A 72,089-nucleotide genomic window follows, 5' to 3' on the forward strand; every position below is an offset into this window, starting at 1 on the left:
ATCCAGAAGTTGGTCCTCGTCCTCTTCCTTGGAAGATCCACGGAACTGCCCACCAAAGCAGGTTTCGGTGATCTCATCTTCTGCTTCAAGGCAAAACAGTTTCTTGATCGTGTCTTGGGCAAAGTCAATGGATGTGGAAAGATTTATCAATACTTAGGGAGGGGCCTTCCATGGAGAAATGCCTACAAAAAAGAGAAAGTGACATGAAAACATGAAATCACTAAAGCAAAGGGAAGCTAGGCACAAAATCTTACCGTGATTCTTGGCTTTCTACCTCGAGACCTCTAAGATATGCCTCCAAGACCTCTCGACTATCAGGAAAGATGAAAAAACCTTCTCAACCCATTCATTGATACCAGAAACTTCCCTGAGTGTCACTAGAACTGTTGCAAAATAAAGCCACAAAATCAAAAATTGGACGCTAAAACCAACCCAGGATAAAGGCGACATTCGTACGCTTGTCGTTCCACCTCTCTAAGACAGGCCCGTCTTTGGGAAAGATCATTTTGCGGGTAGGAACTATGATGAATCAATCGAAGTATCCTCTATCATGGTGATCTTTCGTGTTCACAAGTGCCTGTGTGCCACAGTTGACGGCAATAACAATATGCCCCTAAACAGCCTCGAGGCGTAGAGGTGAATGAGACATTGAAGGAAAATTAACATTGGCCAAACTGTCTAGGAATCAAATACATGCCACCAACTTCCAAACGCTCAAGCCCGACTTGGCCTAGGTAGATGTTAAAGTAACAGCAAAAATCTAGAATTACAAAATTAATTAGGAGCATAAATCCAAGGGTGAATGGTTAAGTGTACACAAAGAAAAAACCAGTTTGATGACCGGTATTCCCCTCACTTTCCTGGGGTACTTAAATATCTACATGGTCACCCTAATATCATTCCGGTTGGATAATGGGAATGTGATTCTCACGAATTAGAGAATCAAAGTTGTTCACGTGAGAGTCTTCAAATTCGGTCGCCTCCTTACTCCATGACTTCTTGTTCGCCTCAAAGTCTAGATATTTAGGAAGTATATCAAATACCAAAGGCTCAGGACCATACTTCCTTTTCCTAGATTTATAAGGCTTTTGAACTTTCTTCCCCTTATCACGGGAAGCTAAGGGAACCTCTTCTAAAGGGGCGACAAAAGGGATTTCTCCTAAAGGTGCTGCAGAAGGAACTCCTCCTGGGAATGAGGAAGAAGGAATCTCCCAGAAAATATCAGTGGTATCCCTCGCTTGATTTGGTAGGGTAAGATCTGCTTCTGCCATGAAGTTAAAGCTTTGGAAATCTATGATAATTGCAAAAAGATCAAGATAGGAAGAGCAGAGAGAGATTTAGCAAAAGAGAAAGAGTAATTAGCAGAAGAATGATTAGCAAATGGAAAGGTCTCGTAGTAAATTGACTTTTCATAGCCGTCAAACTCGGGAAAGACTTCTATAATAAAAACAGACGCCATGACCTTGGGACTCTAATTAACTGCAGAGCTAATCAGGAATTTCCACGTGTCTCCAGTAATAAATAAAGACTATAAGCAAGTCTATTACTTTTACTAGCGAAATACTGATGAGATTCCTTTCTTGTTAAGAAAGGATTCTAAGAGAGGTCTACTTCTATCAAAAGATTACCATTTCTCGGGTACTTCTTGGAGAATTACCTAACAAGTATGAGGAATATCTGTTTTGGTAAATTATGTGACATGGCACAGCAAAATAATGACACATAGTGGGAGAAGTTCCTAGACCATGGCATGGAAATCAAGATCTGGGAGCAGAGGAGCTGTGATCCGGACCGTCCCTTTACTCCGAGACAAGAGCAATTAAAGGAACGTGTGCCAGAAGCAGGTCGAATACTATCAGAGATAAATTTAGCTGTACTCAGACCCTTTTTAAAATCGTGGCCACTGTTTGTTATACGACTATAGTAAACATTGAAACGGATTTTGACACCCCATTAACCACAATACCTGTAACGACCCGACCGGTTATTTTGAGTTCTAGCGCATCATTCGGCAGTTTGAGGTCACGAGTAGCTTCACTTCAGGTATTATGTCTTGTACGTGTGATCGGAAATGAAATTCAGGAAGTTCGGAGTTGATTTAGAAAAACAAATTCTAATTTCGGAAGCCTTAAGTTGGAGGAATTGACTAAACTATGAGTTTTGAGTAAACGACCCTGGAATCGGGATTTGAAGGTTTCAACAGGTTCGTTTATCCTTATGTATCACATTCGAGTTTGTAGCTTGTTGGCACATTGTGGCATCATATGAGATTTTTGGCAGTATCCGAGGTGGCTTATTGCTTGAGTAGCTTATGCTAGGTGAGGCGAGATCTTTGGACCTGGGATTAGTGCGATCAGATTTATATGAAGCATATTAAAGAGCAAATATCATTATTTGGTTCATAATGAGGTAATGGTTCTTGTCAAGAGGAAAAACTCAATGATTTATTAACTAGACAGTTGGTTATGAATCTCTACACATCTCTTCCGCCGTGGCAGCATTGCAAGAGTTGGAACAGGACTTATATGTGTCTTGATGTATGTTGTGGGCATCGGATTCGTAAAATTTTGGCTATTGTTATCGAAGGATGTTATTATGGTCATGTGAATTATGCGGTGCATGGTGTGAACTCAGCAAAGGTATGCAATCATGTATTAATGCATCATGTAGTGACTGAAACTGTGTTTTGTATGTTGGAAGCATGCTTAGTAGAGAATTTCGGATGTTAGAATTTGGCTCTAAGGCTTATTTGCCGAAATAAAAGGGGAGGGTCTTCAGATTTGCTCGAGCTAATGTGCTCAACTAAGTTGTGATAGTACGGGTAGGTGCACGAGTGTTAAACAGTGATTTCGGACAACTCCAGAGCAGTTCTTAGCACGTTCGAGGACGAACGTATGTTTAAGTGGAAGAGAATGTAATGACCAGATCGGTCGTTTTGAGTTCTAGCGCGTCATTCAGAAGTTTGAGGCTATGAGTAGCTTCACTTCAGGTATTATGACATGTACGTGTGGTCGGAATTGAAATTCAGAAAGTTCGGAGTTGATTTAGAGAAATAAAATTCTAATTTCGGAAGCTTTAAGTCGGAGGAATTGACTAAAGTATGAGTTTTGAGTAAACGACCTCGAAATCAGGATTTGAAGGTTCCAACAGGTTCGTATGATGATTTTGGACTTGGGCGTATGTCCGGAGCAGATTTTGGATGACCTGGGAGCGTTTCAGCGCCTATTATGGAAGTTGGCATTTTGGAAGAATTTTATATATTTGAGCTGAAGTGCATTTCAATGTTATCAATGTCCGTTTGGGATTCCGAGCCTGGGAATAGCTCTGTATGGTGATTCTGGTCTTAGGAGCGTGTCCGAAAATTTATTTGGAGGTCCATAGGTCATTTCGGCGCCAATTGGCGAAAGTTGGAAATTTGGATGATTTTTGAGAAATTTGATCGGGAGTGGACTTTCTGATATCAGGGTCGGATTCCGATTCCGGAAGTTGAAGTAGGTCCGTAATGTCAATTATGACTTGTGTGCAAAATTTTAGGTCAATCGGACGTGATTTGTTAGGTTTCGGCATCGATCGTAGAAGTTTGGAATTTCAAAGTACATTAAGTTTGAATTGGAAGGTGATTCGTAGTTTCGATATTGTTTGGCGTGATTTGAGGCCTTGACTAAGTTCGTAATGTGTTTTGGGACGTGTTGGTATATTTGGTTGAAGTTCTGAGGGCCTCGGGTGGATTCCGGACGGTAAACGGATCAAGTTTGGATTTTTGAAGAGCAGTTGTTGCATCAGGTTTCTGGTATAACCGCACCTGCGGAGGGCTAGCCGCAGGTGCGAGCTCGCAGAAGCGAGCTCAAAGCTCGCAGAAGCGGCCAAGAGTTGGCAGCCCAGAAGTTGCAGGTGCGGACGATAGGGGCGCAGATGCGCGACCGCAGGAGCGGTCCAAGGACCGCAGAAGTAGGATCCAACGCAGGTGCGGCGCATGCACCACAGAAGCAGTCTCGCAGAAGCGAGCCATTGATCGCAGAAGCGGACAAGCTGGCTAAGGGGGAAAGTCGCATCTGCTAGGTTATTTCCGCAGATGCGGTTGGCTAGCCGCAGAAGCGAAAATCGTGGCTGAGCAGAATGTGTTTAAAGCTGGGTTTGGGTTCATTTCACCCATTTTCCACACGGTTTGGGCGATTTTTGGAGCTCTTCAAGGAAGTATTTCCGTCATCCAATGCAAGGTAAGTGATTCCCACCTATTGCAAGTTAAGTACTTGGTTTACATATGGATTTAAACATGGAAATTAGTAGGAATTTGAGATTTTGAAGAAAAAACTAGAAATTTATATTTTTGGATTTTGACCACGAATCTGGGCATGGAATTGGATGGAAATTGTATATTTGAGTTATTGAGATTATGGGTAACGTCTTCCTCCGAAAATTTTCAGAATCCGGACACATGGGCCCGGGATGAATTTTAAGAATTTTACCATTTTGGGTTGGGTAATTAATTTAATAGTCTAATTTCGAATTATTGAGCATGTATTAATTATTTTATATAATATTTGAATAGTTTCGAATTTTTCGGCACCGAATTGGGATTTTTACACGAATTCGTGATCGGAAGTGGGCTTTGAGACAAGGTAAGTCTCTTGCCTAACCTTGTAAGAGGGAATTCACCCCATATGTGATTCACATTAATAATTGTTGCTAATTGTGGGTACTACATACGTACGAGGTGACGAGAATCCGTGCGCAGCTACTAATTATGCTATGTCTGAGTAGTTTAGGACTCAAATCATGAATTACTTGTGATAATTGCATTTTTATTTGATTAAATTACTGGAATTATATTATAAATTGTTAGAGGAAATAGTAAAAGATCGAAACTTCATATACTCGAATATTGAATTGTTAATAGAGATTGAACATCCTACGTGTTAATATTATAATAACTTCTCATTCCGGAGGTTCATAAGAAAATGACCTCCTTTCTTGTGGAGCGGGCTGAATGCCTCGGCAGTATAAATGCATCTATGAATCGTGTCGCACGTCCCTCGGCAGTGTACACGACACTCTGGATCGGGTCGTACGTCCTCGGCAGAAATCGTGCCTAATAATAATAATAATAATAATAATAATAATAATAATAATAATAATAATAATAATAATAATAATAATAATAATAATAATAATAATAATAATAATAATAATAATAATAATAATAATAATAATAATAATAATAATAATAATAATAATAATAATAATAATAATAATAATAATAATAATAATAATAATAATAATAATAATAATAATAATAATAATAATAATAATAATAATTACACGATACCTTGATATTTTAATTGCACCTTGTGAAGCTAATTGATAAATTGAAAATTATTGGAATTTAAGGACTTAATTATTTCTGTTTGTTAAGGAATTTATTGTTGTTCTTATAAATCATGTTTATTGAAATATTCATATTTGAAATATTATTGACTCATAGTGAGTGTCAAAGTCGATCTCTCGTCACTACTTCTTCGAGATTAGGCTTGATACTTACTAGGTACACGTTGTTTACGTACTCATGCTACGCTTGCTGCACATTTTTGTGCAGGTACACATATGTTTAGTGATCTTTTGGCGCAGGGGCGCATCTATTGCGGGGACTTACGGTGAGCTGCACTTCCATGTTACGAATCAGCAACATGCAAAGTCTCAATCAGTGTTATTTACATACTCCTGTCTAATTTATATTCCGGACAAATGTTGTATTTTATTTTTCTTCCTAGTTGATACTCATGCACTTGTGACACCGAGTTTTGGGGGTACTTATGGGTTGTTCAGTATTGTAGTTGTGAAAACATTTTCATTTATTCTGTAAATTTTATCTCTTACTATTTAATTGAAGAAAATTTCGATTCAAAAATACTAAAAAGAGTAATTAAATTAATTAGTCAAGGTTGGCTGGCCCAACAACGGTGTTAGGCGTCATCACGACCTTTAATGAATTTTGGGTCGTGAAAATACCTAACGTGCTGCCTAGGAACTAGAAACAACCGCATCCCTCCTAGGCTAGAAATAGCCTAGTCAATTCATTTGTAAATATCATGTGAGAATATATAACATTCACTATTCATTCATTAAGTTCTTATTCTCTTCCTCTTATCGAGATTGTACTTCATTACCGTAGCCCCAAAGGCTTATGCTCAATAAAAAATCTTTTATTTTTAAATTTATCTTCAAATTTATTACGTATACTTTGTATTAATCTGTTTGTTAGTGGTCTTAAAATATAAATTTAATTATTTATTCTAAAACCAATTTTTAGATTAAACACATGTGCATAAGGTTGAGTCTGTTGTTTCTATTCTCAATTTTGCTTTAATACGTGAGACAAAAAGAAAGTCCTAATTAAGCCGTGTGAATACACAAAGACTAGAGACAAAAAATGCTCCTAATTCATAACAAAATATAATTAACTAGAAAAGTTAAAAATGAAGCCAGATTTTAACGAAACCAATTGAAGTTTCAAAATGAGAAGGGACCCAAGTTGCTGGTGGCGCAAATAATTAGCTGGTCATGGTTTGTCGTAAATTTTACTCGCATTTGATATTTACATCAACTCAATAAATACATGAATCATGTTTTTATTTACAATTTTATCACTATACCATAAGTAATTCATACATACTGCGACCTCAATAATAAATCAAATAAGACACTTGCTTTAGGCCCCAAAATTTAGGGCGGCCCACTTTTTATAAATAATAGATTTATAGGTTTTATATATTGTGTACTTTTAGTAGAAAAGTTAATTTTTTCATATAAAAAAAAGATAATTTTTTTACATTTGTGAATAAACTATCAATATCATAATGATTATTATGGGATGTATGAATAGTTGTAAACTTTTACACTTTATTTCTTGTTTTGTAGTCACAATCTTTCTTTTTCCTTCTCTCAAAAGATTACATACTTTGTCTTTTATTTCTTTCTCCAAGAGTTTAAAAGTTCAATAATTCAAAAGTTTTAGTGGTAAAAATATAATATCATTAGATGCCAATAATTCTTAAAAAATACTATCTTAACCTTAATGGTTAGTAAAATACGATAATTACTTTGATATTGATGGTTTAGACTTATTTTGTAAAATAAAGTATTTACGAAAATAGTACGAGTAGAAAATAATACTCTAATCGACATATTCAATCAAATAAAAAGACTTGATTCTCTTTCAAATACTTATATTGCTTATTAAATAATGTTAACAGTTACCTCAGCGGAAAGAAGTTTTTTAAAATTAAAATTGATAAAATCTTACCTAAGATCAATTGTTCTCATGAAAGATTAAATGAGTTGACTATATTATCATTAGAAAAAGAATTATTAGAAGAAATCAATAATAAAAAAAATTATTAACAGTTTTGCATCTTAAAAAGCTAGAACAATAATTCTTCAAATTTTTATGGGAAAAGAAGTTGTTTATTTTTTAAATTTAACGCTTCTAAATAAATTTTGGCTTCAGGCCATTAAAGTGCTTGAGTTGCCCCTGCCAATACACATTTTCATCTTATAAGTTTATACTTAAATTAACTACGGTAAGCTAAATATAATTTGGCCTAAACACCAGGTGCATTTAAGTTTTTTTTTCTAAACAATGTTTGTTTCTGTTTTGGAAGTATCCACCTAAATTATTCTTAATCAACAACCAATCTATATGTTCGGACCAAAACACACACACACACACACACACACACACATATATATATATATATATATATATATATATATATATATATATTTGCTGCTTATTTCAAATAACATTCTGCTGATCTACTCATGGGACAAGAAACCGGCCTTTCTGTATCAGGCACTAATACAATTGTAACATTTTTACTCTCATTATAAATCATTCATATTAAGAACAAAACTCGTAGCTTTATATTTTTTCATAATTTAATTGAACCAATGGCACTGCAATTTATTCATTTGACCCATCTTTACTTCTTTTCATCCCAAGAACTCTAATACGGTTTTGTACGATCTAGGACCAAATAAATATTCTTAGTAAACATGGCCGACACAACATGCTGAATACAGCGCAATACTGCAATGAATACAGAAAGTGTATATTACTGACCCAACTATTTAGAAGGCTTAGTTGTTTGATTGATATGCTTAATTCTTGCATTTCTCAATAAAGGTTCTACATATTTAATTTCTGATTATTTAGCTTCAGTCTTCAGGTATAATATGACTACATGAAATTTCAAAGAGTATATTGTCTAGATTTCTCAATCTGATTAGGGAAGAAAAAGTTGATATATGGCCTGGATGCTCAACATAACAGAATTAGAGGAGACAATTTGTCCTGACTATTCAGATATACTGCGCATAGAGTGTTCTTCGTGACTCGATACAACTCTTCAAAATAAATTTTGTTAACAACAACTACTATAATTACGCCTCAGTCCCAAACAAGTTTGTATTCGGCTGTGTAACAAAGATTTGTTGATACTAAAAAAAGAACTTTTTGCTGATATTGCAGTGTATCTAAAAATCAAAACAAAATGCTACAGACGCTCTTTCTTTATTTAATTATGGTTATCACTAATACAAAATATGGAATCAGTAGATTGATTCTTTATTTCGAGATATCTGTAATTCGATTTTCAGTTAATTAGGTTGGAGAATTCTTCCATGGCTTTGTTCCTCAACAACTGCAATAAAGAATCCTTGGTGAGAAACAAATAAGTATTTACTAGTTATGTAAATTTGGAATAAGAATTACCTTCGTGAACACTGGTGGAGATAGGAATGAGAGGTGATGAGCTTGCACTGTGGAACTCAGGAATATGGGATAATGATGCTGCAGTTTCGTTGGGACTCTTATGAGGCATAGCGATGGGATTATCTTGAGGCAAATTATCATTAGTAGAGATAACGATGTTCTTAGAAGACAAGCTGGGACTTTTAGGAGAGAAAGTTGCAGTTGTAGAAATGGGATTGTTTGGAGCTGATGATTTGATGCTATTTTCTGTTGATTTGGGGGAATCATCAGTCCGAATAAATGAAGTTACAGCACCCTTCATCTTCTCCACTATACCTGATGATTTAATTTCCTTAAAGAGATGTTGTCCGTATTACTGATTTGAGAAAAAGATACAAACAAACTATTCAACGTTACCTTTATCACCAGAAGCTGCTTGCCTAGGGCTCATAGCCTCAGTTATGATCTGAGAAAGTGATCTCTCGCCTTCACCAGGCTCAAATTTTTCTACAAAGTACTCTTTTACTGAAACACCTTTGTCCCATTTTCCTGGGCTGCTAATGCCGCTAGCATTTTGTCCCAACTTATTCACATTACTCTCAGCAAAATGACCAGTTTTTGGCGCTGCGTGCTGGTTCCCAGATTCTTGCTCGTTGCTATTTGTTAGAGTGAGGCCTGAAAATTTTGAAGCAATAGCGTGGGTTGCATCAGATACTGCAGCATAAGCTGGTGCTAACTTCTCTGTTACAGTTTCTGTTATGGTTTTACTCGGGCTATCAGGTACTGTCTCCTTATTGTCTTGTTCAATAACCTCATGTTTGATGCTGGTGGGAACAACATGCTTCTCGGATACCACTGGATCTGCTCGTGGGTGTTGTCGTGCAGCTTCTTTATAAGCTTCAGGTGCCAGTTCTGATTCATACACTAAAGACAGCAGCAGGAGCACACAAGCAGTATAATATATCATCTCAAGCAAATATATTGGAGAAGCCAGATGCAATTAGAATCTAATAAGCTTACTCAATTAATTAGTTGACTACAAGAATTTTCATGACAAGCTATTAAAATTCGTTCGTTCACTGTAGTAATGATGATAAGCAGTGGTATGGGAGTTTTCAGCTTGGTGGATCATTCGCAGTTGTGATATCAGTGAAGAGCCTCTGGGATTTGGGATATTTTAATTCTGGCAAAATCCAGGATTGACCGTGTGAAATTTCTTTATGATCATGTTAAGGTTCGTACTCTATTAATTCATCTTGTTACGCGGCTACATGTACTAGCTAGCACTGCTTTCACCATCTTGTACCGACAATTAGATTGTTCTTAATTGAATATGAAAGGTACGTAGAAATAATGATCGAGTAATGTAAAAAACATATTACTTGGAGCGCCAAGATATTCAGGATCTCCATCTTCTTCATCTTCATCATCCAAAGTAACGCTCCAAGAAGGTGTACTGTTATCGTCGTGGACATCATTTTCATGCAGCTTCTTCTTGCCATTTAAACTGTATTTGAGTTTCTTTGCCTTTTCCTTCACTTTGGTGATAACTGATTTCTTGCCATGAGTTGGTGTATATTCTTCTTGATCATAAGCTGTTGGGGAGGTATTTGTTGACCAACTCCTTTCATTTCCTAATCAAATGCAGTATTAATTAAAAAGCCAGTAATAAATATAGAAATGCAGATACTAATAAAATGGAATATCAACTTGCTCAAGTTCTTCAGAGAACTAAATAACCATGTAAGAATTGTTCAAAAGTTGATGAATTTGACTTGGGAGTTTTGGATGTCTGTGAAATTTTTTGTAACGGATCAAGTTGAGCCATTTGTATCTTTGTACAAAAATGCTTGTAGATTCCTGTCTTGCAATCTTCCTATTGCTTGTCTGTTTATACTTTTTGTCTGTCTGTTTGAGTTTTTTCGCCTTTTCTTACAAATGAGAAAATTTAAGAACTAAACTCAACGGTAGTTAAAGCATGGTTTGCGGGTTCCTCTGGCTGGAAATTAAAAGCCAATTAGTGTAGTTTGATCGAATGGTTTGTTGATAGATTTACAAATGGCAATAGATTAAGAGGCACATACATATATGTAAGAGCTGAAATTATTAAATTTATGATTCTTGAATAGACCACTGAAATAGGACTTGACCTCGTCTTCAGAGCAACTAATTTCCTCTATGTTAGCCTCATGTCATGGTACAAACATCAATTTCAGAGGCAGAGTTCATCTCATGGGCTTTATTTTTTTTTATTTTTTTTTAATTTACAAAAAGTGAGGTTGACCTTGGTAACATCAAATGCTTCATAGATTCGGTAGTCTTGCTTAAACGAGCTATTTTTCTATTACAAAAATGTTGAGTATATATTCCTTGAGTTTTATAATACTATCGTATGAAACTGGCATGCATCCGGGCTCCCGAGACTCTTTCGTAGAATTCCAACAATTTCTCCCGCTCCTCAAAAGTAATATACAATTACTATCAATTGTTATTACGAGGAAGTGAGAAACTGTATAAATTTTCTTATTGAAACTAATGGTGGCAAGTGGGCCAGTCCGAGCCCGGATCGGCCCGGTCCTGCGGGCTAAGTAGGCCGGGACCGGTAGGACCGCTAGAGGTGGACTTAGGCCGGTCTCGTGGACTGATTCTTGCCTAGGAACCGTTCCCGGTCCCTTGGCGGGCCAAACAGGTCCAACGGATATTTTTTTTTAAAAAAAAATAGTTGCTTGGCTAATTAAAAAAAGATTTGTTGGGATTTTAAAAATAGTCGTTGGCTATTTAAAAAAATAGACATTTAACCCTTCCAATTAACCCCCCAACTTAGTTTTAACCCCAAACTTTTTATAATTATACTTTTTTCCTATTTTCAACTATAAATACTCCCTCATTCTTTTATTTTTTTACAAAATCAATATCAATCTATCACAATTTCTCTCTAATTTTCTTCTATACTTGTTACTATTGCTTACTTTATTCCAAAAAATAGACAAAAAATATTGAGGTTGTTACAATTTGTGAAAAAATTGTGAAGTTGGTGAATTGAAGTCTTCAACGATAATCAATTTTCAACAAGTTGTTCGTCAATTCGGTAAACTCGTTCCAACTCTTAAGTCTTAATATTATAATTTTGTTTGTTTTATTTATTTGCTATTACTTGATTAATTAAGATGTCTGCCTTAAGAAATATTTTTGGTAAAAATAACAATAAGAGAAAATTCAAGACTAGCGAATCTAGTTGTACTGTTGTTCCTCCTCCCCTGCCCCCAGCTCCCCGAATCGAACCACATACTTGTCCTACACCTGCTATTCTTGATACCGACAATAATTTATTATAATTTACCGAGACTGAATTTTGCCATAATATTACACCCGGTGAACATTTAGACCATGAATTAATGAATGCTTTCTATTTTAATAATTATAATACTATTGATGAAAATGATGATGAGGAAAATGATCTTGATGAAACTCAACCGGATGATGATACACCCACTAGTCATGTTGCTGATGTTAACCCAACTAGTGATAACGCTGTTAATCCAAATGATGACCCATCTGATACTCCCGTTACTGCCCCTACTTTTTCTAGACAACCTACCATTGTTTGACTATTTTTTACTCAACTAGTTCCACAAAATAAGGCTAAGTATAAACGTATGGAGTTAGCTTTTAAATATTTTGGATCGCGGGGCGGGACGGGATCTTTGGCTAGACACATAAAAAAAAATACCCTAAAGATAACGTCGGATATCAATATTTGAAAGCTTTGACCGAGGGAAAAAGTGTACCTAGTCCTAGTCAGACTGGCCCTAGTACCGATTTAAATTAATTTCAACCGAGAATTAACACTGTTACCGGTGGTATTTTATATTATGATCCAAAAAAAGATTAGGAAGAATTGGCAAAAATGGTAACTGTTATGTGCTTATCCTGTAGTTTTCCTTCTGACTCTGCGTTTGTGCATTATATTAGAAAAACTTTTAATCCTACTTATAAAGGGTTTCCTCGCATAACCGTAAAGAGCAGTATTTATAAATATAAGTATGAATATGAACAATATTTGCGTTATTTATTTACTCATATAAATTATCGTGTTGCTATTACAACTGATATTGGTAGAAATAACAACGACTGTGATTACCATACTGTTACATGTCATTGGATTGATAAGGATTGGATAATGCAAAGTGCATAATTATTTATAGAATAATTGCTTCACGTCACACAGGGTAGTTTATTACTAGCACAGTTACGAATATTTATAAATATTTTTATATTAGTGATAAAATAATGTCAGTTTCAATGGATAATACTACTAATAACACAAATGATATAGACTTCCTTACTACTATGCTAAATCTTGCATTTAGTAACATTTTCATGTTAGATGTATTTGTCATATTTATCATTTAATTGTGGGTGACGGTATGATAATTTTAAATATTCAAATTGAAAAGGTTAAATGTCTCTTAACTGCTTTTTCATTCAAACCGTAGAAGTAGACTTAGAGAATATTTTAAAAGATGCGATGAATGTGTCCTAAGAGAAAGAAAGATTCTTAAACCTTATCCAACTAGATGGAATTACATGTATGAGAGTTTGGTTATTGCATATGAATATAGAAACCCCATAAACTCAACGTTTAATGCACATGTAAGTGATGATGACGACCACCTTACGAATGAGGTTTAGGCTAATGTTAAAATGCTTGTTGATTTTTTAGAAAAATTTCATATTGCTACAAATGAATTTTCTGGGCAATATTATCCTACTATTTATAACTGTTTAGTTTATAATGCAGAACTTGCAAATTTGTTTGCTCATTTTTTAAAGGGTGGGAAAATTTATAAACTTGCTATTGATTCTATGAGAAAAAAGTTTAAATTTCTCCCCCTATTCCCCATATTTATGGTGTTACTGCTTTGTTCAATCCTTGTATGAAATTGGGAAGTCCTCAATTTTAGTATGAAACTGTTTATAATGGTTTAGCACTTGAAGATGATGAGTTGCCTAAACTTCCGGAAGCAATAGCCTCAATTAGAATAAATGTTCAAACTATTATAATGCTTATCAAGTTGCATTTAATCATGCTAGACCAAATGCTCCAACTCCTTCTTCTTCTGATTCTCAATCATCTAAAAGAACTGCAAGAGTAAGAACATGGTTTAGGGGTTCTTTTGGTTCTAGTAGTAATGATTTTTCACAACTAAATGAGCTTGAAGTTTATTTGTCGCAGCAAATTGAGGAAGTGAATCCCGACGACTCCTTTAATATTTTACAATGGTGGAAGGATAAAGAAAAATACTTTCCGGTTCTTTCAAGGATGGCCCGAGATATTTTAACTATTCAAGTTTCAACAATGGCATCGGAGAGCGCTTTCAGTCAAGCAAGACTTCAAATCGGTGATTATAGAGCGTCTATGAGGGAGAGCTTGGAAAAATCAGTACTTTCCAAAGATTGGATCCGTTCGAAAAGAAGAAATTTTGGACTTGATGAATCACAACCAGAGGAAGAAGAAGCTTACGAAGAAATGCTCGCTGAACTTGCTGAGGATGGTGCTTCACCCGACAATGGAAACAGCGATGACCAAGCTACTTTTCCGCCACCACCAACGAAAATTCCTTCGAACCTTGAAGGATTTATGAAGTTTGTAAGAGATAACATGTAACTTGTGTGAACCAAAATTAGTATGTATTATGTAACTTGTATTTTGGCACATCTTGATTAGTTCCTTTTTCTTCTCAATGGTGGTATTAACACCTTGTTGTGCTCATTCCATAAAGGGGAGGAAGATTAAGAAAGATATTGCCATATTTTTATTGCTATAATAAAATTACAAGACGTTACTTTGAATATATTTTTACAATATTTTTGTCTTTAAATTTGAATTAAAAAATTAGGGCACAATTCTATAATAAATTTACAAGGCATTGGCTTAGATATTTTGTTAACATCTTGTTGTCTCTAATTTCTATTTAATTTTTTTTAATAAAAAAACAACTTAATTGCCGGGCCCACTTAGCCCACTTAGCACGCGAGCCCGACCCGTTTAGCCCGGGACCATGAGTTCGTGGACCCGGTCCCTGATCGGCTCCTACAAAAAGACCGTTTAGCCCGAAATCGCTAAGCCCATTTATTTAAGGACCGGGACACACGAGACCGGCCCACTTGCCACCCCTAATTGAAAATAGAGAAGTAACTCTTAAATTATGTAAATGGCTTATCCTGCAAAAATAGTTTCTTTTAGTTGGATAACAAAGCGACTACCCTTTAAAATTGGAGTTTTTTTTACACGCTTGATCCTTTTTTAACTATTATTTAAACAAATAGCATCATTTATTGGTTATCCCATAAAGAGTATTTTTTTTCATTATTAGCATATTATAAAAATCAAGCTCAATATTTAATAAGTTAACTGACTGACTAATCACAAAAAGTACTTTTTTTGTCCATCTCCATTCTCCCTTTCCAACATTCATCCTCTTCACTCCATTTTTGAAAATATGATGCATATGTGAATGCCACCTAAATTCAAGATGTATTGATTTATTTGTCTTTTATACTTTGTATATCAAGTATCACTTTAATTCAAAATGTATTTTTATGTATATAATTTTTGTATATTTATTTGTGAAGTGCCATCTTATTTTAAGATGTATTTTTAATGTATATTTCAAATATATTTTATATGTCAAGTGCCATTTTAATTCAGGATGTATTTTTTATGTATATTTTTTATATATATTTATATGCCATCTTAATTAAATTTAAGATATATATTTTTATGTATATTTCACATGTCCAAGTGTCATCTTAATTGAAGATGTATTTTTTATGTATATTTTTTGTATATTTTATATGTGTTAATTTAATGTATATTATTTTTATATACGTTTTGTATATATTAACATATATTATTATCGAAGTAAGATCCTTATGTTAAGAAAGGAAGAAAGAAGGAAGAGAAAAACTTAAGAAAGATAATTAAAAAGAAAATGAATGGAACAAATTTAGAAAATATATTGGCTTTGACATAAAACAAAATTAAGAAGATGAAGAAAAAGAAGGAAAGCTAATAGATAAAGAGAAAAAAATGCATAATTTTTGTACAAAGAATTATTGACTTTCCATTCAAATTTGCTTATGTTTACGTATTAATAATTAATATTCATATTTTAATAAAATTGTGTGTTACAAATATAAATATTTTTCTGCCACAACTGTAATATTGGATTTCATGCTAAGAATTTGTTATATTTTCTTTAAATTGTGACACTTATATAAAGTTCCCTTTAAATTGTTAGTCGAGTTTCCATTTTTGTGCAATATACATTAGTGTCAAAATGATTACAGCCTGTCATTTTCGTTTGATGGATCTAGATATTTCATTTTTGGGTGAAATTAAAAAATAATCAGATTTACAAGTGGCAATTGAAAAATAATCATAGTTTCAAAAGTAATCGAAATTTAGCCACTTTTCATGTAAAGATAAATTGGAATGAAAACTCTGTTCAAAATTCAAAAAATATTCCAGCATAATATACTGGTGGTCCAACATAATATGCTGGTCTAGCATAATATGCTGGAAGTTCATACACATGTGCTCCAATCTCCAGTATATTATGCTGGAACTTTCTGTGTGTTGGAATTCCAGCATAATATGCTGGAAGTTCATACACAAGTGCATCAATCTCTAGTATATTATGCTGGAACTTTACGTGTTACAGCAAAATAATAGCTATTTTTCAATAACTTTGCAAACGCTGACTATTTTTAAATTACCTGACTAGCTCGTGCTATTTTCACTTCATTCATTTTTGATTCGTGGGCCAGGATCCATATTAATTGGACGCTAAAGCCCAGTAGTGCAATCTGGTCCAATCTGAAATATCATTACCACTTCACTTCAATACCCTTTCTCAGAGTGTTGAACTTTACCGCCTCGATTTCTTCACTCTCCATTATCTTCTACAATGGCGTCCATCGCCGCTCCTGGTCTCGCACTTTCCGTCCACCGTTCACACCGCCGGCTCACTCCAGCCATCGCAACCACCACCACTGCTGCCTCCGTCCCTTCACTTACAATCAAATCCAAGCATCCTACATTCCCTTCCTCCCAAAACCCTAAACCCTCATCCTCGAGCCCTCGCAATAATTTTGACATTTTGGGCTCGAAAAAGCTCCAAAATGTCATAAAAACCACCGCCGTCATTGGCTGTGGTCTCTACGCGCTCTCCAACGGCGTGTCCAACGCTCAACTCAGCGGAAACGGTGGCGGCGGATCCTCCGGTGGTTCTGGTGGTGGTGGAGGCGGAGGCGGCGGCGGCGGCGGCAGAGATAGCTTCTGGTCGAAGATTTTCTCTCCGGCAGCTATTGCCGGAGAAGAAGAATCACAGGAATGGGATTCTCACGGCTTGCCGGCGAATATTGTGGTACAACTGAACAAACTAAGTGGGTTCAAGAAGTACAAGGTATCTGACATCATGTTCCTCGACCGCCGCCGCGGGTCAACGGTAGGGACGGAAGATTCCTTCTTCGAAATGGTGTCTCTACGGCCAAATGGTGTCTACACGAAGGCGCAGCTCACTAAAGAGCTGGAAACCCTAGCTACCAGTGGAATGTTCGAGAAAGTTGATCTAGATGCAAAAACAAACCCTGATGGAACAGTCGGGGTTACGATATCCTTTTTAGAAAGCACGTGGCAGTCAGCTGATAGATTTAGGTGTATCAATGTGGGCCTAATGCCACAGTCTAAGCCTATTGAAATGGATCCAGACATGACTGAGAAGGAGAAATTGGAGTATTACAGGAGCCAGGAGAAGGATTATAGGAGGAGGATTGAAAGGTCAAGGCCGTGTTTGTTGCCGCCACCCGTGCAAAGGGAGATTTTGCAGATGTTGAGGGAGCAAGGGGCAGTTAGTGCTAGGTTGTTGCAGAAGATTAGGGATAGAGTGCAGCAGTGGTATCATGAGAATGGTTACGCATGCGCCCAAGTTGTGAATTTTGGGAATTTGAATACGAAGGAGGTGGTTTGTGAGGTGGTGGAAGGGGATATTACTCAAATGGTTGTTCAGTTTCAGGATAAGCTGGGAAATGTATGTGAGGGAAACACTCAATATCCGGTTGTCCGGAGAGAATTGCCTAGGCAGGTAAAACATACAAATTCAATCCATTAATAGTCCTATATCCCAAATTAGGTACTGTCATCAATATGAATCCTGTTATGTTCTATTTCTTTCAAATAGTTTAGGCAAAAAAGGGGTTTTGCAAAATTGACCCTCACTAAATCTCCGTTTATCCTTGCATGGACTTGCAAAATGAAGAAAAGAACTGTTCTTTCTGAAATACTAGAGATTTTGTTCAATTTAATTGGCTAGCAGAAAATGAATAAAAGAAACTGTTCTTTCTGAAAATGCTGCGGACTTCGGTTTCTATGTACAATTTGATTGGTGTTGTTGTACATAGAGAGGAAAGGATTGTTTTTAAGTTTTCAGACCTGAATGAGAGTCTACCTACGCGAGTTATGCTTCCAAGTTATTGGTACTCTTTTTTCGATTAATGCCAGTTTTGTTTGGTTAGCTTCACTACTCAAGCATGGGTTTGATGGGTCATACAGAAGCGATGTTTTAAGTATCCTGTTGAATTTCATAATTCTGCTGATTTGTAGCATGCTTACTGGTCCTACATCTTTTGGTGGTTCTTTTTCAATACTGTGGCATCGCTTGCCACAGAGAGATCTGATTATCACAATTTGTTTTTTGTACATCAATGTAACATTGTATGCGTATATTTCAATTCTTGTATTTTATACATTTTCATGCATTGAAGTCTGCAATTTGGGACTAACATGGCTCTCAAATGTGTGTGATACTTCAGCTTCGTCAAGGACAAGTTTTCAACATTGAAGCTGGAAAACAGGCTTTGAGAAATATAAATTCTCTAGCTCTCTTCTCTAATATTGAAGTCAACCCTCGCCCAGATGAAAAGAATGAGGGAGGGATAATTGTTGAAATTAAGCTCAAGGAATTGGAACAGAAGTCAGCTGAAGTCAGTACTGAATGGAGCATCGTCCCTGGACGTGGAGGTCGCCCCACATTGGTACACCATTAAACATCTCAACTGCATGGTTTTGATATAGATTACAACTGTTAGCTCACTGCTAAATGCCTTCCTTTTCTGTATTATGGCATTTAGGCTTCAATTCAACCTGGTGGAACTGTTTCCTTTGAGCATCGGAATCTTAAGGGGCTCAATCGGTCAATTCTTGGTTCTGTGACTACCAGTAACTTCCTCAATCCTCAGGTGATTGTTTTTTTTATTTTATTGCTGATGCTTTTTTTTAATCGTTTTTTCCAGTGGCTTAAACCTTAGCAACAATCCCTGTCTAATTTGTTTTACAGGATGATCTTGCTTTTAAGTTAGAGTATGTTCATCCGTATTTAGATGGTGTTTACAATTCGCGAAACCGCACGCTCAAAGCTAGCTGCTTCAACAGCAGAAAGTTGAGTCCTGTCTTTACTGGGGGCCCTGGAGTAGATGAAGTCCCTCCTATATGGGTTGATCGTGCTGGACTTAAAGCCAACATTACTGAGGTAGGCCAATACTGCTATAAGTGTGGTGCATCTGCCTAGCAGGTCTCTATTATATAGTGTTTTTCGGCTTTGCGGGAACCTTTGTAGCATTTGTTGATTAATAATAAAATTCAAATTTTAAAAAAAATGTCTCCTAGGTACGTATATCACTTATTAAATCTAAAGAAAGTTTGTAGATATGACATCGTAGAGCTGTCTGTTTGGGACTTGTAAGAAGTTCATGTATATTGTACTAATTACGCAATTTGACGCTTAACCGTATATTTGCTGCAGAATTTCACTCGTCAGAGTAAATTCACCTACGGACTAGTGATGGAAGAGATAACAACACGCGATGAAAGCAGCCATATTTCTTCTCGTGGACAGAGAGTATTGCCTAGTGGTGGAATTAGTGCAGATGGACCTCCCACAACGCTTAGTGAAACTGGCATTGACCGCATGGCATTTTTACAAGCTAACATCACACGAGATAACACCAAATTCATAAATGGGACAATTGTTGGTGAGAGGAATGTCTTCCAGGTGAGATTAGCTTTTTGTATTCTTTTTGGTTTTTACTCAATTCATTTTCTTTTGCAAATCAAAGTGGAAGTAGCTTTTGGTCTTTACTAATCAAAAATTACCACATTAACTACTGCCAGTCCTATTTTAAAATACTGCCAGTCTTATATTTCTTTCATCTGAGGGCAACTCATTTGTTCCTCATGAAGCAAGTTTTCAACGTTTATCAATTGACTGCTACCCATGCTCTAGATTTTTATACTTTTTTACCGTTGTAGCTACTCTGATAAATTCTCTCATTTGTTGTGAAGAATGTATGAGACATGAATGGTGTTTTCTGGATCTAATTATTGGTTAAATTTCTTTTATGGACTCTTGTCTAATATTTAATATTGTGTCACAGGTTGATCAAGGACTTGGAATTGGCAGTAAGTTCCCATTCTTTAACCGCCACCAGCTGACAATGACCCGATTTGTTCAGCTGAAGCAAGTAGAAGAAGGTGTTGGTAAGGCTCCACCACCTGTCCTAGTCCTCCATGGCCACTATGGTGGATGTGTTGGAGACCTTCCCAGTTATGATGCTTTTACACTTGGGGGACCTTATTCAGTGAGGGGCTACAATATGGGAGAGATTGGTGCAGCTAGAAATATACTGGAGGTATGAATGGTTTCTCTGTCAAAGCTATGATGTGTACTTATTTCTTTCATTTTTTCTTGAAGTGCCACTTGGCAATAGCTAGACGATTGCTTTTGCAAAATTTATGTCTGATAAATGTCTTTTATCTAATGTATTGATGCTACTTTCAGCTGGCCGCTGAACTGCGGATACCTGTGAGAAACACACATGTTTATGCATTTGCAGAACATGGAAATGATCTTGGGAGTTCAAAAGATGTCAAAGGAAACCCAACAGAGGTTTATAGGCGGATGGGTCATGGCTCCTCGTATGGAGTTGGTGTGAAACTAGGTTTAGTACGAGCAGAATATGCTGTTGACCACAATTCTGGGACTGGAGCAATATTCTTCCGTTTTGGAGAGAGATTCTAGTTTCAGATTTTCTTGGCCAGATTCTTTTTTTGCAGCTAGTCAGACCTATGAGTTAAGAACTGCACGGTTCTGAGTTTGAACTTCAGTAAAGTTTTAAATGTTGTTTGCTAAAAGATCGGCTATAATTGTGGTTGGAACCTTTTGAAAGTGAGTATTCTGTAGCTTTTTTGCTCGTGTAAGCAAAATATGTTAATATAGTAATTTGTGCATTTTCTTTCTTCTCATGTTTTTTTCCTACTGGGGATGGTTTGAGATAACTATATTTGTCTGATCTTGTCTTCTGAATGCATATGAGTTCTTTTTTCAAACACATTTTGACGGGGTAAATGGAATTTGGAGTTGTTCTGTGAATTAGTTTCGTTTCTTAAATCTTCAACTCATATCGTGTTCATTTTGCTAGATTATTTTCAAGAGGTGAAATATATTTTCAATACTTGAGAACAATATGTGAAATACTTTCAATACCTTTCCAAGAACGAAGGGTTCCCTAGTTTCAGCGGACCTGAGACTAAATTGGAAGGATGCCACAATATAACCAACAGATTATTTATACGAATCTAATTGAGTAAGATACTATGGAGTCCATAACGAAGGCATTTAATCAGTCAGGTCACTATTTCCATCCCATATGCTGATTTTTTGTAGTCCGAGAACACCGGGAAAAGCAGGACTATTATAGGCAGTTAATCCAGTGATATTCATTCCACAAGTTAAGAAGTCACAACCAAGTGATGCAAGGCAACTGTGTCCTACCTCTAAGACGTAATAGTGATAACTATCAATTCACAACCGACAACCAGAGGCAAAGCAGAAGAATATCGACCTTTACAAAATTGGGACATCTGATGGTCGTACTTATCAGACAATCAATCTTAAGCATAGAAAATTATTACTCCACTCTTTATTGTGAATGATATATTGACTTGTTCCAATTTCTACGTGTTAGGTTCGTATGTTTCTTTGCTTTATAAGCTCCTGTAAAACACACACATGATAATACCTGTAATCAAGTCCTACCTTACAGTTTCAGAAGGCTAGAGTATATCAGTATATGCATGTGGACACTGAAGCGATTAAGAAACCAATGGCTAAAGAAGCACGCCACTTGTATCTTAAAACAATCTGTCTTTAAAGGATGGAATCCATTATGTAGCAGCACAAGTATAACTTGTAGTCATACTTCATCATGTGGAGCATATGTGAGAAGCAAATCTAAATATTCATGATAGAAAAACCATTAAGAACGCAAAACACGTATTGGCTCAGCCACCAAATAACCAAAATATAGAAATCCCTTATGCATCAAAGGGGAATGACTTTATCTTCTAACAAGAAGATGAAACACAGGGAGGGGCAGTATATCTTCACACATAGCAGAGAAGAAATTTCTTCTCCGCCATTCTTGAGTATGCGTTTGGAGCTATTGACTTCCCCACGTTTTCTGAAACTGCAATACCAATCCGGAATGGAATACTGCTTCATCCCATAATCTCCTTACCCTCTATATCCAACAAAAGCTGGAAACCTTGATGCTCAATAGCGAAAATTAAGCAGACATAGGGAGATAGAAACCACACCTCACCAGAAACACAATGTCAAGTCGGTGTAGTCTAATAGAGGATTTACTTGCCTCCAATCATCCAGAATTTTTTTGTCTATAGTATTCATTAAGGAACAAATAAAGATCCAGATGGAGCTGTGCAGGGAAAGGATCAGTAATAATGGAAGGTTCCAAGCAGAATAAATGGAGGTACCAGTGCTCTCATGGAACTGTGAACAACATGATGCACATCATCAATAGTTCTCAAAGATTAATCCCATATTGTTTTAGTAGCACAGTAGATGAGCAGAGAAATCTATGCAACAATATGAAGATGAGATGTACAATTACTTAATTCAACTAGACAATATAAGAGTTTTAGTTACTGGATCCTCCCAAAGATTGTTGTATCATGTTCGTCCTATTAGCTTAACTGCAGCAAATTATTTAGGCGAATTAAGAAACTATATGCCAGAACCACCTCCAATGATATGTAACAACAAGAAGTGATTCCAGTTACTACTGAATTTAAAGCAAGCACAAAACTTAGGAGCTATGCCAGAACCACCTCCAATGATATGTAACAACAAGAAGTGATTCCAGTTACTACTGAATTTAAAGCAAGCACAAAACTTAGGAGCTATACACAAAATATGGAGCAATTAATTGATTTCTTATAGAAAGAGATGAAAAGAAAAGAAGAGATTAGGCCCATAAAGTAGGGAGAGAAGGATAAGATTCAAATACCCAATATGTAGGGTCTAGTGACAAAGTTTTAGGTATATTACTGAGTATGGATCATCGTGGAAACGAAGGTTCAATACGACCACTACACAACATTACACCATTTATCCATGCCAAAGAAACATTAAGCCATTTATCATTCAAAGGACAGGTTGACGTTATATTAACAATTTGCTGCTGCTGGATGAAACAGATTTGAGGGAAAAGACCACTAAAATGCATCGCAAGGATGGATTGAACCAAATGTCTTTCTGCTATCTAACTCAAATTTGTCCCAGATTTTTCCAGAGTACACCTCACGATATCTCCCATGATTTTCCATGCTCAAAAGACACCTGGCAAGTCTGCACTACACATGAAGTTACATAGAGAACCTATTAGTAAATGTTCGAAAAGACATAAGTACATGTAAGTAGGGATGCCACCTAACATTTTCAGTATGCATAGAATGCTGAAACTGGTCTGTGAAAGCATCTTTGTTTGTTCAGTAATCCTAGATAAAGGTTTATCATGAATCAACGGAGCTCTCCTATTTACCTGTCCCTCCATCTTAGTTTGCATAATGCATGACAACGAAGTTACTTCTAATATTTTACTTATTGCAGCTGTAGAACAGGCATATTCACCAACACGATCTGCACTGGGCAATAATCCTTCATATGAAGTTTTGACTGATGCCATTTTGCCCAGTCTAACTTCCATATAAAATGTCCAATGTCCCAAACACTCTTCCAGTTTACTTCTAGTTCTAGAGCCAAAAATGAAATCTGCTAGATATTGTAGCTTTAAAACCCAATAATAAAATTTACAAGCTAATTTAAAGTTTTTAGCTTTATTAAGTTTCACAACCAAGTATACTAAACAATCACAAACGTGGACAGCACTCAAGATCTATGAACTATGAGTAACGGGTCAATCCTATGTTGTTTCCCCCACTTCCATAAAAATCACGAATTCACCCCCAAGTTGTATATGAACACAAACATATAGACTACGCTACCGATAATACAGGAGGAAAAAGCAAATAACATACATTACAATGAGTTCTTCTGTTAGATATATTACCTCAGCTAGTACAACTACTTATCATTAGAAGCAACAGGATGATAGTAACCAAAATTATTCCCAGACCATTCCCGCTGTTGTTGCATCATACTATACTGATGATGAAATCCAACTGATGGTCCACCCCCATACCCAACAGGCATGCCTCCGTTGGCCATTCCAATCATCGGCATCTGCACCATTTGCGGCGGGTAAGGCATGTGAGTCGGCATTCCCACGTGGCCATTAGTATTACGAAGGTGATGACCACTCTCACCGGACTCACGCAAACTCTGCTGCACCGGCGTGGAATTAAGCAAATGATCAGAAGAAGAAGGCCCCTCATTTCCCTGTCTCTTCATATACAATCTATACTTCTGTAAATGACTCGCCACGTTCTCGCGCGTCAGTCCTTCCACATTCATAAGTTGCATAATCGTCTTCGGCACAGCGTTTTTGATACCTAAGTGGGCCACCACTTCAATAAAACGCTTGTGTAACTGCGGCGTCCAAACAAGCCTTGCCCGCTTATTCAGCGTCTTATTAGCCGACGAATCATCCGCACAATTTTCGTTACACAGAGCAGAATCAATCTCTTCAGTGCCTCCGGATTCAACCCTCCGGAGCTTCCTCGGGTCGTATCCCTCTCTCGTTAGATCCGTTTCGTCTTTTTCAGTAACAGTCGTCTCCTCATTGAACGGCTTGAAGTTTAAGTTATTCATTGAAGACATATCTTGTGAGTGCCATCTCTGGAGAGAAGAAAAAGTATTCTGCGAAGCGCGATTTACATCAGCCATGGACTTTGAGGATTCCGGCGAGATTCTGAACGCAGAAGCAAGTTCGGCCGGAATCAACTGCAGAGTCAACGGCGTGAGATCGTCGGCGCCGGGAAGTCCAACCTCCCACAAAACTCTGTCATCATTATTACCACCGCTAGAATCGTACTCAGAAAGCTTCAATTCTTCACCCATGGTAGCTCGTTACAGAAAAGTTCTTCAACTGGACAAAATTCACACTCTTAGGGTTCTTTCTTAGTTGCCGTTAATACAAGTTAAATTAAATCTTCTGCGGTTACAGTTTCGAGGTGGGACAGAGAAGCAGATACCGATTTGATGAAGATATTCCGAAGGATTTCAAAGGGTTATTGTTGAATGAAAGAAAATGGAGGAGAGGAAGATAGAGGAAGTGGGAAAGGGATCGGTGGAGGAAAATGGAAATAAACAGAAAATTGGGCAAAAGGTGGATAAGCGTGAAAAAGGTACAATATCTGATTGCCAGCGTGGATGTCCTGGCGAGATATTTTTCGATCTTTTTGTGTCTGGAGACTGGATTTAGTTTTAATTCATTTTCTTTATAAAATAAATTGAAAATTAGTACTATCATAGTGGTATTTTTAGTTTTATTGGAATACAAGTTTTGAATTAATTTTAATTCTTAGAGAGTTAAATCATTCTAACTTTAAATAGAATCGTCTTTGTATTTCAACCAAACATGTTTAGATTCTTGTTTCGATTTTAAAAACGTTTTAAATCAAGGACCGTTTTAACTGTTTCTTTCACCTATGAAGGAATTATTATTATTAAGAAAGGAAAAAAATGGTGATTCCATTGAATTAATTTTTTAGAAATACTAGTATGTTTAACATACTAAGTTATTACTCCTGAGATTTTAATCAATAATCTTCATTTTGATATCGAGGCGGAAAGTATAATTCTCATGGGTATCTGATGAAATGAAATATCTTTTCATTCTAATTCTATTAGTGGAGTTTGATTGGTTTAATTAGCGGATATATTTGAGTTTTGAAATAATTTAGCTCTCTTAGTTTCTAATATTAGAAAAATTGGATATAAACTTCAAGAAATACGAAACAATCAAATAGAAGAACTTAACTGAAAGTAAGGTAAAGTACAATCAATGATTAAGTGGAAGTAGCACTAGCATAAGCTTCTCTGTTGACGTCGTGGTGCTCAGCTCAAGGTACAATAGATAACCTTATTTATTAGAGTGGAAACAGAAGTGTGAATTATTTTGACAATTTCTTGAACAATATGATTACTTCTGGTTTTACCTAATATTTTCTGTCATTATTTTGAACAAACCTAGTTTTACTAATTTCTTGACGCCGTCCACAATATTGAAACCGTTATAACTAGCGAAACTAATTTAAAACATATACTAGAAAAACTATCTTTGAGTCAATAAGAGGCCTAATCTATAAGGACGTGTTTGGTACGGCCACTTGGATACTAATATTCAGCTTGGTCATTTCGAACCTATCCTTAGTAGGACATTGGAAATTTATGCTTGCTTAGCACGACCACTTAAAACCTACCAATACTCACCACGCCACCTGGAACCTATCCATGCTCATAATACCACTTGGAACCTACCAATATTCAGTCCATCCGTTGTTGGGTCAACACACATGCTAGTATACGCGGTCGATAAATAATAAAATGATAAGAAAGTATCGTTTTCACGAGAATTTATGATCAACTACTGTCTAATCTAAACTAGTTACAAGTTATTCGTTCAAGTGGTTTTGAGGAAGATTATTGTGATTTTTACTAAACTAAAATTATTACAAAAACTACAAGTAATCAAGAGAACAAGAACGCATACAAAGCAAACAAATACTTTAAAACAAATTCAATGAGATGTGGATATTCCGGAGTTATGAGAATTAAACCTATCCTATTAAGTTTTTCGGTTGATTCAACTACTTGATTTATCTGATTTATTGATTAACATGGTTTATTATGCTCACGAGGTTCTTTTGATGCCTCGCTCGCCTATTCATACGTCTACAGAGTAAGAGTTAACTAGAATGCATGTATATCTTATGAAATAATAACCAAGCAAGGAAACTAGAGTATGTCTATCCTAATTGTGAATCTATTCTTTGATGCCCGGATTCAAGAACTTATTATATTCAATCCTATATGCAATCTATAGTTCCCACTTTCGAGTTCAACTAAGATTTGTAAATAGTATTCTATTGTTAGCAACGCAATAGAATAATTAAGCACAAGATTGAATAAACAAATCAATATGATTAAATCAAGTAATATCAACAATTGTCAAACACCAATAGTCATGAACAACCCATAGCCCAAGAACAAGAGGGGTTTTAGCATCATATGAGCAATCAAACTATTGTTTTGAATCATAATAACTACAAATACGAGATTAAGGATGGAAGATGAGATGATTCCGTGCTTGTTTGTGTTCCTTAGCTCTTCTTTCCTTCAAAATACGTCCAACCCCTTCTTAGACATGTTTAGGGGGTATTTATAGGTTAGAGTCAAAGTCTCCAGGTTCAAACTCTACAAGGAAACACTTTTCTCTCGGACAGGGGGACCTGGATAAAGGCTTTGGACTGGGGCGTGCTTATTTTCTCGCGAGGCCAGGTGTGGGGCGAGCTTGACCTTGCCTCTGGCCAGGTGGGGAGAGCTCTAGGGCGAGATGGACCTCGCCTCTTGCCAAGTGGGGCGAGGTCTGGGGCCTGGTCCCCTCCTCACTTTGAGCCGATTCACCTTCCGTGCTCTTTTCTTGTACTTTCAACATTATTTTGTGCAACTTTCATCCCCCTTCATATTTAAATGATCCTACACATAAAACCAAATCAATTAAGCTCAAACTTCGCACAATTTATCATTAAAATAACAAAATATAAGGTAAAAAATGTACTAAAAATATAAAATTATAAGCAAACATCATCACCCCTCACTTAAACGTTTCTCGTCCTCGAGTCAATCAATAATTCATTCTACCCTTGATCACTCTACAACTTAGCACATTTAAAGCACACTACACCTATGATCTTGGTTGATAACAATAATTAAGCCGCATATGCATTCAACACACACTTCTCATAACTCATGCCATACTTCAAAATATTCAAAATATAGACAACATGTTTATAACAGTCCTAGCCTCAAGAACCGACCCAATACCACAATACACTCAAGGCGTGAACACTCAACATCATAGACAAGTTTAATAAGGTAACCTAGTCATCGTGAAACCATGTGCCCTCACAATAAAATTAAAGAGACTAATCAGTCCACACATTCGAATCTCACTCTCAAATATAGTTTAAGGACTCACACATAATCACTCACCTTCACAAAAAAGTCACATCCATGAAAACAATATCATAGCCTTGTCCATTATGTAAACCTTTACTAATATAGGCTCGCTCAGTCTAATCAATTAGGACTTTTTCATGATTGTAATATGGGCTAAGGGACAAGTAGGATATATTTAGAAATAGTGACTAACCCTCCTAAGCACTTCAACATATCATATAATTATCTTTATGTGCATTTTCTTCAACCAAACTTCAATTTCACAAACAAGATCACCCCCAAAATATTCCCTCTTTCTATAAGCACTATTTTAATTCTAGCAAGGACAATATCTAGTTTGTCACGATCCAAAATCTCAACCTGTCGTGATGGCGCCTAACACATCTACTAGGCAAGCCGACAATCACATATCAACTAAGCATTTGGAATTAGAACATGATTCAATAAGCTTAATAGCAGAAAAATCTCATAGATAATTGATAAAAATAACTGTAACTCAACTACATCCATCCCAAAATCCTGATGTCACCTAGTACATGAGCTACTAAGTGACAACATAGTTTGAAACCTCAGTACAATTGTCTGAAAACAATAGAACAATACTGAATAAAATGAAAAGAAGGAGAGTCAAGGTCTGCAGGCATCATGGCATCTACCTCAAGGTCTCCAAACAGGTACTAGCACCACTCTAGCAATCACCGTGTCCAGATGTACTTGGATCTGCACACGAAGTGCAAAGTGTAGTGTGAGTACAACCAACCCAATATACTTAATAAGTAATAGGACTAACCTTGGGCTGAAAGCATTGAAGAGCCCAGAAGGATACAATCATAACCAAAATAATGACAATAGATATAATAAAGAAAATGAAAATAATAACCCAGAGAAACTTCCATATTCAGCTCGTTCACAGTACATAAATTTAGGCATGCTTTCAAGTTCAATAATTTAAGCCCAACACTGATAACATATGCCAAGTACAGCCAACATGAGAAATGTTACATCTCAATGCCTACATGTCAAATATGCAAGTCAAATGTAATGTATCACAGTGGTAATCCCAGGTACTCACACTTTCAGAGTACTCAATCTGCCTATCTCAAATCTCCACCCATCACACACAATCACTCAGCACTGTACGGATGCCTGGCATCAATGCCCCTCACCAAAGCACGTGTATATAAATCACTGTGCCTACGCTCATTACTAGTATGTCAGACTCCAGAGGGGCAGATCCTGCCCAAACGCTAATATAAAGCCTATAAGGCCTGCTGTGGTGTGCAACCCGATCCTTAATAATAAATAAACCAATAAGGTTTGCTGCGGCATACAGTCCGATCCACAATAACACTCACAAATCCGGTTCTCAGGCCCAACTCAGTCATCAATCCTTTCAGGCTCACGAGCTCACAAGTCTCATACTACTCAGCCCAAACAATGATAACATGATATAATAGTAAATGACAACAAAGACTAAGATATGATATGCAAATGAATAAACATGACTGAGTGCATAATTTCAGTTAAGAAAATAACTCAACAGTAGAAATAACCTCAGTGGGTCCCAAAAGAATAAGCACATAGCCTAAACATGATTTCTAATATGAATCACCGCTCAATTACTCTAACACGTAGGAATTATACGGATAAAACAAGACTAGATAACTACATAGCACCACAGAATCAGCCGAGTCATAATTTTCACGGTGCACGCCCACACGCCCATCACCTAGCATGTGCGTCACCCCAACACTAACTATATAACACGTATTCCAGGATTTCATACCCTCAGTACCAAGTTTAGAAGTGTTACTTACCTCAAAGTGCGCAGCTCAATGCTCCAACAAACCCTTACCTCGCGAATCGGCCTCTGAATGACCCGAATCTAGCCACAAACAACTTAATATAATCAATACAAGCTATAGGGATTGATCCCATACGATAAAGCTAAGTTCTTTACCCAAATTTAAAAGGTCAACCCAAAAAGTCAACCCCGGTCCCACGCCTCGGAACCCGACAAAATTTATAAAATTCGAACACTCATTTAATAACGAGTCCTACCATATCAAAATTATTCAATTCCAACCATAAATTGACCTTCAGATCCCTAAATCTTACTCTCCAATATTAATGCCCCGAATTTTACCTCAAAAACACATAACCTAGGTGGAAAAATCAATCAATATTAATGGATAAAAGTGATCAAAAGCTGCTTACCTCTTGAATTATGGTGAAATACCTCTCAAAACTTACCCCTAGCCGAGCTCCACAAGTCCAGAAATGAAGAAAAGACTCAACCCCTTGATTATATCCTTCTGTCAAGGCATTTCGCACTTGCGGTTCAGTTAACTGCTTCTGCGGTCCCGCAAGTGCGGCCAAAATTCCGCTTTTGCGGTTCCCTTAAGTCCTCCCTCCTTCCGAATCTGCGGACAAGACTCTGCTCCTACGGAGGCGCACTTGCGCTCAAGCCTCCGCTTCTGCGTAAACTCCTGCCCCTTGCATAGCCCAATTCTGCGACCAACTGCCCGAATCTGCGAGCTCGCAGGTGCAAAAATTTCCTCGCACCTGCACAACATTTTATGACTTGTGTGAAAAATTTAAAGTCATTCCGGATTGATTTAATATGTTTCGGCGCAAATTATAGAAGTTGGAAGATTTGAAAACTCATAATTCGATTTGAGGTGCGACTTATAATTTCAGCATTGTTTGACGTGGTTTGAGGCCTCGACTAAGTTTATATTGTAGTCTAAGATGTGTTGGTATATTTGGTTAAGTTCGCAAGTGGCTCGGATGAGTTTCGGATGGGGTTCGGATCGTTTGGCGACTTGTTGAAGCTGCTGGAATTTCTGCTGTTTCTGGACAGCAACTGGTGCAACCGCTTCTGCTAGAATTTGATCGCAGAAGCGACCTCGCAAAAGCGAGAAAATCATCGCAGAAGCGATTGGAAAGGGAGTTGGGCAGAAACTGGATTGAACTCGCACAAGCAGACATTTTTGTGCACCTGCAACATCGCAGGTGCAATCACTGAAACACAGAAGCGGAAGCTAGCAACTTGGTGTGTTTTTGCATAAGCGAAATTTTTTTTGCACCTGCGATGTCAGTGCTCGCAGAAGCAGAGGCAGCACAGAAGCATGATTTTACTTGCAGAAGCGTGATTTTACTAGCAGAAGCGAGTTCATAGGCACGACAAATCTGCCCGCAGGTGCGAAACTGGGCAAAAACTTAAAGACCAAAAATGATCATTTCGCCATTTTCGATTGAGATTTTGGAGCTCGGTTTTGGGCGATTTTGGAGGAGTTCTTCATGACTTCAACTTGGGTAAGTGTCCTATATCCTAAAGTAATTATATTTCATAAATCTATGGTTATATTCATCACTGATTTCGGATTTAAATGGAAGAAATCAAGATTTTTGCAAAACCTTTCAAGAATGAAAATTTAAAATTTGGAGGTCGAGTTTTTATCGGAATTTGATAAAATTGGTATGGTTGGACTCATATCGGAATGGGTATTCGAATTTCGTAAAAATTCTATCGGGTTTTGGGAGGCGAGCCCCCCCATTGACTTTTGGTTTACTTTTAATGTAAAATTTTAAGTCTATGTTTTATTATCTGAAATTTATTTTCGATGAATTTTAATTAAGTTATACAATTAATTTGGATAGATTTGAGCTGTCCGGAGGTCAATTGAAGCAAGAAGGCGATTTTAGAATATCGACCTAACTTCAAAAAAGGTAAGTATCTTGCCTAACCTTGTGTGGAAAAATTTTCCCTTAGACATTGAGTCTTATGTGGAAATTGTGTGGTTGAAAACCATGTACGCGAGGTGACAAGTACGTACTTGGTTTATATGTGCAAATTATATCGGTTGAAATTCGTAGACACCATTATGTATTAAATTGGAAAATTGTTGAAACTTAGTAAATTCTTGATTTGTCATGCCTCATTCCTTGTTTGTCGAGTTTTTATTTTATATGATAATTTGGGGTGATTGCCACTTGAATATTTATGTGAATTCTGTGTGTTTGTTGATTTGATATTTCTTGGAATTAATTACATTATGAATTTTTCATCTGCAAATAATTAATTAAATAAGTTTAAAAAGAGGCATTTGTATATTTATCTAAAATCTGGATTTAAGAAGGTGGTGTCCTGTGCTGAGCTATTTTTCCATCCTTGTTATTGTTTATGAGGTTTTATATACGTTGTGTAAGCCTTGGGGCTATTTACTGTTAAATTAATTGATTACGTTGTACTTTTGGAAAGGTTGTGGCCTACGGGCAATTTGTAATTACGAGTTGATTATGTGGTGTTGTTGTGATAATCTTTTGTATAAATTGTTGTGTGATTTGGATTACTGTTGTTCGGCGCATAAGGGTGGCATTCCATTGTTAATATTATGCAGGTATAAGGGTGATATTTCATTGTTGTTATGTGTGTTGAGATATTGTCTGGGCGGAGTGATAAGGGAGGCTATTAAACAGAGCAATAAAAGAGGCTATTATTGGAGTAATAAGGGTGGTTATAGGAGCGATAAGGGTGGCTATTAATATTGGCACAGGGATAAGTGTGGCTATTATTATGGAGTGATACAGGTGGCTATAGGAGAGATAAGGGTGGCTATTATCAGGGATGATACGTGATGATGTGGGATTATTATGTTGGTGATTTTTATATGATATTGTGATTTTCCTGATGTTTATTTTAATCTCTTGTGCAACTTGTCTTGTTGTTTCGGTAAACTTGATAATAGTCTGATTTATGTTAAAATTGTGAGCCTGTGGCTATTGCCGGGCGGTTTATATTATTGCCACATGAGTTGTCCGTGCGGTTATGAAAGAAATGTGGGCACGAGGTGCCGGGAAAAATATGATAATTTTATTATTGGCACGTGAGTTGTCTGTGCGGTAATGAAAGAAATATGGGCACGAGGTGCCGGGGAAAGTATGATGATTTTATTATTGGCACGTGAGTTGTCCGTGCGGTTGTGACAGAAATATGGGCACGAGGTGTCGTGGAATTATGAAAATGGGCTGAGACCCGTAATTTTTATAATTATGAAATGAGGTGTCACATGGTGACTTTTACCTGAAAGGAATTATATTCGAAAGATATTTATTTGAAAGAATTATATTTGAAAGATATTTATTTGAAAGAATTATATTCGTAAGATATTTATTTGAAGGAAGTATATTCGAGATATATTTAATTGAAAGGATTATATTCTAAAGATTTTTATTTGAAAAACTTATGGATAAAGGATGTATATTTTGAAGGACTTAATTAATTGGTTGTACTTGTGTTCATTATTCGTTTGAGCAATATTTATGGTGTTCTTGCTACCTTGTTATTTATATCACTTGTTGATTATTGTTGTTATCACTGCTATTGGTCTTTCTATTATTTTTGTATGTTATATTGCATAGGTTATTTAACTAGGGAGTGTCTTGAATGTACCTCGTCACTACTCCACCAAGGTTAGTCTTGATACTTACTGGGTACCGACTGTGGTGTACTCACACTACACTTCTGCACATTTTTATGCAGAGCCAGGTATTGGAGATATCGGATTCGGACAGAGGTTAGAGTGTGATCGCAAGGATTTAAGGTAGAGCTGCTTGGTCGTCGCAGTCCCTTGGAGTCTTTTCATTTTATTGTACTGTCAACTCTTATTCGAATAGTATTGTATATTCGATCCTTGAGATCATTGCATGTATTCAGTTAGAGTTCATGACTCAGTATTACTAGTCTTGAGAGGTTGTTATGTTTGTTTCTGCTTTTGGTTTCGACACTTGTATTAAATTATATTTTTTTAAAACGGCTTGAAATGAAATTGTAATCGGCTTACCTAGTCTTAGAGACTAAGTGTTATCACGATGCCTGAGGTGGGATTTTGGGTCGTGACAAGGGGTTTTCTTCACTAAAGTACCTCTAACTGCATTGCTCAGAGTTCTTCGTGAGGAAGATGTCAGTCCATCCCAAAAATCCTGGAGTTGCATCCATAATTCAATTCCATTGGGCTGACATTTTCTGATTATATCCTTGAATCTTTCTCAAGCTTTGAAAACTATTTTAGTGTCCTTCTGGCAAAAGTTATGGATTTCCCTTTTGAATTTCCCTGTTTTTGTAGATGAGAAGTATTTGTTAAGAAACTTTTTCATCATATCTTCCCATGTCCTGATCGACTCAGTTGGTAGGCTTCGAAGCCAGTGCTTTACATCATCCTTCAGTGAAAGGGGACTGCCCTTAAGTAGACTGCATCATTTTGACACTCCATTGTACTGCAAGGTGTTTATGATTGCCTCAAAACCCATCAGATGAGTGTTTGGATCTTCATTCACCTTGCCCCTGAAGACACAATTATTTTGGATGGTTTGCAGCAAGCCTTGCTTTAACTCAAAATTCATCACTGCAATCTGTGAGGGACTCACACTTGACAGTCCCTGAGTGTATAATGGCCTAGAATACTCTCCTAATGATCGACCAGGCATTGGGGCCGCATTATCAAACTTGTCTTCAACTAGGGGTCGATTTAGATTGAACCTTCAGCCCCCATCTTCTTCGACAGTCTCGTCCACAGCTCTAAGGGCTACTTCAGCTGCTAACGGTGTAGCATGCTCTCTCTGTTCTGCTTCTTCTCTTGCAGCTAAGTGTATCCCATTATTCTCGTTGTTTACCATTTTATCTTGAGTCAAAGTCTGTCCAAGAAGGATCCACTTGATTCTTTCTCCTTTCTCAACTGCCGCATGTGCTTGTCCAATTCTGGGTTGTATGGCACTAATTCCTTGGAAGAGGATCGCATCATACACCACCGAACTTAACTTGTCACCTGCACACAGATGATAGAACGTGAAAAATAAAATAATATTAGTTCCAGCACCAAAAACTATTTTGAACACTATTAATTGTCAATCCCCGGTAACGACGCCAAAATATGATGAGCGCTAAACACAGCACGAAATTGATGCTCGCTAGCCAAAGATAGTATAATTTAATTATCGTCTCCATAGAGATTGGATTTAAATAATGTTCAAGTAATTTCTCGTTTAACGCTATTAAGGATGATTAACACTTTGAATGGAATGACTATGAACTAAAATTAACTATTAAAATTAAAGCAATTAACAATTGATCACAAAGAACTAGAGAGTAGGGCAATGGGTTATAATCAAGATGAAGAATAAGGGTTTTGACATGATAAGTGCAAGACTGCAATCTTGAATTTGACATTGTTATATTTCACTCATAAGGTTCTATCGATTCTCACGAATTCAATAGGTGATTAGCTTATACTTCCAATTTAGATTCCTCCCTCGATTAAATCTTAATCTTTCAAATAAACTAATGTCAAGCGCGGTGAAACTTGCAAGAATCGAATGGCAGGAATGATCTAAGGGAAATTTCTCGCGAATATTTCTCAATCTTAATTTAAATGGTAACTCAAAAAGCTCTCTCGATTACTTCAAAGAAGCACCAAAATAAACTAAGGCATACTCTACAATAATATTCAATAAGATGTTCTTCTTTCGATTAAACACTATAAAGAATAAACTCACAACTAATATTAAAGCTCCTCCAATAAATTCAAGCAACTAAACAATAGTCAAATCCATAAACAATAACTAAGTCACCAAATTATATCTAACCCTAAGGTAACCTACTTCATAGATATGGAGAAAGCCATCGCAAATAGATTTAAGGAATAAGAAAACAGTAATCCAATGTTACAATCCAAACTCGCGTATTGACTTGATAGAAGGAAGATGAAATCTTGTGTCTTGAAACCTCCAATGCTCTCCAAAATCTCTCAAGGCCCAAAGTCCCTTCAAAAATGTATTTTTGGTATATTTATACCATGTAGGAATGGGCCCGGATGGAACTACCCTTTCCAAGCTGAAACAAGAAAACACTCTAACACATTTGCACAGGCGCGACGCAGGGCACGGCGCCCTATGCGTCATGGCAATGGAGATAATCATAGGCCATGCTATTTTGTCAGACATGCTCCAATGCACTGTCGCGCCGTACCCCATGCGGCGCAGTAGTGAAATATTCATAGAGTAATTGTTTTCGTGCACTTTTTGATCTCCAGACTTGATCCTCGAACCCCGAACGCAATCCTGGTTTAATTCTTTGGGCTTTTACTAAGACTTCAAAGCTCCACATTGTTAGATTTAGCTTCAACTTATCTTTTTAACTCGTAATCACTTCCTGCAAGGTATAAAACACGTAATAAGTTCAAATCACCATTATATAAGCTTAACAACAAGTAAAGTGCAATAATTAGAGTATAAATTACAGCTAAAATACGGGTTTCTAGCCTACCATTAATACCCCACACTTAAACCATTTCTCGTCGTCGAGCAATCAAACTACACTTCACATAAAGACGACATTTTCATCTAACAATTCCTCTAACTCATCATGCCAAGAATATTTAAAGAAGACTAAGCATCATACCGTAACATCCTAACTCAAGACTCGACTCAAAAGCACCACGTATTTTTCAAAACCTGCTCACTTACTCTAACACAGAGACCAAAGACTTTACCTTTACTTTACAAATCATATGCCCTCACACCAAAATTAAAGAATAGTTTTACGTACAATAAAATTCAAGAACAAATAGGAACTCAAGATAGAAAGAATTCGCTCACTCTCAGAAATAAAATTCATTTGCCAAAGAAGACGTACCATAGGCTTGCCCGTAGTGTAATACTCTACTAATTGAGCTTATTCAGTCAAAGATCAAGTAGGACTTTATTTGGTTGTAATGTAGGCCGCGGGACGGTATGATACATTTAGATATAGTGAATATACCTTCCTGAGCACTTTAATACATATACATTAACAATTTAAACCGCACACTTATGTTGAACCAAACCCCAACCTTCAGAACATAATAACATCAACTCTCAATTTCTGTAAGCACAAACAAGATGAGAACCACCACTAGTCAGGAATCAATTTTTTTCTAATATTGTCACGACCCAACACCCATAATAGGTCGTGATGGCGCCCAATACCACTGTTAGGCAAGCCAATACGTGAACCTCCAATTTAATTATTCCTTTTTGACTTTTAAAACCGAAATTTCCTTAAATACACCGAATAAAAGTAAAATCTCATGGAAACATACAAGAGTAGTATTACCATACTGCCGAGGCAAATGGCCCTATCTCATAAGAATAATATTATCATACTGCCGAGGCGAACGGCCCGATCCCATAAGAATAATATTACCACACCGCCGAGGCGAACAACCCGATCCCATTAGAATGGAGAAACTATTTCACTCACAAAGATACATGCGAGTTGAGAGGATACATATTTATTGTTCATCAACTATTCCACAAATTTCCAAAATAGGAGACTCAGTCAGTATTTTATTCTAGCCTGAATCCCAGTCATAAATTAAGGAAAATCAACATACAAGGTGAATACAAATAGCACATTTAAAGCATGATGTGAATCTAAGTCTATCCGGGTATAACACATATAACTACGTACGGATTCTCGTCACCGCGTGCGTACGTAGCTCCCACAACAAGTAGCACACAACAAGTAATTCACCTAAGGAGATAATTTCCTCTTACAAGATTAGGCAAAAGACTTACCTCACTTCAAGTTCACTATCCGACTCTTAACCTCACTAGAAATCCCCAAACGACGTTGACCAATCGAAAACTAGTCAAAAGTCGTATAAACTAATCAATATATGCTCAAAAGTTCATAATTTAATTATTAAACCAATTTCCCAACCAAATTCGAAAAGTCCATAAAAATCACCCTCGGGCCCACGTGCTCGAATTCTGAAAAAAGATAAACGGTATCCATGACATTACGAACTCAAATATATAATTTATTCCCAATTTCATAATTGATTTCGTGGTCAAATCCCATTTTTACCAAACCGTAGATTTCCAACCAAATCCCACAATTTTCACTAATTTCTATGTTAAAATCTACCTATACTCCCTGTATTTAATTCAAAAATGGGTAGAATTAACTTACCTTGTGATGCTTGATGAAAATCCTCTCAAAAGAGCTCTCAATGGCCAACCCAAGTGAAAATGAGTCAAGTCTCGTATTAAAATTCAAGTCATAAAATAGCAAAAGCACATATGGGAAGTCTTAAATAGGGGAATAAGGATCTATTAAGCAAAACGACCGGTTAGGTTGTTATAAATACATCCCCAAACTCTTTTGTTTTCTATTTCAAGGTTCTGTTTTTTTCAACCAAATTCATTTCTTTCTTTTTTTCAATTCCCTACAAGTAGCTCACAAATTTTTTAAACAGTGCACATTTCTCCATTTTTCTCAGTTCCACTCAAAAGCCAACCATATCTCCACTTAGCTTTAACAAGCTCATACTCCCTCCATTCCAATTTATGTGAACCTATTTGACTGGACACGGAGTTTAAGAAAAAAAAACTTTTTGAATTTGTGGTCCTAAACAAGTCAAAAAAGGGTCAGAGTATTTGTGTGGTTATAAAAACTTCTCATTAAGGGTAGAATTGGAAGTTTTAGCTAAATTATTTCTTAATTTAGAAAAGGGTCATTCTTTTTGGAACAGACCAAAAAAGAAATAGGTTCACATAAACTGGAATGGAGAGAGTAACAATTTCAAGTGCTCGAGAGAGGTAAAAGGGTTCAAACAGATAGTCAATTCAAACAAAGGGGTCAGGCTTATTATGTGGTTGCCAAAGAAATAGGATTACAGGCTCAAGAGGGCTACTAGAATACACAACCATTAGGTGGGTCAACGACATATATCTAGCTCAACAAAGAAATGCCTCTATCACTTCCTAGACTGAACAAGACTGCTATTTCGCTTTGCAAACACACATGAAGAGTTCTAGACATCAACTCACATGCACAAAATATCAAGAAAAAACTCATACACGTTGGAACATAACTCACTCGGGACCGTATCTATATCCCGACTCTCTAGTCAAAGCAGTTAAGTAAAGTCAAAATCAAATAATTTAAGGTACTTATACATGAGTCAAGAGCTGAGCCTAGGCGCCACAACTAAGGCACTCACTGCTCTCAAGGCACAACAAAGTAAAAAAGAATTATCTCCACTTAGCATTACGACACAAGATTTTTCTATTCCTAACAAAAAAAATTAACTATACTCAGTTCAAGCAAAACCCTTGAAAAAGAACTGCGGCACAATTTAAAAAAAAACAATGATGAAAACACACACAAAGATAAGGAGAAGCAAAACAAACACACATTTACATATTTACATCCTCCACCCACACTTTAATTATGGCATGTCCCCATAACACACAAAGAAAAAGCAAGAAGTAAAGAAAACTCCCCCGAATTATCTAGTATGGGTCTGAATGAATGTCGGGATCCTCCTTGCATGCCCGACCCAATGCACACAACCATGCGGAGATTTTCTTCTCTGACTTTTTCGGGTACACCCCACACTTGTCATGCTCACCCTCTCCAGCTCGCTCCTTTATGGCCTTTTCCTTGAATTCAGAATATGCAATCGACTCATCTCTAGTTGCCCCTATTGCTTCCTTCATATTGAGCACCACTCTTTCTTCACCCACTTTTAGCATGAGTTGTCTTCCTGGATATCCAAAATAGCTCTACCAGTAGCCAAGAAATGTCTCCCTAAAATCAAAGGGACCTCCTTATTCTCTTCCATGTTTACCACGATGAAGTCCGCAGGGAATGCAAATTTGTCCACCCGAATGAGGCAAATTTTTCGCTAATATTTCTCAATCTTAATTTAAATGGTAAATCAAAAAGTTCTCTCGATTACTTCAAACAATCACCAAAATAAACTAAAGCATACGCTAAAATAATAATCAATAAGACGCTCATCTTTCTATTAAACACTATAAAGAATAAACCCACAACTAATATTAAAGCTCCTCTAATAAATTCAAGCAATTAAATAATAGTCAAATCAATAAAAAATAACAAAGTCACCAAATCATGTCTAACCCTAACGTAAAATACTCTATAGATATGGAGAAAGTCATCGCAAATAGAGTTAAAAAATAAGAAAATATTAATCCAACGTTACAATCAAAACTCGCGTATTGAATTGGTAAAAGGAAGATGCAATCTTGTGTCTTGAAGCCTCCAATGCTCTCCAAAAGCTCCCAATGTCAAAAGTCCCTTCAATATGTATTTTTGGTATATTTATGCTATGTAGAAATGGACCCAAACGGAACTACATTTTTCAAGCCGAAACAGGAAAACACTTTGATAATTTGGCACAGGCGTGGCGCAGGGCGTGGCACCCCATGCGTCGCGATAATGGAGATGTTCAGAGGCCATGCTATTTTGTCAAACATGCTCTAATGCACTGCCACCGCGCCTCAAACGGTGCGGTAGTATAATTTTCACAAAGTACTTATTTTCGTGTACTTTTTGATCTCTAGACTTGGTCCTTGAACCCCAAACGCGATCCTGATTTAATTCCTTGGGGTTTTACTCAGATTTCAAAGCTCCACATTTCTCGATTTAGCTCCAACTTATCTTTTTAATTCGGAATCACTTCCTGCAGGGTATAGAACACGTAATAAGTATAAATCACTATCATATAAGCTTAACCACAAGTAAAGTGCAATAATAAGAGTGCAAATTACAGCTAAAATATGAGTTTCTAGTCTACCATCAAAAAGCCTAAAAAATATGTGATTTTTTTAGGTAACAAGAAGATGGTAATTCAGTTTCACAGTACAAGGCTAGATTAGTTGTCAAAGACTTTAATTAGAAAAAAGAGTTGATTACGATGAGATATTCTCTCCAATTGTGAAAATGTCATCCATTCGTGTGGTTCTAGGCTTAGCTGCAAATTCAGATCTAGAGGTTGAGAATAAATGCTAAAACTACTTTTATCCATGGTGAATTAGATGAAAAAAATTATATGGAGCTGACGGAAAATTTTAAAATCAAAGGAAAAGAGAATTATTTTAGCAAGTTGAAGAATAGTTGCTGTGGTTTGAAACAAGCTCCCAGCAATAGTACATGAAGTTTGGTTCCTTTATGAGTCAACATGGCTTTAAGAAAATTTCTTCAGACTATTATGTATTTGTACAAAAAATTTCTAATAATAACTTTATTATTTATTGCTTTATGTTGATGTCATGCTTATTTTTGGTCATAATGCTTATAGGATTCAGAAATTAAAGCAAGAGTTGAAGAAGCTTTTTTCTATGAAAGACTTAGGACTAACAAAGTAGATTCTTGGCATGCAAATTGTCTGTGATAGAGAGGCCAAGAAGTTGTGGTTATCACAAGAGAAGTACATTTAAAAAATATTTCGCAGGTTCAACATGAATAAAGCTAAGATTGTCAATATACCTTTAGCTATGCACTTCAAATTGAGCATGAAGCAGTATCCTACCAGTGATGATGAGAAGGATAGGAAGAAAGTTCCTTATACCTCATTTGTTGGCAGTTTGATATATGTAATAATTTATATAAGACCAGATATTGCTCACCCTATCAGTATTATTCGTCGATTTCTTTATAATTCAGGAACATAACATTAAAATGCGGTGAAGTAGATAATGATATATCTTTGTGGCACTTCTAGTCTGATTTTGTATTTTAGGACAAGGAAGTCCATTCTTTGTGGTTACACTTATTCAGATATAACAGGTGATGTAAATATGTGCAAGTCTACTTCAGGCTATTTGATTACCTTTGTAGGAGGAGATGTATCTTGGCAATCTAGGTTACAAAAATATATTGCTTTATATATAACAGAAGTTGAGCTTATTGCTACCGTTGAATCTAGTAAAGCATTGTTTTGGATGAATAGATTTTCGGAAAACTTGGCTTTGCACAAGAGAGTTATGTGCTTTATTACGATAGTCAAAGCGCTATTTATCTTGGCAAGAATTTTTTATTTCATGGTAAATTTAAATATATTGATGTGAGATAACATTAAATTCGAGATGTATTAAATTCTAAGTTGCTTGAACGTAAGAAGATTCGTACGGATAATAAAGGTTCCAACATGTTTACCAAATCTTTGCCAAGAGAAAAGTTTGAATATTATTACTTGATCGTCGGGATGGCGGTCTCCTCCACATAGTTGGAAGGTAGAGAATTATTGGATTTTTTGGGACTTTCCTTTCTCTGTGGATTAAAAGGTGCCTTTTGGATCTAGCCCACTAATATCAAGACATATAAATATGACCTATTTTAGGTTTGAAACGCAATAAGAGATAAAAACTAAGAGAGAAGTCATTTTTGACTCTAAGAGAGAAAATTGTGTTCTTTTGCTCTAGAAATATTTTGCTCGGGCAGTCCGCCTCAAGTACCATTTTTTGACTTGTTAACTATTGGATCATGCTCAAATTTGAATTGAGAGTTCTTAACACTTGATTCTTGGATTTCAACAGTGAAAATTAAATTTGGAGGCATGCAGCTTCTGTTTCGGAAGAGTGAACAATAGCTTATTTTTTGGGTGATTTCTCTCCTTTCTTAAACTGGTATTGTGCAATCTTGTTAACGTTTCTATTGTTGCTCTTCACTTGGAACTTACTTTATGCCCAGTTTAGAGAACTTTTGTAAATCTTGTCAATTGATTTAGTGGAGTTTTGAGGGCTTTTGGTCCCATAATATTTACTCTTCACATTGAAAAGGCTTTCCACGTAAATCTTAGTGTCTCGCTTTATTTTATTTATTTACGTTTTACCGTATTTATTTATTGGTTGATATACTTGTTGCCTGAATATATTTGTGCTTAAGTTTATTTATTTTCTCTTAGGTCAAATAGATTGGGGAAGCTAGCAGGGGCGGCCCGTCCATAAAGCGGGTAAAGCAATTGCTTTAGGCCCCACATTTATGGGGGCTCCATTTTTTGGTTATATATATATATATATATATATATATATATATATATATATATATATATATATATATATATATAAATTGAAAAATATTACAAAATGAAACGGAAAGTTTGAACACAAATTTGAGATAGTGGACCACAAGTCCACAACTTTCTCAAACAAAACTTTGTTGAGAAAAGTGAAGATAAGTAGACAACGTGTGCACTGTGCACTAATAGCTATGCCACTATATTATATTTTATACTTTGTTCTTACTCTATTTTATACTTTGTTCTTATTTTGTTCAATAGCCAACATTATCGTAGAGCTGCTGAAGTGAGGACAACGTGACTAACTGACTTTGTCGAGCAAAGTGAAGAACACTATACCACTATATTATATTTTATACTTTGTTCTTCAATTAATCACACTCCATTCTTCAATAGCCAAAGATCAAAGCTTTATTGTGGATTTTCAGACTTCAGAGTTCAGTGTATTGATTCAAGAAATAGTGGAGTATTTTTGTTTGTTCTATTTTCATAATTCAAGTCTTACAACAAGCATACCTGAACAGAAAATTTAATTTCATATCAAGCTATCCGTTCTTGAACCAGGTTCTATCATTCTATCTTTTTATTATTTTCTCATCTAAAATTTAATATTTTGCTATTTATTCTATCTTTTTATTATTTTCTCATTTAAAATTTAATATTTTGCTATTTAGTGTATTTTTAGATTATTTATTACTTATTAGAAGATAAGTATGTCAAATAGAAAGTATGAATCTGGTTATGAAAAACTCAAGAAAAGAATAAGAATTCAAAATCTAATACAATCTCGAAAAGGTGCTCTTGACAAATTTTTATTGAATAATAAAAATCTTGAATCAGAAAATTTGGGAAGTGCTCTCTAGATGAGCAAGTTAGTAATTCGGTTGAGTTAGATAATTCTAAAATTAATAATATTCAAGTAGAAAAAGAACAAGTAAGTGACAAGTCGAAAATAAATCCTCAAAATAATTCATTAATGCTTATGAATAAAATAAATAATTCAACTCCTATAAATATATATGATCCTAGTCAATGGACTAATGTAGATACAAAGCTGAGAGATCTATTAGTAGAAAAGGGACCGATTAGAATAATTAACACAAATTTTCCGAATGATACATTTTCAAGATATTTTTCTACTACACATTATATTCAAAAATTGGCGAATGGTGAAAGACATGATAGAAGATGGTTAGTTTATTCTAAAAACTTAGATAAAGTATTTTATTTTTGTTATAAGTTATTTAGTTTGAGTTCCAGAACTTGTAGTAGTAAACTAGCTAGTGAAGGTAGTAATGATTGGAGAAATATTAGTACTAAGCTCAAAACTCATGAAACAACAAATGAACATATTATTAACATGGCTGCATGGATTGATTTAGAAATAAGACTGCAAAAAGATAAAACAATCGATAAAGATGTTCAAGAACAAATCAATAGAGATAGAGAGCATTGGAAAAATATATTGTCAAGAATTATTGCCGTGATCAAAACTCTTAGAAAAAATAATTTAGCATTTAGAGGAAAAAATGAAAAGATATATCAAGAGAATAATGGAAATTTTTTAAGTTTAATTGAAATGATTGCAGAATTTGACCCCGTCATGCAAGAACATATTTGACGAATTAAGCATGATGAAATTCATAGTCATTACCTTGGGCATAGAATACAAAATGAATTGATAAACCTATTGACAAGTGAAATTAAGAATAAAATTATAGAAAAAATTATAGAAGAAAAATATTTCTCTATCATACTTGATTGCACTCCAGATACAAGTCATCAAGAACAAATGTCTTTTATACCGCGGAGTGTGGATATTTCGGCAACTCCAATAAAAATTAATGAATATTTTTTAGAATTTTTAAAAGTAGATGATACAAGCTGAAAAGGTCTTTTTGAAGTTATTATAGATGAAATAAAAAATATTGGACTTGATATTGATAATTTAACAGGACAAGGATATGATAATGGGTCAAATATGAAGGAAAAACATCAAGGAGTGTAAAAAAGACTTCTTGATATAAATCCCAGATCATTTTATACACCATGTGATTGTCATAATCTAAATTTGTTACTTTGTGATATGACTAATTCTTATACAAAAGCTATATCATTTTTGGAGTGGTACAACATATATATTCACTATTTTCATCTCCTACTAAGTGATGGAAAGTATTAAAGGATAGTGTACCTAGTCTAACTCTTAAATCATTGTCACAAACTCGTTGGAAAAGTCGTATTGAAAGTATTAAAGCAATAAGATTTCAAACTCCGAATAAGAGATGCTTTATTGAAATTAGTAGAAATTAGTGATGATTCAAAAACTAAAAGTGAAGTTAATTCCTTAGTAACATATAAACTCGAAAATTTTGAATTTGTATTGGGTATGACTATTTGGTATGATATATTATTTGTTGTTAATTCAGTTAGCAAAAGTATGCAGTCAAAAGACATGCATATTGATGTTGCCATAGATCAATTAAAAGTTTTGATTTTTTTTTTTTTTTTTTTAACAAATATAGAGAAGAAGGATTTGTAACTGCTATGATTTCTGCCAAGGAAATTGCATTTGAAATGAATATCGAACCCGAATTTCGTAAGAAACGTATGATATCTAGGAAGAAAAAATTTGATGAGAATGTTGATAATGAAATCTCAAAGTCTCTTGAAGAGTCCTTTAGAGTTGATTACTTTTTATACATAGTAGACAAGACTATTTTTTCACTTCAAAACAGATTTGAACAATTTGAAGCATATGAAAATATTTTTGGTTTTCTATTTAGTGGTAAAAAAACTAAGATCACTTGAATTTTTCTTAAAGCATAATAATCAATCCGATATTGATGGTTTAGATTTATTTTCTGAGTTGAAAGTATTAAAGAAAATAGTACAAATATAAGATAATAGTTTAATCGATATACTCAATCAAATAAAGAGACTTGATTCTTTTTCAAATGCCTATATTGCTTGTAGAATAATGTTAACAATTCCAATTACCGTTGCTTCAGCGGAAAGAAGCTTTTCAAAATTAAAATTGATAAAATCTTACCTAAGATCAACAATGTCTCAAGAGAGATTAAATGGGTTAGCTATATTGTCAATTGAGAAAGACTTATTAGGAGAAATTGATTATAAGAAAATTATTAGTAACTTTGCATCTAAAAAAGTAAGAAAAATTAACTTCAAATAATAATAAAAAAATTAAAACATTAAGGCCCCTCATTAAAATTTGGCTTTAGGCCCCAAAATACGTCGGGCCGCCCCTGGAAGCTAGACTTGGGTATTGTTTTGTTACTACCTTGTCGTGCACATTGTCTGTGATTGCTTTTTCCAATACTTTCTTCCTTACTCCTCCCTTATGTAATAAAATATCAGAACAGAAAAATTAAAACATATTGCATGGTCTACATTAAGAATTATACCATAGTGTATTTGATAATAGTTGACTAATAAGATTATATCTTGTATAATAATAGTATTAAATAAGGTGAAAGTCACGAAGAATACGCCGAGTAGGAACGATCATTTGCACAAAATTAATTATTTGGAGTTTTGGACAGTGAAATGACTTAAAGTTATCCAATTACAAACAACCATGTATTGCTACTATCATATCCGCACGATTAATTTGTTTAATATTGTTTGCAAAGTATATGTTGATTAATTATTATTTTTTTGGTCAAGAAAATTAAGTACTTGCATTACTTCAAAATAAAAGATGCATACAAGGAGGGTGCTGCAGATGCACGACTAGTAGCATAATGAAAGAGACATCCTACATCTATAGTTCCATTCCTAGATAGATCATTACAAAAAAAGTGGTATATATGTTGATTAATCATTGTTAAAGTATAAAAAATTATGAGATAATGGACGACATATACACATGTTATATATTTATTATTTTAAGTGTTTGCACTGGATTCGTGCAAAAATTTCCTTTTATTTGCAGTCAATTTTCATACTATTATACCTCCATTATTAATTGGTTTCTAGAATTTATAAGATTTTGAATTTAAAGTTTTCTATAACATAGTAGTCCACAATCTGCGTGCTAGTTAGCGTAATCAATTTGTAAATATTGCATGACATCCGCAATTTGTATCTATGTAAAATATGTCATTACATGTTTAACACTTAAAATTCTTTATATTCTTTTTAGTAGAGCGGATTATTTTGCTCTTCTTTGTATTAAAAAAAAAAAGTTATTCTTCGAAAATTGATAAGCTATATGATTCAACTCGATATTTTAATTTGATAAATAAAAAAGAAAGAACTTTAACGTCTCTTAACTTTTGTCATATATAATTAATGAGAGAACGAAAAGACCATGACAGAATGACACTTGTGATATTATAAGAGTTACACTAAACTAAACAATTTGATCATAAGAATTACTACAAATTAAGTGAAAAACAATTATAATTTATTCACAATTAGTAATAAAAATTTATATGCAAGACATATGTCTAGCTTCATTTTACTTAATGCCAACATACGCGTAACCTTTTTTTTTTTTTTTTTTTGACTATCAAAGATTATAGTAAAATGTATAAGATTTGTTCTCCTTTAATCATAAGTATCGGATTAAATTATTATGAAAATTTAAAAAATGGTAGGGACCGCTATTAGTATGAGTCCAATGTGAATATTGAATATTCAAGTGAAAATTAGTTTTTTAAATTTGTCTGGCTATAGTAAACCGTTGGCTCGAGTCACCTCCTAGTTGGAGAAGCACTTGAAACCAAAATCAACCCCAAAAAGGAATTATAATTAAAGCCAAAGTAGAACAGCACAACAAAGCAACAACCAAACTCTTGTAGGATTCTCCATCTACATGTAATCATTTATATACTAATCAAGATAGATCTACATCCATTCTTTTCCTAATTTTATAATACCATAACTCTTCCACCATAAAATTCAACTCTCCCCATCTCAGCATTGGTTTTGTCGATTTCATCAAAACCCTATATTCCTCGCTTTTGTAACGCCCAAGTAATTCGCTTGCTTTTAACATTTATTCTTGTTATCTATTTTTCAACATGAGACAGAGGAAATCAGCAAAATCTGACGCTCAACAGCTAGACCAACATCAGAATGGTCACTTGTCTAAATTCAGGAAAATTTTCGATCCCGAAGCTTCTTGGGACAAGGTTCGATTTTTCAACTTTTTCGTTGAAGCGTGGATACTCACTGTACATTGCTTTCTGTTATGGATATTCTTTTTCTTCCTTTTATGCTGCTAATTCAGAATTTTAACTTCTGGGTCTTCGTTTATGGTAGATTTCTTTCCGTCATTCTTGCATATCTGAGAGTTAAACTAAATATCTTAGAACCCTACAAATAGAAAAGCACTTCATAAGCGTTTGATTCTACTGGAGTGTTTAGTGGGAGATTTGGAGTGATGGGTGGAGTGACTAAGACATTCGAAAGGTTTTTCGTTGCTTTCAATATTATGGCTGCTCTTTAGAAAACTGCATAGGTTAGAGCTACAAGTAGCTGTAAATGTATTGCATCCGAGGGTGTGGCCTAATGGTCAATAAAGTGGAAGGAGAACCATGGGGTCTCACCTTCGAATCACGTAGGCAAGAACACTAGGTGATTTTTTTCCTTGATGGGTAGAGTTACCCGTACCTGAGTTGGTGGGAGATACTAGCAGGTACCCGGTAGAATGGTTGAGGTGTGGGCAAACTGGCCCGGGCACCACTTTATGAATAATAAAAAGAAAAGTAGCTGTAAATGTTTTTACTATTTTTTATCTTTAAAGCTTAGAGATTTTTCAATCGGGAAATGTTTTAATTTTTCCGTTGTTACAACTTGCAACATTAACCTGAAAAGGAAAGATCTTTAGACTTTTTGCTTCTCCTTTAGGTTTCTGGTAGCAGACCAGGGTTGTGCCACAGCTTGATGTGTCAGTTTCAGTCTTTGGGTGTATTATACATTAGTCAATCTAGTAATTGTTTTTATCTTGTAATTGCAGGATCAACTGGGTGATGTATTGCATTGGGCTAGACAATTGATGGCCCTTGTTTGTGGGTTAATATGGGGTGCCATTCCTTTGGTTGGTGGTGTCTGGTTTATGTTGTAAGTTTTCTTCTGTACCTCGCCTTCTTCTTTTTCTTGAAGGCATGGAATCTGCTATTAACTTGCTGTATGTCAAGTTCTCTGTAATATCTTCTTCATTCCTGTAACTGCACTTTATTTCTGTGTGTTGTTATTATGTGATGAGTTTTTTTTTCCACTTCAAAAGCTCTTGTCAATTGTTGCTTGTATGTTGAGTTTATTTCAATTCATTAGCTCTTGTTGACTGCTTGTTATCAATTGAGTTTATTTCAATTCATTAGCTCTCGTCCATTGCTTATTATCAGTTGAGTTTATCTCAGTTGATTAGCTCTTGTAAAAGTGACACGCGTTTGGCAACTTTTTTACTTCAGTTAGCTTATATGGTAACTCTTCGTGTTTGTACATACTGTTCTGCTTTGTTTACTTGGACGACAAACTGTCATAGCATGGAAATTGCTCCAGAATTTTATGTCAATATTAAAATTATGATGTCTGTAAACATTCATTAACAAGAAAGGAAACTGAATGTAAGAATTTTTCAAAAAATAGGGGCTGGTTGTCTGAGGATATCTTAAGACAACCAGGGGCATTTGTTGTCATTAACAAGAAAGCAAACTGAAACAGGCAGGGAACGGAAAAATTAGTTATATCCTCCCTATTGAAGTAGTTAAGGAGAAAAGGGTGAAATCTGAACGTATAGTGAGGGAGAGAGAGATTAGTTTGAAAACAAAGCTGACTAAGAGGCTATACCCTTTCACTCAATGTTAGTGAAAGAAAGCCCTTTCATCCTGATCTCATCTACTGAGGAGGGGGAATCTTTTAGAACTGCATAGGAAAGAATGTCATATTAGACCTGAAAAAGTGAAAAATGGATTTTGACTTAATCAAAAAGGATAAGGGGAGGATACACAAGAAACAAGCATAAGAGTATGGGAGCATGCATATTTGGCATGAGCTTCTTTGATCATCAATGTACTTCAATTTCTGTAGGAGCATTTCAATCTTCAATCTTATCTGTAATTGAGCAAGTCCCTCTTGACTTCACTAATTTTGGGAAAGTAAAGTTTTAAAATTCTACTTTGCCAGTTTAAATGGCTTCATTAAAGTACTTCAACAACTTTTTCTGGACTATTTGGACTCTGTGATTTGGATTCTAAAATTGTTTCTAATGATTTTTCGGGTAAGAAATTAATGAATAATTGATGTAATTTTTTTCCTTATTGAAATAATAAATTGATATGTAACAGAATATTTTGATATGATTAAATCAGGTAAAAAGAATCAACAAAGGACACGTCTTTATTTAGAGCCGGCAAATTAATTTTTTGCTCGAGCCTTTAATCGTTAGACGACTTGAAGGGCGCTTTTTTTTTTTCCCTTTTTCTGAAGTTATAACAGTGGAGTTCGAGTCAGCTTGCTCGCACTTCGACTATTCCACCGTGTACCTGCTATCTCGCACTAGCATTTTTTGTCTCTAGTTCTCTGCTGGGATTTGAACCCCGGTTTCCCATGATTTTTGCCCACTTTATTGACCTCTAGGTCCACCCACTTAGCCCTTAGGTGCATACTGGAAGGACACTCTGTTCCTCTTCTGGAGTAAGAATTTCTCTTGAGGAGTGAGGTGAATGTCCGTGTCCTTTTTGTTTCTCTCTATTTCTTTTCTAAGTGATAGTCTTTGAAAATTGTTCCAATTAGTTAGATGTTTCAGACTCTATAACTAACAGTCTTTAGACCCATTCAGGTAATAAGATTCCCAATTACTTTGAATAGCCTCTTTCTAATGAAAAAGATAACTCAGTACCTTATATATAAAAAATAAATGAAAAGATAAGTCAGTACATCTAACTGTCTCTAAACCCTTTCAGATAGGGACTTTATGTTTTCCTCAGAAACACAGGCATTGAGGATTACCTTATTAAAAAAACATACAGGCACTAAGGAGATTGCTCTTTTTTTTGGAGTTACCTCGAACCATAGAGTTCTCTGATGCAACTGTTGTTCTGGGTGTTGTCAATGACTGATTGAATACGGAACTTTTGATAAGGGAGAGAAAAATTAAAGGAGAAGCTTAATGTAGGACGGAGGCTTGTCTCACTCATTCCAAAGCTTTTTTTTTTGGGCTAGTTTTTTGGTGCAACCTGGTTATTGTACAGGATGTTGATGCAATTTTAGATACAATAGGCTATCGGCACAATCCGTAGTTATGTTTTGTCGCACTGGCTTAGTGCATGCTTTTATAAAATCTTTGATTACTTATTAAAAAAAACACTTAAATGTAGGACAAGGGCAGAATCTTAGACTCAAGGTAGGTGTCTTAGGAGCAAGTCTGCGATAATTTTGCTTCATATGGTAGAGATCCGTGGTAATGGTTAAACATATAAAATTTGAAGCTCATATTCTTTTTGCTATTTGGTAGTCACCTAGCATTTATAAGACTCATGCCGAGGTAAATCAAGATGTTCATGGATGCTGAACTATTTGAAGCCTATTCTTCATATAAACAGTTTCTAGTTATACCATTTGATGTGTGATGAACCACAATATACAGTAATCCAAATACATACTTATAAGTTCCCAATATGTGAAATGAAATTTTCTGCTAGTTTTTGTTTGATAACCATGATGTCCGGGCCAGCTTGCGCACACGTCAACTAATTCCACAGGCGCCTGCTACCTCCCACTAGCACAGGTACCGGGTAACTCTGTCCACAAGGCTTGGACATATGGAAAGAAATCACCTAATGTTTTTGCCTCCGCTGAAATTTTCTGCAAGTTTTAATAAACAAAAGACCTTAAATACAACCATAACCCCATTTTTCTGATTTAGCGTTATCGGGGATCTTAGCAGAATGTATTGCCATTTCTTTTCTTTCCAAGACTTGGCACTCTATGTTACTAAGTTTTCTGTGTATGGAGCTGGTTCTTAGAAAGGTTTATTCTTTTAATGGGAGAAATGTATATGTTATCCCAAAGGGCAAAAAAGGAAGAAGTGAATGGGGAATAATGTAAGAAGAGAAAGAGAGGAAGGAAATATCAGAAAGGCTCTTTTGCTTCCAGACATTGAGAATGAGCACTTATATTTCAGTAGAAATATTTCTTTGTGTTCGGCAAGAATTAAGATGTGTTGCTTCTAAGGAGAGAATTTTCGGGTGCTTAATAGCTGAGACCACATGGTTGGGAAATTTGTACGCACGAAATCGAGTTGGAATCTGCTTCTCGTTCTTTTAATGGAAGGATGTCGGTTGCTTGAATTGAACATCGTCCTAATTTTCAAATATCTGGCCATAATTTTAAATCCTGTAGTGATTAAACTGATCACTTGCAATAATAATTGCATTCTTAAACTTAGGTTTCTTGCACTTTCAACGGGTATTATCTATTGTTATTATGCGATGGTGCTAAAAGTTGATGAAGAAGAATTTGGTGGGCATGGAGCTCTCCTGCAGGAAGGGCTTTTTGCTTCTGTGACACTCTTTCTGGTACTTTAAACTTCCTTTCGACCCCCTTTTTACCCTCTGTATAAGTGAAAAACAAGTTATGTCCGTTACCATTGTCTCTCTTATTGCTAATTTCCTTTGTTTCTTCTTCCTGTTGCTTGTATTACTTTTCGCACAGCTTTTGTGGACCCTAGTCTACAGTTTGGCTCACTTCTGATGCCGGCTTCTCAACTTGGTTGCTCTTGCTCTTCCTGGCTCTTTTCAACTCAGGAACTCATATTTTGGGAGATGCACAAGGTGTTATTTCTGTTGTTAAGATGAAGGAAGTTCCCACAAAGACAATGTTGGCTGATATTCGCGGCCACTTTTTGACTGTGCAATATTATCTTCAGTATAATCTGGAACATGGTCGCTTTACCATTGCAAAAGATAGTTTCATAACATGTATTTGTTCAGCATTCGTTGCTCTTCTTCAGAGGGCAGACCATGCTTTTTGACCCGATAATTATGTTTGTTTCGTAGCCTTTCTTAGGTAAGTAGGATTTGCTTTTATCCTTATACTCTTGGTAACAAATTCAGCACCCTCCTTATCGCCACCCTTAGATAATATGTCCCCCAATTCCATCTCAACCAAAGCATTCTAATCAATTTGTTGTCTATCAATTATAATCTCAGCTTTTGCACGAGCAGAGAATAAGCTTATCTTGGTAACATCATCAGGTGACACATTCTCTGTTTGCATTTGAGGGAAGCACCTCATAACAACTCTAATCTGCTCATTATTCATAAGGCCTCCAATTACTGTATTCCAAGATGCAACATCTCCCCAATAATGTTAAGCCAGTCTTCTTGACAAGCAGCCTCAAATTGCATTGAAATAATTGCATCGGGCCAAAAATGGAAAGCAATACGTTGATACGAACTTGATATGCCAAATTATATTGCATCTTTTCAAACAAGTCTCGAGCTTTTTCCTTGTTAAGTAATTTAACTTGCTCAGAATAGTATCGCCTTTCTTCATCTAATAATTTGCCAATTTTGAAGAGGCTGCTTATGATTTTCATTGTTTTGAATTTTAAGATAAATTATACTAGTATATGATTATGATGTAAATGGACATAGAGGGAGAGATGCTGAATGAGAGGAACCAGCCTAATCCTGGATTATGCTACTACCAACTGCCAGTTCACATATAGACAAATGAGATATTATTGATTTAAAAATATTTTAAAAAAAAATTATCTGTTCAATTTTAACCAAAATAAAATAAAATGTGTTAACTATATTTTCTCAAGCACGAACAAATACATTAATGTTTCTAGATATATGGGCAGAATTCTTCTATTATACTAGTTTATGTTTCATGATATGAGACATGGCGCTGACTTGGATTTGAGACGCTAAATGAGAAGAGCTTGCTGTACATAACGCTTCGTGACCTTCAGGATTAACTGAGGGGAATGAAATTAACATCATCGTCATGCCCATCGTTGCCTCTGTCTAATTAAGTAAACGCGACCATAAACCCAACGTCTGCCAGGTCTTGAGATGGATTGCTGCAGTAAAAGCATATAGTATTAGCGCAACTATATATTTGGATGAGAAAAGAATGTGAATGGTGAAGAACTGAAATGAATTAGGCATTCTTTAAATAAAATGTAGAGAGAAAATTGTTACTACTTAATAGAATAATCATATCATAAAAAGACTAATTATTTTCAGACACAAGAAACAATAAATATGACTACTCCACCATTACTTGCATGTAATGAGATAAGCTGAAGCAGTAAGTATACAAGGAGTTCTATGACTGCTTTAAGAAAATGTTAATTATAATTATTTAGAGTAAAAGCTTTAGATCTATCATCACAACAAATTATCTGCTTAATATGGCTTATCATGTGTTTGCAAACTAGTGTATCCAAAGTAAAGGGAAAAAGCCTAAGTATACATGAATTATGAATATAACATTATCTGGACCTGTAAAAAGAATGATCTCAACTTTCTAGCAAGTAACAAAAAATGTAACAGTGACACCAAAAAGGAAGTGTACAAAATTCCTTCAACCAAATAAGCATGTAGTGTGGAGTATGAGAATCAAAGTCATGGTCAAAAGTACCTCAACCTTGGTCTGAAATTCTAGTTTGCTCCCACAAACATGACAATCAGCTCTATGTGGGGAACGGTTGGACTTCTCTGATTTCACGAAAGCAAACACCTGAGAGTAATAGTGCCAAGAGCTATAAGATTCATCCAGTTCAGTACAAGGAGATTTAACCCTTCTTCACTTGAAGCATATCAATAGCTTCTAGAAATATTTGTGGACATGTGAGAAGCTAGTTCTTAATTACCTCCTCACCGCAGTTTGGGCATGCCCCTTTCAGAGCGACCAAGTCATTTTTCCAAAGTCCTTGAAGTGCTCCAACTGTGATTAATTATCTCAAGTTATAAATTGTACTTGGAATGCATTGAAGAAAAAAGTTCTCAGAAAACTATGGACAGCCTTGCTTCTAGACATGGTTCAACAATCACATTTACACTGGTGACTATCACCCAACAGTAGGACATGGAGGCAAGTCATAACAATTTATAATTTAAGAAACAACATTCCCTAACAGACACCTTCTTAAGGAAATTGTTGCAAACCTCACTCTAGTACCCATTTATGCAGCAATGCCAATATAATGCAAAATTAGAAAGGGCAAAGAAACTATTTAGGATCTTATACAAAATTTTCCTCTCCAATTCTTGTCAAGATATGATTGAGCTTTCTCCTTTTCAAAAGCTAATCTAGCATAGCTGGTTCAAACAAGGATTTTAAAATCAAAATCTCTTTCAGATGCTTAAGATCTTTCTGTGTACACAACTGGAGGTATCCTTTTGTGTAACAAAGCTTAGATAATAGCAGGTAAATTGAGATGGATAAAGAAAACCATTTTCTCCTTATAAGTAGCCTTTTCCCATTGAGGAAGTAAAAGATGCTCATATTTCTCACCAACTTATATTACTTGCACTAGAACACCTAACTAATGAACACCAAGGAAACCAAAGAATGATGATGTCAAAGAAAGGAAACAGACTTGATATAAACTAAGTTAAATATCGCTGAACTAAATTTTCTAGAAGCACATCAAAGTAATTTATATATCAGTATTAGGCCTCATGTCAAACAATTAATAATGATTAAACTTGAGAAATGAGGATTCAAAAAGAAAACACATTACCAGAGGCCGAAGCAATTGGAAAGCCTATGATAGATCCCAACACCATGAAAAGGATTCCGTTGAGCACTGTAAACAACTCAAAAGATTGATAGGTGTAGGACATTCCTGAATCAAACATGTCTTGATAAGCTTGAGCAATGGTGTAGATTATAGGCACAATCCAGAATGAACTCCCAAACCCAAGAATCAACAACCATACGCTTGCTAATGCAAATACCTGTGATGGATCTTCCTGCCCTACATCCACATTGATCAATATTCAAGTGTAGGAAGAAAACCTGGTCTACAAGTAGAAAAACCACTCTAGGACAATAAAATCATTATTCTATTATGTCACAGCTGAACTAGATTTGCTAATAGCGCAGCTAAACTGTGGATATGAGTAATGATTGAACAATAGTTAGTGATCCATAACGTTTTCTTTTTCCCTTTCCCATGGTAGATGCAGAGGCTTCATCTATAGAGGGCAATATTAGGTCCAAGAAAAATATCAGTCTAATAGGATATAGTGAAGACATACGAGACCCAGGCAAGTACGTGAATCAAGTTTGAAACATGAAAACTTTATAACTGTTAATTTGAGAAACAAGTTAGAGAAATTATATTTTTTAGAAAAGAAACAGTAGAGGCTAATATTATAATAAGGTACAATCTTGACGCAAACTTAAGATACCTGCATTTGGAGTTAAAAATATTTGCTTACAGTATCCTAAAATGAATGGAACAAGTATTCCAAGGCACAAATAGATATCACCAATCCAAGAAACAAAACAAAAAAAAACTCAAACGCACATATCATAAAGCAATTCATATTACAGTAGTATCACCTCTGCATCAGCATAAGTTGAGTGCCGCCTGAGACTACAACGGGGGTACTTGACGACATGCTTTGAACCATACCACCGCAACTTTAACTGTTGTACCAAAATATTGCATGAGGATTTTAACAATAACATGAAAAATATAGTTTCCAATGGCTATCAACTACATTGAGAAATTCATTACCAAAAAAAAAGAAGAAAAATCAACTACATTGAGAAACTTACCTCTACTCTGTCAAACATATCATCAATTATTAAAGGTGTCCCACTGTAATACGCATCACGTGCCTAAGATAAAACAGAAATAGAAGATCAGAGAGCAGCAGGACAAGGGAAAAAAGTTTTTTAATAGGAAAAAGAAATCAAGTTTCTCTCTGCTACCAGCAATCTTTGATAACTTCAGAAATTTAAAGGGGATTTTCACAAACACCACCTTCTAATAAATCCTTGTTGAATAATATACTTCATAAGGCCAGTATTTGGGGCAGGGATTAAAACTGATCCATCATGAACTAAAAGTCACTGAGACAGACCTCATATATACATTTTGCATTTTCTTTAGCTCTTCATCAAATTATACAAAATCTCAAACAAGTACAAACATAACGTACGACAAATCAAGTAGATGAGCTCATGTCTTCTTTAGCTCTTCATCAAATTATCAGCATTTTCAAACAACAAGGATAAACACAAAGTAGTCAATAACCAGTAAGCTTTTAACCACGTAAACATACTAGTAAGATTTAGGCAGCCATTGAGCACAGTCATTAAGCTCAGTCAATCAATACATGATATGTATTTAATAGTTGAACGTCTGAAGAGTGAAGACACATATGAGCGATCATCTGTTTGACTTAAAGCAAAAGCAGCTCAAACATACAGTACTCCGAAGATAATCAGTATCGAGAGTATAACATGGTAATTTGAGTCATCAAAGAAGTCAATTAAAACAAACTCCTGCTGATCCAATTGCATAATCAATCAACTTTAATTTACTTAGTAGTGCAAATTAACAGTGCTCAGTGCGATGCACATTACCTGACGGTAGAGAGCTTCTAAGGTTTCTTTGCTAGCTGTTTCAATAGGTCCGACGAAAATACAGGAAGGTCCTTGAGGTGCCTCTCTCTCTTCAAAAGCGGATAAGCCATGGCTCCTTGTGGATATCCGGACAGGAAACGAAGCTCCGGTGCGGGAGCTGCTTCTGGACAGCTCGATGACAGTGGAACCGAACACGCGACGAGCGACGGGAGAGCACGCGCCCGCCATGAACCGCCGCAGTAGAGTTGAGAACCGGCAGAGGAGAAATTTCGAACAAAAGGAGTGGTCTGAATGTTGTGAATTGACGGGTAATTTTGGCTCCGGTTCGTTATGGCCACGAGTTCTAGTGCTTATAAATAGAGGACCAAATGACGAAAATGCCCCCTGTGGTCGTAATTTGATTTGCTAGAGTAAATATCTCGTTAGGGGCTGATATTTTTGTCCAACTCTCTGATTTTGGCCACTGGTGAGCGATTTGGAGCAATTGGAAAATTCCCTTTTCTGGACAAGAAGCCCTGTGGAGTGAGGACAACAAAAACTCATAAAATTCAATATTATTGAATTGAATAGACACAAACCAATCGTGTATGTTAATCTTATTCGGATTTTCGAGTACTTATCTTGTTTTAATTGAAGACAATCATTCAACATTCAACATTCAACTACTACGTCCCTTTCAATTATATACATATTTTGATTGGTCAAGAAATACATAAATAAATAAAAATACGCAAGTTCCGTGCACGGGCAGCAACTAAGGAAAAAGTGAGTGGAACAAAGTACGGCGAGAGGCAAAGTTAATCAACGTAATGTCTCAAGTTAAAATAAGGGGAAGTGCACGGTTAGCCACTAATAAGATATGTATTTACTTTTAAGTCACTATTTAAAATGTCTTTAGTCGTTAGTCTTTAACCACTGCTTTAATAAACTTTACCCGCCCGGACGAAAATACCTTCTGCTCATAAAATTCAGGACCAAGTATCCTTAACTTATGAGCTTGTTACCGTAAGTTCAGGACTAGTTGTCCTTAATTTATGAGCTTGTAAGTCTAAGTTTAGGACTACTTGTCCTTAACTTTTAAACTTGTAACTCTAAATTCAGGACTACATGTCCTTAACTTTTGAACTTGGAACTCGAAGTTAAGGACTACCTATCCTTAATTTTTGTGCTTGTAACTCTAAGTTAAGGACCAAGTGTCCTTAATTTTTGAACTTCCACCTCTAAGTTTAGGACCAATTGTCCTTAACTTATAAGCTCTTGTTATTGTAAGTTCAGGACTAGTTGTCCTTAATTTATGAGCTTATAAGTCTAAGTTAAGGACTATCTGTCCGTAGTTTTTGAGCTCGTAACTCTAAGTTAAGGACTACATGTCCTTAACTTTTGAACTTGTAACTCTAAGTTCAGGACTACTTGTCCATAATTTATGTGCTTGTAACTCTAAGTTAAGGGCTACCTGTCCTTAATTTCTGTGCTTGTAACTATAAGTTAAGGACCAAATCCTTTCAACAACACATGCATAAACAAGAATCAGAAACCCAATTTAGCATTGAATCCATACTTAAAATTGAAGGCAAAAACCGAATAAAGGTGGCAATCACACGAAACAAGACAAAACTGACCCTCGTTAGAAAAACAACAAGATATCATTTTTCATTTTCGTAAATGTTCAAAGCCATCAAATTCACAAGAATTCAAAAACCCAATTCAACATTTTTATCACAAACAACATATGCATCCACAAACAACATGTCTCTGCATCGAACTTGAGAGATAGAAGCGAGGGATTGGGAAGAAAAGCAATGGAAGAAAGGGTAAAAATGCCTTTTTATATTAATTTTAATAGAATAGTGGCTATTTTTGCTCAACATTAGAATTGCTGGATAAAAAATAAATACCACCTTAAATAGTGGCTACCCCACGCCATTTTTACAATAATATTGTATGGCCACTAAAGGATTTTATTAGCTCATGTTTTCATTACTGACCCGAAATGACCTTCCGACCCAATTTATTTGCAACTTGTAGTCATTGTCTATTTCCAATGCATTTATCTTCCCTAGACCACATTTATTCCCAACCTTTTTATCTTTCTTTTATTTTATCCAATTTCAATACACAAATTTTTCTTCCCATTACCACTTTCATTCATATCCCCTTTCTTTCCCACCCTCTTTCTCACCTCTTTCTTTCTCTGTGTCTTCTTCGTCTTCCTTTTTTCTTTCTTTGGTTATTTTTTTTTTCATTTTCCTTCCCTTCTCTATCTCCCATTTTAGATCTATATTTTTTTCTCTTTATTTTTTACTTCACATTGAAAAAGCTTGTTTGAGTACCTAGAAAGATTACATTTTTTTTCAATTCAATTCTTAAAAAGGTTTACTTAATTATGATGCATGATACAGGAGTGGCAGCAAAAGTCGTGGGGTTTTCTAGTCAAGCTTCTTCTTCTTCTTCTTCGGGTCATAATAGTATTTTGTGAGTGAAAATCTTTTACAGTGAGTATCCGATGGAAAAAAATGACACTGTATAGCCACTGTAAAAATAATAGCCAAAATAATATATAAAAATTATATATATTTTGTATATATATATATATACACATTATATATGTTATATACAAAAATTATACAGTTTTATACACTTTTTCGACTATCGGATGTAATTAGTTTTTGGCGCGGGCTAAAAGTGATAACACCCCGATAGTGGATCTGGATTTAATGGGGTAATTGGATGATACTTATATGTAATTTTGTATAAATATTATATACATATATATATATATATATATATATATATATATATATATATATATATATATATATATATATATATATATATATATATATATATATATATATATACAACGTATTAAATATTTTATATACACATATATAGAGTTGTACATATATACGATAATTTGTATTATAAAACTAGTTTTATATTAAAGTTATATGTATATTATTATGCTATGTATAAAAGTTGTATATACATTGTATCCTAAGTTTGGCAATGTACTTTGTGTATATTGAGTGTATTCCGAACGTGTTTGTATATCCAAAGCGTATATTAAATTTTCTTATACATGATTATATAGTGTATATATACTACACAATATATATATATATATATACTATATAATAGTTATATATAATATATACAAATTATATACATAATTTATACATGATTGATACATATTGTGCAAGTGTATTTTTGTATAAAAATTGTATATAAATTGTTATATGTGTATAGAAGATGTATATTTACAGTTAAAAGTTTTATATACAGTATTTTCTGAGTTTGATAATGTATTCCGAGCGTATTGTATATTTTAAGTGTATAAAAATATATATATATTGTTCAACAATGTATAAAATAGTGTCTAGACACACTATACTAGTGTATAATATGTATAGTACGTGTACAATTTATACATCACCTTCGTCCTCTTCTTCTTATATCATGGATAAATTTGCTTATGCAATATTATATTTTTCTAGATTGGATCACTAAAAATTTAATCCTTTTTTGTAAAAGATAAAAAGGGGATTGTAATTTGTATATAATAGGAAGAAGTTTGGTGGTTGTGGAGAAGACAGTTGGGTTTCTTCTTCTTTTTTGTAATAAATATTTTGTATGAATTCTCAGTCTTTCACTTTTTTCTCTTTTAGTTAATTCTTAAAAATTGTATAAAGTTGTAGTTTTTTATAAAAATTGTATATACACTCATATGAAGTTGTATATACATGGTACTTGTATATGAAATTTTATATAGAAGTTGTAAAGACACTATTATACAATGTTAAAACTATATATGCAATGTATACTAAGTTTGGCAGTATGTCATTTGTGTATATTGAGTGTATCCGAGTGCGTTTGTATATCTAAAGTATATCTTGTATACATTATGAAATGTACATATCTCTCTCTCTCTCTCACACACACATAATCTCGTTATATGTGTGTATTTTTTCTTCTTGAGTTGGTTTTTAAGTAAGTTTTTCTCTTTTGAAAAATATTTTATTTTTTTGAATTCTCAAGCTTTTTGGACTTTTGACCGAATTGTTTTGTTTGTGTAATTGAAAACTTATTTGACTGAAATAGTTTTATACTTTACATTGCTTTGGACCGAAGATATATTTTTTATTACTGTAAATGAGATTTCTAAGATAAAAAATCACTTAAAATATTTGACATGGGTTTAGAATGCGACTACTGAGATTTTTATTTTACTGGCTAGCTATTATAATTAGTTTTTGGCTTCAAATTGCATAATAGATTTGTGGGCTAGAACTTGTCAAAAGTTTCAGCCGAGTGGCTAAAAGTGAAATTGCCTCAACCTTTGTGTGGTCTTAAATATATAATGAGATGTTTGTAACTATAAAAGTAAGTTATTAAAATAAATGAAACTTCAAAGTTAAATTGTTTTGGATACATAAAAATGTGCCCTTTTTGGAACAAACAAATGAGAAAATAATAGGTAAAATACCTTAAACCACCCCTAAACTTGGCTCAGATTATTAGTGTCATCCCCGAACTATGTCCGGTCCTAATTACCCCATACACTTAATTATATGAATTTAGAAACCCCCCATAATCTTTCACATGGCATAGCAAGTGGTATTAAGTGCACTATAGCGCGCGAGAGAGCTCTCAAACAGCAAAAAAGGCCCCCAAATAACATCCCAACAACTACAATCTCTCTTCTTCCTATTTATAACATCCTCCATTGAAGCCAAAATCAAGTTCATACATTTCCCTATAATTCTTGATTTTCTTCTTTACTAGTTAAATTACTTAGTCCCATTTCTAGATTTCTGTCCTATTTTTCTCCACCATACCCAACATTAAAGATGAATACTTTGTAGATGTGGGTATCCGGCATGTGTAAATTATTTTTGGTCAAATGCTAATCCCGGCAGAAGATTTCTTGGATACAGAAACTATAAAGTATGAATATAGTGAGATTAGTGCTATTTAGAAGGTTCAATTTTAGTATATTTTTGTTGGGTTTGTTATATATATTTTCTTCTTGGCTCTAATTTTCGTCCATTGTCACAGGTTAAAGGTCGAGTAGCTTGTAAAATTTTCGAGTGGTATGATCCAGAATTTTCAGAACAAACAAATGTTGTTATTTTGGGTTTGTTGAAGAAGAGAAATAAACAAGAGTAAGAGTTGAAGTGGAAATGTTTTTTGAAGATTTGTCTATGTATCAATGTGCTATGTAACTTGATGTTGTATTTTGCTTGGGGTCCAATGTAATACTTTTATTTTTTATCTTTAAATTATAAGAAATACATTGTTTCAATATTAGACTATAGACATACGTTTTCAAAAAATTGTGTAGCAATCTTAGTCAGTGAAATTGGTAGAATGGAAAACTGAAAATCATAAGAACATAGTACGTAGCACTTGGGTGGATTAAAATAAAAGATAAGGACAAACTATATACAAAAGACCACATTGTCTCAAATTCAGCAACTACTTCAACAGGACCACTTTCTTCTTGTTTGTTTTGGTCTTCAACTGAAAACATGAATCCATATGGTTACACTTGAGAAATACAGAGGGATGAGCAACTGACATCCAAGCAATAATCATACCATTACTAGAAGTTTAGACATTGCAAGAGTCATTTAACAAAAGAAAATTGGACAGCATCATAAGTGCTTATAAGATACTACCAATACCAACACAAAATGATTGTAAATCAATATCATCACCAACATAAAGTGCTTACAAAATACTACTAGAAACACCACCAAAGTTTATACATAACACTACCAACACTAACACAAAAATTATCTTAGCTAAGTTAATCCTAGAAATTTATGTTGTTATCTTCGAAGGAGAAATTCCCATTTGTGATCTTGTTTGAATTTCAACATCCTTTGATCTTTTTTGGACTCTATGTATAGCACTTTACATTTGGAGTTCTCTTTGACTAATAACTTGCTTTTCTTTCCACTTCAAAGACTTGCTGCTTATATCCAATATCACCTGTAACTTTTGCAGAATTTATCATTGCAGTTGTGGAAATTACTCTGCTGCTAGGCATACCTTGCTGCAATTAAAAGAGATATTTTATGATTGCTGATACATAACTAAAGATAGTAACAACAATAAAGTTAGAGTAAGCAGTAGAAACACTAACATTAACACAACTATAACCAGTCTTAGACACAAATACACATTGCCTTTTAATCTTCGGCCTCTTATACTTAGTTCTACTCCCTTTAATACCTTACCTGTTTGTAGATACCTCTTGAGTATCAACAACACTTCTCTTCCTTGTACTTCCAGTTGATGATTGTTGGGAAGCATTATACTAAAAGGTAATAAGTCAAGTAAAAAATCTATCCAATAATTCGATGTAAAATAATGTAGATAAGTTTTACCTCTGATGTTGTTGTTGGGGCTGTTGGCTTGGAGGGACAACTTCTTTTATTATGTGCACTAGACTTGCAAATAGAGCATGTCACTGTTATTCCCATTTTGGATAACTTATCAGCCTTTTTAACTTCTCTTTCCTCCTTTCTTCTATTTCTCTTTGGCCTGCCATGCATTTTTTGAACTGTAGGTGGCTCAATCTATGGATTTGAGGTAACTGGCCATATTATCATATTGGGGACAGGTTGTATAAAGTTTGAATAAGTCTGCAGATAGGTCTCCTTTCTGTACCAGGTTGCAATTGACTCAGATACATCAATCCTCTTGTTGTGCATTGTTGTTATGGCATGTGCACATGGAATGCCTTTCAACTGCCATGACCTGCAGCTACAATATCCTCTTTCCAGGTGAATAATAAACTTAATTTTACCTTCCTTAATTTCAAAGCCATAGTCTCCATTTCAATAAATCTTACACTTCATCGACTTCTCCACATTAGTGTTGAATACCTTCATTTCCATTGGAGATATCCCGACCACCCAAGTTTCAGCAAATGCCCTCATCTTAGGTACTCTAATCATGACCTTGACTCTAATTTCTTCCATCATTGACACAATTGTCTTGTGTCTAGCTCCCACTATCCAAGCATTGAAACTTTCCGATATATTATTGTCCGCACTGTCACATTTGGAGAATTTTTGGAAGTAGACTTTGCACCATCTTTCTTTATTGTTATAAACTGAAATAGCAGAAAAGGCCTTACTCTGTCTCTAAAATAACTAAAATATTCCAAAATATACATGTAGACAACCCTAAATATAAAAATTTAAAAAGCCCTAAAATTTGTTGCTTATAACAGAAAAACCTTTAGGGCATGCATGCACAAAATTAAGTGTTGTAGATATATAAAGTGGCTATTTAAAAGCCCTAATTCATCTTCATTTAAGATTGAAATTATTATCGAGATTCAACTCTATCATATTTCAACCCTAATCAAAAAATCAAATTTCAATCACTAACCTTTAAATATGTCTACTTGAATATACAGAGAAGACTGCTTAGAAACACTTGAAAATTGGAGAAGAAATCACAGATAATCAGCAAACAATCAGGAAACATTGAGAGGATTTGAGAGAAAGTTCGAGAGAGAGAGAGAGAGAGAGAGGAGAAGAGTACTGACTACTATGTTTGAAGAAAAATGATCGACTATTCCTAATATTTTATTTTAATTCTTTTTTTCTTTTGATTTGTGTATATAAAATAAAATAATATTTTCTTTGTCCTACGTGGAGCACACATAAGATAAAATTTCTAACATGGACAACGCGTGTATGCACTGAATTAGGCTATACAAGCTTGGGGGAGGGGGGGTGTGTGTGTGGGGGGGGGATCAGGGGTTACTAAATTCATATAGTCAAGTGTAGGGGGTAATTAGGACCGGACATAGTTCGGAGAGGACACTAATAATCTGAGCCAAGTTTAGGGGTAATTTAAGGCATTTTGCCAAAATAATATCATATAAAATAAAATAGCGAGTAACCTCTTTTATGTATTTGAAATATTTTTTTGCTTAATTTGCGAAACCAAGATTATAATTCCATTTAGGAAAATTCAAAGTCACTGAAAAAATAGAACTCCAAAAGTAATTAGTCATCACAAAGGAGTAATATTTACCCACCTAGTACAACATCTTTTGGGAAAGGCATAAACAAGTTTTTCCAATTATTCCTGGAAATGAAAAATACTAAGCTAGTATTTGGACATACATTTGGTTGAAACCTGGAAAAAAAGTTTTTAAAGTTGTGTTGAAAACTAATTTTTGAAAGTTGAAGTTGTATTTGGACATGCATTTTATTTGAAAAACATTGAAGTTGTGTGAGTGGAAGAAAAACTTTCACCCTAAAATTGTTCTAATTCATTTTTTTTTCCAAAAAAATGATCATATTCCATGAACAAATAATATTTTTAATTATTTTTTAAAAAAGAACAATCAAAATCTATGGCCAAATGGGACAAAATGTAGATTTTTGGAATTAACACAACTAGTTTTCCAATAGCTAAAAAGGATTAAACCAGCTTAGGAAGAAACAGTAACGGACCAATGATGTACCGCCACGTTTGTATCTTGTAAAAATATCAGCCTGCCAGCTTTTCAAGAAAAAAGTGTACGTAACTGGAGAACGTGGTGCGCCATTTCCTGTTCTCTCTCACTCTTTCGATAGACAAATACAATCAACAGTCAGATTCGCTTAAGAGCTTATCTCTGGAATGGTATTAATAAAGAGTATTCGCTTCAATCATCAGCTTCTTCAAGTAAGTTATGGTTTTATTTAGCTGAAACTCCTCTAAATTTTGTTGATATATATAGATGAATCATTCAAATTTATTCAATGTCGTCTTTAGCGTTTGGTTTTGACATTAGGGTTTCTATAGTTGCATTGATGAACCGCCTTCATTTCACTACTTATTTTTTGCTGCTACATTTTATTTTTGCTTGCTGATTATTACTTTTAATTCTGGAAATTTATGTAATCATATCTTTTTGATAAATGGAACGTTTTACTGGACGTGAATGTGTGTGTATATATGTTTGTATGTATGCATGTATGTGTCGCGTCCCATTTTCTCGCGAAAGCGAGTTTCGACGTGTGACAACTCTTTTAAAAGGAGGTAAATAAAAGAGAAGAGTCGCCACCTAACTATTTTTGAGGTGTGTTAGGACAGAGGCGGATCCAGGATTCGAAGGTGGCGGGTGCCACCATGTTATGCATACAGTATACATGTCAGTAGCTACAAAGACAAATTAAGAATAATGGGCCGGTTCGGTTAGTTTTTGGTTAATTTGAATAGGCCTTTCATTCACAAAGCAAATAAGTTTGATTTTAGTTCAAAATTTTAACGCTTAATTTAAACAGCGCCTCCAATATAAATATTTACTTAAAGAGTACCTTAACTACACTATATATTCTTTGTTTGACTAGATTAATTTACTTGTATTGTTCTTTATTTATTTTTTATCTTAATTGTTGAGTTATATGATAATTATTTTCAAAGAAAAACCTTCAACATTCAACCTATGATATTAGACTCAAAACGACTATCAATCTAGCCATTTAATTTTTTTTTTCAAAACCCAATAGAAGATATTGCTCAAATTATATTTCAATATATAAATTAATATCGTTTCATTAAAAATAAAGAAATTATATGCTAATTAAAATCAATTCAAATTACCTATAGAAAATAATTGTTCAAAAAGTAAGGTATAATGATAGAAACAAAATGAGTACCGAAAGTTAAAAAATAAAGAGGAGAGACTTAGCAAGTAGTAAAATGAGGGAAAAAACCGAAAAAGAAGGAAAAGAGGTGAGGCCCTAGGGCTCAACTAAAAATAAAGAAAATCTTAATAGGTAGAAAAAAGGGAAAATCAAAAGAGTTGCTCCAACAGGGAATCGAACTTGCATTCATGAGGCCAAGGAGAGCCTTCAAAGGGAAGGCCAAACCAACGGCACCTACTTCCACTTTGTGAATTCTGGGTGCTACTATATCCCTTTATACGTTTCTTCACAGAGATAATATGTACATAGTAAGAATTTTAGCGAAGCGAGCGGGTGCCGTGGTACCCCTATCTCATAAGGTAGATCCGCCCCTGCGTTAGGGAACCTATATGCAAATAATTCTATTTGACTAGTCAACGCCACTAAAGATCGGGTAAGGGCTTAAATTACCTTAAAGAGAAGGTGTTAGGCACTCTTCGAGGTCCACAACTGTGGGTTCTGGCCGAACTTTAGACTATGTAGATGATGTAATAAAGCTAGGTGATCAAACAAATAAAAGAGAAATTTAGAAGTTGCGGAGTCTTATTAAAATACGTGAGAACTAGCATAAGTCTTAATAGTTACGCTGAACAAGTATGTAAAGAGAGTGGGGGGGGATGGGGGTCCTAAGTTTTTAGCCTAAAGGATCACCTCGTGCAACATAAATAATACTTCGCAACTCCCTTAAGGTGGGGGTTGCTCATATTATTCAGCGGGCACAGACTATCATCTCCTGCTACTCGATTATTGTGTTGAAGTAGTTACTTAAAGTCACTCTAATTCAATTCTAAATCGTATCCTATGCGTGCACTACCTGTCCCATGCCTATGGTCCACGAGGCTTTGGACCTACTATGAGGTGGTTCTAGACTCAACTTAGGTAGCTCAAAAATGAGAAAGCTAGGCGACATTCAAAACAGATAGGACTTCATGTAAATAAAATTAAAGGCCCAAGTTAGCTTCCATACATAAACAACAAATGCACGCGGGCAGAATAGGCAGTAGATAATTTCAGAATTAAGACTTAAAGTCCTATAGGCATGATTTCTAGGTGATTCTGAATTCCAGCATCGTATATGCAACGTTATTGTCCTCTTTAAATGGTTTAGGCGAGGAAGCAGTAAACTGTTTGCAAACTCAGAATTATTAGCGCTGATTTTATAAATATGCGTCTTAAGCAGGTGACATTGTTCTATAGGCGTGATTTCTAATAGTTGCATAATTAAGCAATGAAGCAGCTTTGAGAGTCCAGCATTAACAACGTTGGTCTCATAAACATCTCTTATGTGAGTGACAACATCTTATAGGAAGGATTTCTAACAATTGACAATTGGACTTGATTTTTATAACACTTTATTCCTATAGACATGTCATCTAGGCAGGGCAATGTAATGAGAACAACGGAAGTAGTTGATTAAAAGATTAGAATCCTATGATCATGATATCAAGATGAGCAGTACACTAAACGTAATAGAAGTGGTTGACCGATTGATTATTTGAAGTCCTATAGGCATGGTATCTAGGTTAACAAAGCATATGTTATACATCTTATAGGCATGCTGTCTAAATGCACAATAGTAACATAGAAACGAGTATGGCAAATACTATCGTGTTTGATTAACGTACAAGTGAGGGTGCATGATTTCTATTGATGTGCAGAAATAAAGCAAGTTGAATGGCACATAAAGCACGTAGACCCTATAGGCATGTTTTCTACCCTTTCATGCAAATATTAGAATATCCCAACCCCTTTTCATTAATCTCCCATATTATTCGTTATTACAAATTATTACAGGCCCAAATAATGAGTACAAGTATAGACATTACATAAAGGAACAACTGCAGGCCTGGGAACAGGCCCTAAACAAAATAACCCAGTACTGGTTGGGTCTTCAACATACTTTCTTTCACACGATTAGCAGGCCCAAATCCAAACGCCCTTCAAACAGGATAGTATGTCCATCATGAACTCATGCCAATCCTAACAATTAAGGATTAACCACTTAAACTAATTAGTGAACCACACTTGAAAATCAATTAAACAGCCCTAAAGCAATGCCTCATAAGGACATGATTATATGACACTTAACCAGAGTCGTCTAAGAACATTGGTATTTCAGAAAACAAGAGTGACAGGATTGATTAAGAAAAGAGCATGATAACTAGGAGAATCAACATGGCTTAATCTTCAACAAGGGGTTTTTACACAGAAGGCAACGTAAGTTCATGCGTGAGCCATTATTCAACAAATAATAGGAGTGACATGGTAAACACAGTCAAACATTAGAAAACCTTATAGGCCTATTTACTTAGGTCGAACACATGCCAAGCTTAAGAAATCAAGCTTAAGGCATCATAATAGAATGTCTAACATGAGAGCCCAGTGAGAATTGCGTAATAGAATAGATTCATGAACAAATATTTAATTGAATGTAAGATAACTTTAACATGCTAAGTATCAGTCGATACCAGGAGCACTTATGGTAAACAAGCGACATGTCAATTTCAGATTAACAGGACATGCAAGCATCAAACTGTGCACTAGTTGGCTATACATTGGAGAAAAGTCCAGGCATGAGGTTTACCCTAAGGTCTCAAAACAATACTGAAGAGCAAAGGATTGCATAAGTCAAAGCATACATTGGAGCTTAAATGGAAAACAGGCCTTAGCTAATCAGTACAACCTTAGGAACTTAGCAGGTTGGACAGGAATGACTCCACAAGGTCTGAAACACATGCATTGATTTATCACAAAGATGCATGACAAGGCAAGGAATATGCAGTAGTTTACAAGTAGCGGGGAAAGCATGTTTAGGCTGATAAAATGATCAGGAGTTAACTCTAGAAAAGTATTAAGTTGCACATGAATGACTCAACAGGAATTAGAACAGGTTCTGGGCATAACTCAACTCATCACAAGAGCACAGAACAAGGCAAGAAGCTAAACTCAGAATAAGCAACAATGATAAGCATTCGAGTACACACATTAGAGCAAACTGGCTTAAGAAAACAGAATCAAGGCAACAAATAGGCAAGTTAGATTACTAGAAAGTATAGAGCCTCAAGAAGAGCTTTAGAGTATATAATAGCATGTTGGGTCACAAAAATAAAACCTTAGAGACATGAATATGCAGAGCATGAACTTAAACGAAAAGAGAATGAAATTGCAAGGGTCATAGGTACTTACCAGTTACAGATTAGTGAACAAGTGAACAAGAAGAATAATTTCAGCAATACTCCAAAGTCAATAGCAAAACGAACCGTAGAACCCAGGAATCTCAGTGCGTCAGAGTTCCCAAGGGTTTCAAATGAACCCCGGGCAGTGCTCACACTGAAAAAGGTCCGATAATCGAATTCCAGTGGCCTTGGCTTTCAGCCGGCCAAGAGATTGAGCCTCAAAGTAGTATAAGACAAGCGGGAATAAGAGAATAGTAGTAATGTTTTAGTGATTAAGGTCCGTCCAAAGGGAATCAGGGGAGGGGGTTTATATAGTGGTGATAACAAATAAAAAAAATGGAAAGAAGATGAATCACGCAGAATAAGGAAAGAAAATCAGTCATATAGAATAAAGAAAAGAAAATCAATCATACGGAATAAGGAAAAGACCAGATGCAAACTGATTTCAAATCGGAATTAGGGCAACGAGTAAGGCAAACACTAATTAAGCCGGACTCGATGGAAATATACCCAAATCGGAGAGATACTTTGTGTCCTTTGATGTACTTAGCTTGAATCCCACAAGATCTTCAAGGTCGAGCCCATTTGGACCTGATTTATACGAAATACACCTTCCATGTATGGAAAGACACTTAGTATTACTATATCAGAGTGGTAAGCATTCAGAAAAGGTAAAAAGATCTCTGGTTTGAGGGAAAAATGCAGAGGGAAAAGGGTGAGAAGATTCAGGTCGCTAGGGTTTAGGTCTGAGAGATGAGAGGAATAGAGAGGCAAAGGCGACTGAAATGGGGAAATGGGATTAGGGTTTGGGTGAGGGGATATAAGGAAAGGTGAGGATTTATTATGGGTCGTTGATCATTTGAGATCAACGGTCAGGATCAAAGGGAAACGGGGCTGGTCGTTTAAACGGGTCACAATCGGGTTCATTAAAAAGGTTGTCTGGTTTGGGCTTGGGGTTATTGGGCTAGGTTTTGGGTCCGAAATTAACTCAAAAATTGGGCCAAAGTTTTAAATTAATGAAAATTATAAAAATAATTTATATGTAGTAATTAACAAAATGATAAAAATATTATTTCAGTAGTAAGATGCTTGAAAATAATAATTTAACATTATAAAAATATAAAAATGCTATTTGGGCATAAGTAATGTAATAAAAATATAATTATGCACAACATATAGGCTATTATTGCAAAGTTGTATAAATAGATCAAAAATACAAATATAATTATATGAAAAATGAGGTAAAATATTATGAAACATATATGTGAATGCAAATAATAAATTTGGATGATTAAGTCATCACAAAATAATTTAAAAGGATAATTAATACATATTCAAGTAATTTAAATGCAAGAAAATTAATTTTAAAGCTTTAAAAATTATAAAAATTTTAGAAAATAATTGTATAACTCTTGTAAATTAAGTAATAATGCAAAATGATA

General features: G+C 35.2%; 5 protein-coding genes across 8 annotated transcripts; 2 read left to right on the forward strand and 3 right to left on the reverse strand.

Moving 5' to 3' along the window:
• Positions 1-8,381: 8,381 nt before the first annotated feature.
• Positions 8,382-10,815, reverse strand: LOC104113696 (uncharacterized protein YMR317W-like). The gene is made up of 5 exons (XM_009623948.4): positions 10,490-10,815; positions 10,132-10,383; positions 9,167-9,673; positions 8,771-9,085; positions 8,382-8,699 (listed from the first exon to the last, which is right to left on the reverse strand). The coding sequence occupies exons 1-5, from the start codon at positions 10,575-10,577 to the stop codon at positions 8,656-8,658; spliced, it is 1,206 nt and encodes a 401-aa protein (XP_009622243.1). The 5' UTR covers positions 10,578-10,815; the 3' UTR covers positions 8,382-8,655.
• Positions 10,816-16,652: 5,837 nt separating this feature from the next.
• LOC104113695 (protein TOC75-3, chloroplastic) lies at positions 16,653-21,113 on the forward strand. Its single transcript, XM_009623946.4, has 7 exons — positions 16,653-17,898; positions 18,626-18,847; positions 18,944-19,051; positions 19,150-19,341; positions 19,615-19,863; positions 20,246-20,500; positions 20,650-21,113. The coding sequence occupies exons 1-7, from the start codon at positions 16,723-16,725 to the stop codon at positions 20,887-20,889; spliced, it is 2,442 nt and encodes an 813-aa protein (XP_009622241.1). The 5' UTR covers positions 16,653-16,722; the 3' UTR covers positions 20,890-21,113.
• Positions 21,114-22,012: 899 nt separating this feature from the next.
• On the reverse strand, positions 22,013-25,447 carry LOC104113694 (transcription factor PCL1-like). 3 transcript variants are annotated; one of them, XM_018776834.3, is made up of 2 exons: positions 24,239-25,447; positions 22,013-22,659 (listed from the first exon to the last, which is right to left on the reverse strand). In XM_018776834.3, the coding sequence occupies exon 1, from the start codon at positions 25,186-25,188 to the stop codon at positions 24,253-24,255; it is 936 nt and encodes a 311-aa protein (XP_018632350.1). In that variant the 5' UTR covers positions 25,189-25,447; the 3' UTR covers positions 22,013-22,659; positions 24,239-24,252. The 3 variants fall into 3 exon arrangements, with proteins under 3 accessions (XP_018632350.1, XP_018632351.1, XP_018632349.1); XM_018776835.3 differs by lacking the exon at positions 22,013-22,659 and adding an exon at positions 23,119-23,522; XM_018776833.3 differs by lacking the exon at positions 22,013-22,659 and adding an exon at positions 23,119-23,517 and having other exon boundaries at positions 24,239-25,446.
• A 22,513-nt stretch (positions 25,448-47,960) lies between these two features.
• On the forward strand, positions 47,961-53,245 carry LOC104113692 (uncharacterized). Its single transcript, XM_009623943.4, has 4 exons — positions 47,961-48,340; positions 49,168-49,271; positions 52,600-52,729; positions 52,866-53,245. The coding sequence occupies exons 1-4, from the start codon at positions 48,230-48,232 to the stop codon at positions 52,902-52,904; spliced, it is 384 nt and encodes a 127-aa protein (XP_009622238.1). The 5' UTR covers positions 47,961-48,229; the 3' UTR covers positions 52,905-53,245.
• A 635-nt stretch (positions 53,246-53,880) lies between these two features.
• On the reverse strand, positions 53,881-58,112 carry LOC104113691 (PGR5-like protein 1B, chloroplastic). Of its 2 annotated transcripts, none has more exons than XM_009623942.4 (7): positions 57,771-58,112; positions 56,958-57,020; positions 56,739-56,825; positions 55,912-56,143; positions 55,039-55,112; positions 54,813-54,905; positions 53,881-54,243 (listed from the first exon to the last, which is right to left on the reverse strand). In XM_009623942.4, exons 1-7 carry the CDS (start codon positions 57,996-57,998, stop codon positions 54,166-54,168), a joined length of 855 nt encoding a protein of 284 aa, XP_009622237.1. In that variant the 5' UTR covers positions 57,999-58,112; the 3' UTR covers positions 53,881-54,165. The 2 variants fall into 2 exon arrangements, with proteins under 2 accessions (XP_009622237.1, XP_009622236.1); XM_009623941.4 differs by having other exon boundaries at positions 54,807-54,905; positions 57,771-58,111.
• Positions 58,113-72,089: the final 13,977 nt, after the last annotated feature.

This window comes from Nicotiana tomentosiformis, chromosome 6 (genome assembly GCF_000390325.3).
Source record: "Nicotiana tomentosiformis chromosome 6, ASM39032v3, whole genome shotgun sequence".
NCBI classification, from domain to species: Eukaryota; Viridiplantae; Streptophyta; class Magnoliopsida; order Solanales; family Solanaceae; genus Nicotiana; species Nicotiana tomentosiformis.

Excerpts from the sequence above, each read along its gene's own strand:
- LOC104113696 (XM_009623948.4), bottom strand. The coding sequence starts at position 10,577 with ATGGCTCAACTTGATCCGTTACAAAAAATTTCACAGACATCCAAAACT. Across the intron at positions 9,674-10,131 it reads TGAATATCTTGGCGCTCCAA|TGTATGAATCAGAACTGGCA; the intron begins GTAATATGTTTT and ends TGCTGTCTTTAG. Across the intron at positions 8,700-8,770 it reads CTCCACCAGTGTTCACGAAG|TTGTTGAGGAACAAAGCCAT; the intron begins GTAATTCTTATT and ends TCTTTATTGCAG.
- LOC104113695 (XM_009623946.4), top strand. The coding sequence starts at position 16,723 with ATGGCGTCCATCGCCGCTCCTGGTCTCGCACTTTCCGTCCACCGTTCA. Across the intron at positions 18,848-18,943 it reads GTGGAGGTCGCCCCACATTG|GCTTCAATTCAACCTGGTGG; the intron begins GTACACCATTAA and ends TATGGCATTTAG. Across the intron at positions 20,501-20,649 it reads CAGCTAGAAATATACTGGAG|CTGGCCGCTGAACTGCGGAT; the intron begins GTATGAATGGTT and ends TGCTACTTTCAG.
- LOC104113694 (XM_018776834.3), bottom strand. The coding sequence starts at position 25,188 with ATGGGTGAAGAATTGAAGCTTTCTGAGTACGATTCTAGCGGTGGTAAT.
- LOC104113692 (XM_009623943.4), top strand. The coding sequence starts at position 48,230 with ATGAGACAGAGGAAATCAGCAAAATCTGACGCTCAACAGCTAGACCAA. Across the intron at positions 48,341-49,167 it reads CCGAAGCTTCTTGGGACAAG|GATCAACTGGGTGATGTATT; the intron begins GTTCGATTTTTC and ends TTGTAATTGCAG. Across the intron at positions 49,272-52,599 it reads GGTGGTGTCTGGTTTATGTT|GTTTCTTGCACTTTCAACGG; the intron begins GTAAGTTTTCTT and ends TCTTAAACTTAG.
- LOC104113691 (XM_009623941.4), bottom strand. The coding sequence starts at position 57,998 with ATGGCGGGCGCGTGCTCTCCCGTCGCTCGTCGCGTGTTCGGTTCCACT. Across the intron at positions 57,021-57,770 it reads TAGAAGCTCTCTACCGTCAG|GCACGTGATGCGTATTACAG; the intron begins GTAATGTGCATC and ends GTTTTATCTTAG. Across the intron at positions 54,906-55,038 it reads GCCCAAACTGCGGTGAGGAG|GTGTTTGCTTTCGTGAAATC; the intron begins GTAATTAAGAAC and ends TATTACTCTCAG.